Source organism: Macaca nemestrina, chromosome 10, assembly GCF_043159975.1.
Source record: "Macaca nemestrina isolate mMacNem1 chromosome 10, mMacNem.hap1, whole genome shotgun sequence".
Lineage (NCBI taxonomy): Eukaryota > Metazoa > Chordata > Mammalia > Primates > Cercopithecidae > Macaca > Macaca nemestrina.
The window spans coordinates 138,069,689-138,141,777 of NC_092134.1; positions in this window are offsets into that span (position 1 = coordinate 138,069,689).

The window sequence follows — 72,089 nt, forward strand, 5'->3', positions numbered from 1 at the left end:
TTTACTTGTTGTGTAGTTGGCAGTGGGTGACCCTTACCCCTGAGGTCTCAGTTCACAGAGCCCATGCTGGGCATTTGTTGAGGCAGCCTCACCTGCCTGCACCCAACAGTTTTCTTTGTCGTCTTTTGACCTTTTTGAAAGGCCCTTGGCTTTCTTGGCCCTATTGCCTGGGCTGTCCCTACAGGCTTCCTGAGACGCTCCCTAATACTCCAAGACAACCACGTAGGGCAAGGAGGAGCCACAGGGCAGTGAAAACTGCAGATCTGCCAGCCTGTGTCCTCCCTCTGGCCCCAGGGGTGTTGTAGAGGCAGAGGTGAAATCTGCCAGAGATGGTCCTGCAGAGTCTCTGTAGTTTGTGTGTGATTCTGTTTCACCTGCCATTTCTGAGCCCTCTCCTCCCCTCACTAGGCCTCAGGAATTGCTGTGTGGGGCCTCAGGGAGGACAGTGGGCTACAAGGAGAATTTGGCAACTGGTAAATCTGTCTTCGAGGATCTCACGAGCAGCAGCGTGGGTGCTGTCCACCTGGCCAGCCTCCCACCACTGCAGGCTTCCAGGATGCTTGTTCAGCCCACATCCAGGAGTGAGAGCCAACCCTCCCCCCAGCCACTGTCAGTGCACTGATAGTTTGCACACTGGACAAGGGCAAGAGGGGAAGGAGGAAGACCAGGGGAAATAGGGAGAAGGAAGTCCTGCAAAAATCCTACCTCCTCCACAAAGTTTCTGCATTGAACTTCTGGCCGCACTCCCTCCTCCAGGCTCCCAGAGTGTTCCTGGGACCCCCATCATCTTGTATGTGGCATGTATGTCCTTGCTGTCGTTTAATATAAAGGAACCCTGTCTCAATCACACAAAGCTACTCTCAGCGCAGGTGCAAACACCTAGCACGGTGCCAGGTGGTTAGGAACCGTTTGCTGACTGGTTCTTTCCTTGTGGTGATGATACAGAAGAGGGGAGGTGGTGAAAGCACTGGGCAGACTTGATTTCACCTGGACTCCTGAGCCTCAGACCACATGCGGAGCGATTGTTTGATATTCTCATGAGCAGGGAATTCTGTTCATTTCCATCATCACTAGCTGAGAACGATGTGTGTCACTGTGGCATATGGGGGTGTGGACAAAGGGGAGGTGGAGGATATCTAGTGTACAGAAAATCACTTAGCTATCTCTTGAACCCAAAATGTCCTCAATCACTCTCCCTTAGCCTGATTCTCTCTCGAGGATTTCTCAACCAGAATATTGTGAGAAATTTCACCATCTGGCAGAAAAATTTTTTCCTCCGTAGGAAACATTGTCCGTATTTTTTAAAGTGTGCAAGGTCTATTGTGTCTACCTTCGGCATCTGTGCAGTCTAACCCTTGAGAAGGGAGAATGGCAAGGCAAAGAGCCCACCATCCTTCTGAAGACACCATGATCCAAGGCAGTGACCCCAAAGTGAGGAACAGGTACCGTGGGTATCCAGAGAAAACGGTGCTGGTGCGTGCAGGGGCACTGGTGGGTTTTAGTAAGGACGTTCCATTTCAATTCTCCTTCTTCCCTTCAAGGAGAATGTGTCAGTTGGGTGCCAGGATCTTGTTAACACTTTTCAAACTCTTAGCTCCTACTGTAATCCCCCAAATAGGCCTTGAAGCAAGAACCCTCAACAGACTGCAGTACCTAACTCGTTCCAGAATGTCATTTTCCATTAATCACATTTGCCTTTTGGTCTCCAATATTTAAGGCAAGTAATGCTGCTTTTCCATAGGCATTAGTGGCATTGTTTCCTTTTAAAATAACTGCATTTAAGTAAAAAATGGATCTGGCTAAAGAAAAAGCATTAAGTAATAGCACAGGTGTTTACAGATATGCCAAAAATAACGAAAATTCTGTGCTCATGACCAGATGTTGGGAACCACTGGAATGGTTCTCAGGGGTAAGAAGTAAGAAAGCTTTTTATCCCCATCCTGACACTCTTTAAAGTGTGGCCTGCAGCAAGCCACTGTCCCTCTTTTCATGGCTGTTTCCCTATATGTAAAATGAGGAGAACTGTACTCCAAAGATGTTTAAACTATATTGGTGTATTGCAATTCTCAAATTCTAGGATTTTGTGTGTGGGAAGAAGAAGAGAGTGTGGAAAAAAAAATCAGAATACTAAAAAGAGGTGGAATTCTTCTGCTTGTCATCTTTGAAGATAGCACAGAAGAGCTTTCTCTTCTATTTCACTACAGACTGGGACTGAAAAGCAATGCCAATCTGCTAGCAGTTCTGCGTGTTACCCTCTGTCACTCCCTCGCTGGCCCTTAGAGACAGAGCAAGCTGCAGCTCCCAGCAGCCGCAGACACGGCAGCTCCTTAGTTCTGCAGATGCACAGCCAGGAGGGGGCTCTGCCAGGTCTGAACCCCCGTCGCTAATCACCTCATCCTGAAATCTGAGGCCCTGGGAATGGCCTGTTCATGAAGGGCTTGGGCCTGGCCGAAAAGCCAGAAAACTCCTTGGAGGTCCCCTATCAGCCACTCCGCGCCTCCCCATTGTTACAGGTGAAATGAGAAGCTTGGGGACGGAGCAGCTCCCTTTTCAGAGGCCTCATTTGAGTTGGGGGTAAATCGGGGAGGCAGAGGCAAACCCCCCATTCCCAAGTCCAGGGAAGAAGGATGCTTCAACATTAGAGATTTTTTTGAAAAGAAGGAGAAGAGATTTGATCTTGGATGAACTTTTCTAATTGTCCTTCAAACTGATTGAGCAAAATGCCTGATTCTGAGCACTCAGAGGTGGAAAAAACTCTAATGTGACACTGGGAAAATGAAGTGAGGGGAGGCAAAGCGGCTTCGAAGGGAGCAGAGGTCAGGCACCGGAGGTAAAGCAGGGAGAACACTGCTAATGTGCTAGTGCCCAGCTGCAGCTTAGAGCCTGGGGACTCTTCCTCGGACAATACCATATGCGTGTGATGCTTTTTGCAGAGAGAAGTTCTAAAATAAAGAGACTGAATGACTTAGTGCAAAAAGGGCTCTTCCAATACACTCCTGCAACGAGAATTTGCCTCTGTCTCTAACCAATCACTATTCATTCTCTGGCATCCCTCAGAATGTTTACCTGCGGACCCTAAGCTGAAATTTGTAACTGTTTCTGTCCATCCTCTGCAGCAGGGCAGCAAATCACAATGCACACACCGGAGGCCCCTGTGTCTGCCTATGTGGAGGAGTGGTGGGAACCGCAGTGAAACAGAGTTCGTGCCGTATCTCCAGATGGCTCTGAAACAGGCAGGGAAGCCAGGCAGATGCCCCAAGTCAATTTGGTTTTCCAACAGAACCAGGAATTCCAGATTTTTATTTGAAAATTCCCAAATTTAAAAAATAGACTTTGTGTTGGAGGAAATAAACATGTTTGCAAATTTCCAGTTTGCAATTCATTTCATCCATCTTTCTTCTCAGTTTTTGCATCATAAGTTCCATCTAGAAAAAGCTGTGCCCCTCCCCTGAGTCCCTGTCCACACCCCAATCTTTGCCTCCTCACTCTAAAAACAGAACTTTGTACCTATTGAAGTTGAAGAAAAAAGTAGTGCTAAGAATGGGCTTTCCACTCTCCACTTAGCACCATCCTGTCCCTGTTTCCTGCTTTCTAAGCAGAGAAATGTTCTATTGCTTTCTGTATAGCTCAAGGGCTCAGGAATTGTGTTCAATCAACCATCTCTCCAGCAATATTCCTTGAAATCCTAGCACCATGACTAGGACTTTGAAGTACAAAAATAATGCATTTATAATGGAAAGAAAAATGGATCTGGCATTAGATCCAGATTACAGTTGGGCAAAAATGGGGAAATTTAAAGGCATTCTGGTTACAAGAAAAGAAATGTCTAAGGGGGAGTGTGTTGGAGAATGATGAATTGCCGCATTTATCTAGAGAATAAGGTACATGTAGGTGACAGTTTGGACAGGGTTTGGGGGAAGGAATGCACTGGGCCTTGAAAGACAACTTGAGGGCTTGGGCTACTCTACTCTAGGCCTTCTCAAACTTTTACCACATACACTGATGGTGGCAGGCAATAAATATATCACTCTTGGGGACCTAGGGATTTAGTCCAAAGGAGTGTCAAGCTTAAAATTTCCCTGAAGACGCATGTTTTATTTTCAGAATGTATAATTTTGTAGTCAACTCCACATTTCTGTAGGGCTTTGAAACACAAGATAACAGCACTTTCCTTGATTTTTGAGTAGGCTTGATGGTTTTAGGGAAATGTTCCGTGTTTGTCTGTGACTTTGCTCAGTCCCTGGGACTCGTCCATGTATTCCTCAACCATAGATGCATGCCTGTTTAAGAAGTCCCACTGTAGGGCACACGAAGGAGGGGCATGGTCGGAGCAAGGGCATAGAGAGCTTACTCTGCAGCATGAGGATTTGTGTATGTCAGGAAGCCAGTGAATTCTACGGGAGAGGAACAACATGGGTCAGGAAGCCATTGAGCTCCACAGGGAGGAAGGACCCCGGCCTGGTCTAGGGTAGCATCAGCAAAAGTGAAGGAGAAACAAGAGTCTAGGTAACCCTTGCAAGAAGAGCTTGTGGATTCACGGTCTTGCTAACTGGACCAGAATGATGCCTGGAAAACAACTTAAAAGAATACTTTTCACCAACCAGGGCATGTGCCGAAGCTGACTGGATTCCAGAATTAAAGAAACAATCCAACAAGTAAATAACAAATACAGCTTCTCCAGCCTGCTTTGGGTTAGGGCTGGCTTGGAACTAGCAGCTTCTCAGTTCAAAGAAAAGGAAAAAAAAAAAACTCCCCAATTACAACAATAGACTTAAGCCAGGCTTATCCTGTCAGCTCATAAAAGACTCCTTGGACAGAGAGGGATTTTGACTAAACAATATTTTGATGAGTTAAATGCAAATGAATCAGAACCATGTGTGGCCAGTTCACTCCACATGGAGATTACACTCGGGTGGGGGTGGGATGGCAGTGTCAGGGTAAAGAGAGCCATTTGAAATTCTGCCTAAAAAACCAAATCGTGTGGAAAAATAAAAGTAGCAGGAATTGTACCAAACCTACTTTCTCCAACTTCAAATTGTCTGGGGGCTTCCCTGGCCTAACTTTGACAGATATAGTAGAGTCAGGCTTTCCAAGTGTTCTGTCTGGCAAATCTAAAGCCAGGACATGCCAGGCTAGAGATGCTCATGGTTCACTACTGAATCTTTGGCCCTCTTTGTTTGCCTGTTGCTATGAGAACACAGCCAAGCTTGGGGCACTCTCTGTGTGAAGGAAGGCAAAGAGGAACCTGAATAATCCAATCCCTCTGGAACCCCATATCATCTATATTTGGGAAAAGCATTACGAACTTATTTCAAAAAATGATTTCCTCCCTTAACGGTGGGTAGCTCTGTACTCACTGTAATGGGTTTGCACTCTGGACGAGTGGGGTGGGTCTGCTGAGTGGTGCGTTGGATGTCAGTGAAGTCTGGAGGTGGGAACAGCTGCAGGGGGAAAGTAGGGGAGAATCTATAATGTAACTGACTTTGTCTGTGCTTTTGGTTTTTGGAGGAGGAGGAGTTGAATAGAAGACTAGGATGAAGCGTGGATAGCCTACCACTCCTAAGAAGAAGGATTACACACTAATTAAGGAACCCACTTAATTAAAAAGCAACATCAAAAGAGTTCCTTCTTCTACTAGCACAAGTCCTTTCTAGGTCTCTTGTACCACGTCGTTCAGAGGCATCATCTCAGCTTTTTAGTAAAGTACTTAGAGGAGAGCCCAGCTGCAAGCAGATAGCCAAATCATAAATGAACTCCCATTCACAATTTCGACAAAGAGAATAAAACACCTAGGAATACAGCTAACAAGGGAAGTAAAGGACCTCTTCAAGGAGAAATACAAACCTTGATTAAAGAAATCAGAGAGGACATAAACAAATGGGAAAACATTCCATGCTCAAGGATAGGAAGAATCAATATAGGGAAAATGGTCATACTGCCCAAAGTAATTTATAGATTCCTATTAAACTGCCATTTGACATTATTTACAGAATTAGAATAAACTATTTTAAACACATGGACACATGGGGAGAAAAACACACACAGCCTGTTGGCGGGCTGGGGGTAGTGCGGAGGGCGAAGGGAGGGCAGGGAGAGCGTCAGGAAGAATAGCTAATGGATGCTGAGTTTCATTCCTGGGTGATGGGTTGATCTGTGTAGCAAACCACCACGGCAGATGTTTATGTAACAAAACTGCACATCCTGCACATGTACCCCAGGTCTCTCAAAACAAAAGTTTAAAAAAAAAAAAGAAGAGAGCCCAGGTAGAATATGCACTATGTACATGTTTGCTACTGTTACTATTAATTATTGCCTCTTAAAAAGAATTTCAACATGCCTGTATCAAGAAACCTGCTTTGTACTAGGCATTATGCAAGGTACTTAGGATGCAGAGAGAAATGGCAGAGTCTGGGTCCTTAGGAATTTACTTTTCTGGGTCTCAGTAAGGTATCTTCTTTCTTACGTATTGTGGTTCTGTTGCCTCCATTCTGCAGTCTCTTCCCAGCTGTCCTCGCATACCCAAGTGAAGGCTCAGGGGATCCACAAGGCAAGCATCGTGGAGGGGTTCAATGGGGGAATGACACTGAACTTCCCACTGGTCTGGGGTCGACAGATAAAATACAGGGCCCCCAGTTAAGTTTCAATTTCAGATAAATCTAACTGAACATCCCAGCATTTGTTTTGCCAAATCTGGCAGCCTTAACTGTCATGACATCAGGCTGACCACTGAGAACCTGGAGTCTGCCTCCCAGACCTCCATCCCCTTTTTCTATGCACTTTTCCCTCTTCCATCAGAATCATATAACTGTGCTTTCCTCCAACACTACTCTTAAGAAAACATCCAGAGTTTTCCCTTACAGTGAACTCAGCTCTCCTAGGGATACTTTGATCACAAGTCTTAGTTCTAATTGTGAAGTGAAGTCTGTGCCCCACTTTAAAGGAATATTAGGCTATAGCTGCAGGGTGGAAATACTATTTCAGGCAGGAGGTCTTCCTAGGCCTTTGCAATCACACCACCTTGGCTATAAGCTGTGGAGGCCTCCCTACTCCCACCTGTCCCACTCCTTCCTATTGGCCTCCCAGCAGCACTTGCTTCCCTTTGGGATCTAGGCAACTCCCAAATCTCCACTGCAGTTAGGTTAGTCCCCCACTTCCCTTGCTCTGTGCCTTGGATAGCTTCTCCCAGTTGCGACTAAATTTCCAGGTCTCCATCATCATGGAAGCCTGATGTCATCTCCTAACTCCTCAGCACCCCCAACCAGAGTGTGGTCAGGGGACCCTTCCATCGTCCTGGAGCAGGGCACACCGCACCTTCCCCTTCCCAGTCCAGGACCAGAGACTTCCCCTTTCACTCTCCAGTTACCCTCATGATGCACCTTGGCTGGGCAATGGCTTTTAAAGAACTATTTTATTTGGCAAGGACCTTGTGTTTCCACCTTTTGTGAAATATTCTTAATGATGTGTGCAAAACCTACATTTATCACAGAAGATAGGCAACTGCACAATGACTCCTTTCGTTCCTTTGGGACATGTCTAGACTCTCCCTGCCTCAGTGAGCCCTCCCAGTGGGAAAGGTAATACCGACTGAACTTTTAACCTTGAGGCTCAAATTCAGTTTCACCCACTCTCTCCTGCACATACACCTTCCCCAGTCAAGAGGTAAAGACAGTTCTTCATCCATTTACTCCCTACTCTGTCTCTGTTCTTTTCTGATAAACATTCACCGACCTTGTGTGACTCCTTCAAGGGCTTGGCCTCTGCTTCTGGCATCTGGTCCTGTCCAGGGGCTTTATTCTTTTTCTGAGCTTGGCTTTATCAACCAAATCCTGCTATTCTTGAATTAGAATGCCTGACCTGACAGAGCTTGTCTTTATCAACCAAATCCTACTATTCTTGAATTAGAATGCCTGACTTGACAGAGAAAATGCCTCCTACTCCTTCCCAGGAGATGGCAACAATCTTATCTGAGGAGAAATTATAGATTTGGGCTCTGAAATCTAGATTAGATTGATTCATAGCTAGAATCTTTAAGTGGCCTTGGGTCATGAAGCTGTGGAATATATTAGATTTGAAGCATCTTGAGAACAGAGACTACATTGTATCAATTTCTTCATTCTCAGAGCACAAGCTTAGTGCATGGCATACAGCAGGTGCTCAAACATCGTTAATAAATGACTAACTGATGTTCCAATCTTAGATGCTGTGCTCTTGAGTGTATGAGGTCCTAGGTTCTCCCAGGAACTAAAATCTCTAAGGACTATTGAAATCTTATCACTTTGTGGAACCTCTAAAACCAAAGTTACTGATCCTCAATAACTGATTAGACATTCTAACATCATCTTGTGTTCAGATTTGGGAGTGACATGTGAGCATCTCTGGAGCTTTAAGAATGAAATTAAGCCCCATCTCTACTAAAATACAAAAAAAAATTAGCCGGGCGTGGTGGCGGCGCCTGTAGTCCCAGCTACTCGGGAGGCTGAGGCAGGAGAATGGTGTGAACCTGGGAGGCGGAGCTTGCAGTGGGCCGAGATCGCGCCACTGCACTCCAGCCTGGGCGACAGAGCGAGACTCCGTCTCAAAAAAAAAAAAAAAAAAAAAAAAATGAAATTAAGAAGAAACATCAAAATGAATGATCGTTATCCCTAAGCTAAGGAAACCCAAAGACAATCTAGAAATGTGGACAGATATTTGGGGATACTCAAGGCTACCAGGATGATTCAGGAAGGCAACTGGAAAGCCATTGCAACTAGATGGATGGCTGAAGTATAATTAGGAATGTGTTGACTGAAGGGTGGCAGTCAGTTCCTCAGAGAGAGCAAGGTTTTGGAACTGGTTGTTCAATGTTAGCCAAAGGGGAGATTGGTCAGCAAAAAGATTCCAGGCTGCCCTTATGGTCATTGACTGTTGCTTCGACTTCAGCTGACCTGCCCCTCTATCTTCATTTATCTTTGTGTATCATAAGGAAATTTCAGATTTATACTGTGGGAGTTCTGCTGAGATCTCAAATCTATGTGGAGTCATGGGAAGCATCTTACCACACTACCTGATTTCAAGGCTTATTTTCTATTAAGCAGCCATAATCAAGAGAGTGTCGTAATGGTGTAAAGATAATCAAATAGATCAGTGGAACAGCACAGAAAGTCCAGAGATAGACCCACACATAGGCAAGCAACTGATTTTCAACAAAGCTGCAAAGACAATTCACTGGAGAAAGTATCGTCTCTTCAGCAAATGGTGTAGAAACAATTGGATATCCAAAGCAAAAATAAAACTAACATCAATCCATACCATACATCATAAACAAAAATTAATTCAGGAAGCATCCCATAACTAAGTGTAAAATTTAAAACTATAAAAATTCTGGAAGAAAACATAAGAGAAAACCTTTGTGATCTTGAGCTGGGCAAAGATTCTTTAGATATAATATCAAAGCAGGATTCATAAAAGAACAAATTGATGAGTTAAACTTCTTCAAAAGACAATATTAAGAAAATGAAGAGACAGTTACAGATTGGGAGAAAATATTTGTCAACACATATAAAGGGCTTAAATTCAGAATATTATGAAGGACCCTCAAAACTCAATAATAAGAAAACAAACAACCTAATAATAAATGGAAAAAAAATTTTGAACAGATACTTCACCAAAGGAGATCTATGAATGGCATATAAACACATGAAAAGATGTTCAATATCATTAGCCATCAGGTAAATGCAAATCAAATGAAAACTGCAATGATATGCCACTACACACCCACTAGAACAGCAAAATTAAGAGAGATCGACCACAGCTAATATTGGTGAGGCTGTGGAAATATAGCACTCTCATACCATACACAGGAGATGGGAATGCAAAATGATACAATCACTTTGGAGAACATTTTAACACTTAGAAAAAAAAAAAAACTTAAACATACACTACCATATGATACAGCCATTTCACACCAAAATATTTACTCAAGAAACAGGAATGTACACATATACATGTGTCTCTGTGTGTGCCTGTGTGTGTGTGTGTGTGTGTGTGTGAATAGGTAAGTAGGTAGATAGATCAATCTCCATAAAGAGACTGTACATGAATATTTTTAGCAGCTTTATTTTTAATACTCCCAAACTGGAGACATCCTGAATGACCATCAGCAGACAAATTGATAAACTGTAGAACATCCATATGACAGAATACTACTAGATAATGAAAAGGAATGAACTAGTGATACACTTAAAGACACAGAAGAATCACAAAGTAATTTTGCTGAGTGAAAGAAACAAGAGAAAAAGAGTGCATACTGTGTAATTCTACGTTCAGTAAAATAAAAGCAAATTGATAGTGGCAGGAAGCAGATCTGTGATTGCCTGGAGAAAGGAGTGAGAAAATTTTAAACGTAGTCATAGCTCACTGCAGCCTTGAACTCCTGGGCTCAAGTGATCCTCCTGACTCAGCCTCCGCCTCCCAAAGTGCTGAGATTACAGGTGTGAGCCACTGCACCTGGCCAGGTTCATTATCTTGATTGTGACGATAGTTTCATCAGTGTATATATATGTCAAAAATTCTCAAATTGTTCTCTTCAAATATGAAACATATCGTATGTCGATTATGCCCCAATAAAACTATTAAGAATACATATGTCTGAGTTCTGGCAATTTCTCCCTATTTGTTACTACAGAGGTCAAGGAAAGGGTTAGAATTTTGGGGAGGGCAGGTTGCTTCAGGATCTGTTTTGAAATGCCTTTCTGTTTTCTTTCATGTTGGACAGGGAGAAGAAGATGCAGTAATATAATAGGCTACCTTGGCTTTGGGAGAAATTAAAACAATTTTTGGGCTGAATAAAATTTGTATAAATTTCCCACAATTATAAGGAGTTCCTACAGATTACACAAATGTTCAGACGCACTCACATATGTATGCTTATAACAAAACAATCCCATAGAAAAAACAATGGGCAAGAGATATGAACAAGGAATCCAAAGAAGCAGCTTGAATCTCTGCCAACAACTAGAAAGTATAAATTAAAAACACATTGATAAAACCATGTTACACCCGTTACTTTGAAGGAAAAAGCTTAAATCTGTCACCATCAAGTCTAAGATGTGGAACAATTCAAAGTCAGATACTCTGCAGGGTGCACACTGGACAATGAATTTAGGAAGCAATTTGGCAAAGTTGAAGATTGTCACCCCTATGACACAGAAAGTGTACTTCTAGGTATACGCCTTAGAGAAATGTTGGCACATGTGCACAGAAAACATATATAGCATCACAATAGCAGGAAATGGAAAGATCTAAATGCACTTTAACAAGTAAATGCATAAACTGTGGTGTATTCACATAAAATTCTGGACATCAGCAAAAAATGAATGAGCTAGCATTATAGAATGATTCACACCATAGAAGGTCATTTTACAGCATGCAAATTCCTGTCTTATGTGCAGTCGGGACACAAACCTATCAATGAAAGTCAAACGACTTGCATGGGCATTATAAACTTCAAGTTCAAGATAAGAGCGTCATGGGTGTTTTCTGCCATAATGATAATTCTTTATTTCTTAATTTCAATTGTGGGTATTTGTATTATTCTTAATACTGCTTGTACATCTAAAATAATAGAAATTAATAATAATTTCCTGCAAAAATTACTCATAGCTCTTTACTCTTCATTGCTTCTGTTGATCTGTAAGGTGAGTCTACCATTCCAAAGTCAGAGTAGCTTGGGTTTGGCTATTCATCATGCCCATGAATGTATTAGTTACATTTGCACTTGCTTCTCACCCAGCCTTTCACTCAACCAAGCTCCACAACTGTGATGAGAGACACGTAGAGAATTACAAGCCGAGGAGCTTTGCTCTTGCTCTCGACACACAGTATTAGTTCCATCTGGTCTTTCCTGACCTCTAGTCTTCCTTCGTAGATTACTGGTGCTCTTTCCTTAGGGGTGATTTAAATCTTGATTGCTGCCTGATTTCAGCATCCTCAGTGTAGGCTAAGAAATGGGAAAGGTGCTGGGATTAGAATGACTCTGCAGCACATTCATGCCATGACCCAGGGAATCGGGAATATGTGTAGGCTTTGATTGTGTATTTGTTTTATTTTATTATGGATTGCTTATGTATTATTAGGTATTGCTTATGTATTATGTATTATTTATTTTATTAGGTATAGCTCTTTCAATCTTCAACATGCTTTTCTTTGGGTAACTGCATCTAAGAGCCTGAGTCTGTAAATGAGAAAATCTCCTAACAACTGTGATTAAAAGTCATTCTATTAATACTTGATAACTCCAAGTGTTGACAAACATGGGAAGATTCATATAATCTCCTAAGATGTGTCGGGCGTAGACATTCTTACAATACCTCAGGAGGATAGTTTTTGATTTCTGCTAAAAGTAAAAGTATACTTACTTTTCAACCGAACAGATCTACTTCTAGGAGTCTAGCAAATGTAAAATGTTTATTGCAGCATTGCTAGTAAAAGTGTTAACTTGAAAACAGCCCAGATATCTGTTAACAGCTGAATCAATCAATACATTGGGAAATATTCTTATAGCAGAAAATAATAAAGTAGTGAAATAAATGGTTAGATCTATATCTAGCAGAATGAATAAATCTCAAAAAGGTAATCTTATCTTTTAAATATTTATTATGCAAAGATCCATGTTATAGCATTTGGTGAAGGTGATGTAGTTTGTATGTTTGTCTCTGCCCAAATGTCAAGTTAAATTGCAATCCCCAGTGTTGCAGCTGGGGCCTGATGGGAGGTGATTGGATGATGGATGTGGATTTCTCATGAATGGTTTAGCACCATCCCCTTGGTGCTGTTGTTGTGATAGTGAGTGAGTTTTCACGAGATGTGGTCACTTAAAAGTGTGTAGTGGCTGGGCACTGTGGCTCACGCCTGTAACCTCAACACTTTGGGAGGCCGAGGCAGGGAAATCACAAGGTTAGGAGATCAAAACCATCCTGGTCAATATGGTGAAACCCTGTCTCTACTAAAAATACAAAAATTAACTGGGCATGGTGGTGCACGCATGTAGTTCCAGCTACTCTAGAGGCTGAGGCAAGAGAATCGCTTGAACCCAGGAGGTGGAGGTTGCAGTGAGCTGAGATGGCACCACTGCACTCCAGCCTGGCAACAGGCTGTACAAACTAGTGTCCCAGAGTGTCTTTTTTGCTCCTGCTTTTGCCGTTTGTTGTGCCTGCTCCCCTTTTACCTTCTTCCATGATTGGAAGCTTCCTGTGGCCTTCCCAGAAGCAGATGCACTGCGCTTCCTGTACAGCCTACAGGACCCTGAACCAATTAAACCTCATATATATATACATATATATATATATATATGTCCCAGTCTCAGATATTTCCTTATAGCAGTACAAGAACAGCCTAATACAGAAGGGTTAAAGATATGAAAACTAATACTATATATCAGGTGAGGATACATACACATAAGAAACAAATGTGGGTGGAAATAATAAACTTGAAGGTCAGGTGGTAAACATTTTTGGTGGGTGAAGTAGAAAAATCAGATCAGTAAAGCATTTACTCAGGGAACTCAAATGTATCTGTGACATTTTATTGCAAATGTTTCAAAGTAAATGCTTTAATTCAATAATCATCTCTAAAAATGGACATTTTCTTATACAATCATAATGTTATCCAATCTAACAGAATTATTTATAACTTTTGGTATCACCTAAAATACATAATTTGTATTAAATTTCCACAATTGCCTCAAAAATATCTTTTGACACTAGCTTGTACAAATCAGGACCAAAGCAAGGGACACATGTTAAGTTTTATTTTAATGTCTCTTAAATTGCTTCAAACACAGAGCAGTACTTCCTTCTCCCTATCCCACCCTGGAACTCCCTAACACACACCTTTTCCATATTTTTCTTCTTATGGAAGCTGGATCAAGTTGTCCTCTGGACTGCCTCCCATTCTGGATTTCTCTGTTTGCTTTCTCCAGCTGCCATTTAACTTGTTTCTTCTCCTTCTATGTGCCCCACAGAAACAATGTGTAAGATTTGGTTAAATTCAGATTTAATTTTTTTTTTTTTGGCAGGAACACTTCCTAAGTTATGCTGTATACTTCCATTGTGCCATATTGGCAGGCACATTATGTTTTAGTGAGGGCAAAATTGGTGAAGATGGATAAAGGTGGGGCAGCCTAATTCTTCCACGGCAATGGTCCCTGACAACCTTCATTTAATAGTTTCATCCATTGATGATCGTTGCCCACAGTGATGACTTCATTCCTGCGTACAAAATGGTGTTTGTCCAGTTAGATTGTATTACACTGAATTCTTCCCTTAAAAAAATTTCCTTCATCTACAAGGGTTATTTAGTTATCCTGAAGTATAGTTCACAACAGGAAGTCAGGTAGCACACTTGATTATTCCCTTTTAAAGACCAATTCTCAGAATTAGAAGTTAATGCTTTCTTTCTTAAAAAAAAAAAAAAAAAAAACTCAGAAAAATATGGTTACGTTTTAAGATTTTGTAAAGCTGGGTGGTAAAAAGTTTAAAACTGTAAAAATATTAAAAAGTGTTTATAACTATTCTCTAGACCTTTCTAAACTTCAAAACATTTTATGCTGAACTATTTAATTAAACAAGAAAAAAAGTCCCATTTTGTAAAGTTCAAAATACACTTAGCATTCAAATGACATTTGAAAAGAAGCTTGACCTAAGCTTTAGGAGTAAAAGTTATATAAAAGTTTTAGGTGGATGATTGGAATTTGTTTTAAAAGTTTAAAAAAGGGAAAACAGAAAAAAGCCAATAATATATACCAGAAGAGTAAGGAGACATAAAGAAAATGCAACCACTCAATCATGTGGGGAATGGAGGGAGCCTGTGGGATCCACCACCCAGCCCAGAGAGTCTCCCTGCAGTCCAATTGCTTTTCTCAGATCAGAAGGCAAAAGAGCAGTCAAGCAAGCAAACAGACAGCAGCAACAACAAAAGTACTGAAAGTTTTCTAGAAAGGCCAGACTCAGGAGCAGAGAAGAGGCACAGCGGGCAGTGCCAGTGAGAGGCATGAGTCCTGAGTGAGCTGGGATGCCCAGGGAGCTGACCAAGGGCCTCAAGAGGAGGGTAGAAGGGAAATGGTATCCTGACACCTGCTGGGAGGAGCACTGGCAGAAAAGGCTCCAGGAATGTATTCAAGGGACTTCTATTTAGGGACCTAAGAAGGAAACACAAGCATAAATTTAGTTAAGCAGAGCTGGGTTCAGATGAAACTTGAGGAAAGGCAATGAGACTAGAATAGGGTTGAAGAACTAGGGCTGAGGAGTCTGGGAAACCAGAGTTTGAATCCCAATTCTACACTTCCCAGTTGGGTAACCTTAAGCCTGTTACTTAACCACTGTTAAGTTTCGGTTTCCTTATTTACAAAATAGGATAAAAATAATATCTCTTCATAGAGCATTGTAAGGATTAAGTGGGATGACTGTGTCATAACATAACAAAGTAGTGTTTGAACAAGCGTAGTTTGTATTCTTACTAGTATTATTACTGATAGAGGCAGAGAAAGGCCTAGGTAGATAGGGAAGGGTCCTCAGAGAATCTCCATCCCACCCCTGGAAGTGTTTACACTAGATGTTTTGTGCATATAGGGAACCTGCACAGACTCTAGCCTGGGCATGCCCACAGTGAACTGGAGGCCCACATGCACTGGGGGAATGAATGGGGTGGAGCCACCAGAAATCCACACCTTATGCCGGGGAAGAGCCTAGCCTCTTCAGCTCATGTGTGGTGACCCCGGTATTCATTTTGGGGGGGGTGGACACTTGCTTGTAGGACCCCCTCTCTTTAGTGAGAAATTTCTTTTCACTTAATAAATTCTATCCTCCTCACCCTTCATTCTGTCCTCATGCCTCATTCTTCCTGGTCATGAGACAAAAATCTAGAATAGCTGAGCTAAGGAGCAAAAACTCCTGCATCATTACTATTCTTATAATATTAATTTCAACAGATAAATCTAAATCTGTATCAGTTGATACAAATTCCATACTATATTATAAAAGCAACTCAAGTAGGATAGGTCATTGTTTGGATCATTACTGCATCATGTCACATTCTAAAATAATCATCACTAAAAGTATATTTGTAAGAATAAGGATGAGAAAGTCTGTGTGTATGCATGTATGTTTATGAACATGGCAAGACTCACAGCGTGGCTCAGGTTGGTTCCAGAGGGCTCTTTCTGTGAAAGAGGGAGGGGGGGAGGGAGGGAGGGAGGAAGGGACCTGTGGTCAAGAGACTTTACCTCTCTGGGCCCCAGTTTCCTTATGTGTAGAAATACATAGACATGGGGTAGGTACCTATTAAATAAGTGTTATTTCCACAGCATTTTACTCTCTGCATGCACCTGGCAGAGTAAGGACCTCCAGTACAAATCACATTTGACTACACTCCCAGTGAAAATGCTACTTAATTATCTTGCAAAAATTCAGGAATTGGGGCAGCAAGTACATACTTATGTCTCTTTACATCACAAACACTTTCTGATGTATGAGCTGGGCCTGGATCACCGGGAAGGTGGTATTTCAAAGCGGCAGGGAAATAACTTGAAAACTCTGAAAGCCATTGTGAATGTGAGCCAGCCACCTCCACCAAGGCCCTGGGCCTCCATCCAGGGAGGCCTCCCCAAGACAACTGCCTGCTGCCCTGTTCTCTGCCTGCTCCCTCCTGCTCTCCAGGGCTGCTGTGTCTGTCTCTTTTCCTTGGCCTCGTCTGTCTTGCTTCCTCTGAATTCTCCCCTTTCCACCTTTCTCAGCTAGATGGAAACTGCTATAATGAATCAGCAGTAGCCCAGCAGTCTTTGCTCCTGGGTAGTCATAGCTGCTTATCGGGCCTATTGGCTATGAAGACCTGAGCCCACCACTGAGAAGCTCATTTACAAGTGGTCCCTTTCTGCATCTCTCTTCTTTGTCTTCTCCCCTGCAGTGATGCAGGTTAAAAGATCATAGAAATGTCCAGCTGCACCAGGAAACCCATCCTCCTTTCTCTGCTGGCCTGAGCAAGTGAGAGATGGAGTCTGGCACCCACTCAGGAGGGTGCTGTTCCCAAAGTAGGACCCCCCCATCCCCAGCATGCCTTTGTTTTTCCTTAACAAATGAGAACTGTTGGAGAAATGGCAAACAGCCATGCCTTGGAGTGATTAAGTAGAGCCTAAGTTTAGAGGGATTGGCACACAACAACGCATCAAGTCCTTCATTTGCAGGTTCTCCCTGGCTGCCACATGAAAGACGGGTGTGAACCTTGCCCTGGGGACAGACCCGTGCATGGACAGGACAGCACAGCCCCAGGAATATACATCAGAAATGCATAATCCAGAGAGGACTCACCTGGAACAGACCAGATAGAGAAATAGTGTGAGAATCCTGGTTTTATGCCCATGAAAAATATTTTTGACATGACAGTTGAAAAAAATTCCTAAAGACTTTGCTCATTGATGGGTCTGGCCTCAGTGCCCATTTGGGCCACTTTCAGCAATCCAGTGGCACACACGCCTCCGCTGAATAAGACCATAAAAGGTAAAGCTAGCATGAAGTGGCTGGATCTGACAGATTTGAGGTGCAGAGACGAGCTCCATCTCCAGAATCAGGACTCTGTATTTCTGAAGAAGGTTGGAAAGTAATCTTTGAAGAAATTCCACAGAATTTCAATTATGGTTAAGAGGAGAGTGTAGGGCAAATGTTGCTGACTTCTTTTTTTTTTTTAAGACAAGTTCTTCCTTTGTCACCCAGACTGGAGTGCAGTAGCACAATCATGGCTCACTGCAGTCTCAACCTCCTTGACTCCAGAAATCCTTCTGCCTCAGCCTCCTGAGTAGCTGGGATTACAGACATGAGCCACTGCACCCAGTTATTCCTGCCTTTTAAACAACAGAAGCTATGAAGTATGCATTGCACTCCTGTGGCCATCAAGGTAGTATCTCAGGCACAAAGGGGATATAAGGATGAAAAAGACAGAGGACCTGGTCCTGAGGTAGGACATAGACATAAATTACTCAGAATGTTAAAAAAAAAAAAAAAAAAAGGTTGGTTTCTATGAAATCTTCAGAAGGAATTTAGTGCCTGCCCGTGACCAACAATGTGGTGATACAACAACCATTCTGTTCTCAAGGAACTTCAAGTTTAGTAGGTCAATTCCACCAGCAAATGAGTTGAGTACAGGTTCCTGGCAAAGATGGCTTGGTGTTACCAGGAGGAGTTAGGAAAAGAAAAATTGATGTTGTAAGGACTTGGCTGGCACCGAGAGGTGCATGGGGAAATGACTTCTAACCAAGGGAATTGAATGCAACTTTATATATGTGATTTATCCTTCTTTTAAAGTGTTTTTCATCCTCAACCAATAAGTGGATAAAGAAAATGTGTCATATATACATAAACACTATACATGGAATATTACTCAACCTTAAAAAAAGAACGAAATAATGTCTTTTGCAGCAACTTGGAAGGAACTGGAGTTCCTAAGTAAAGGAACTCTGGAATGGAAAACCAAATACCACATGTTCTCACTTATAAGTGGGAGCTAAGCTATGGGTACGCAAAGAAGACAGAGTTGTATCATGGACATTGGAGACTCAGAAGTGGGGAGACACAGGCACATACACATGTGCATACACACAAATGCAGCATGACAAAATGAGATATGTCATTCAAGTATGGTGCAGTGAAATGAGCATGGGCTCTTAAGCCAGGTAGATTTGGATTAAAATCTGGGTCCATCACTCAATAATTGTGTAACTTGGGCAAACTATTTAACTTTTCTGAGTTTCAATTTCCTTACTTATATAAAAAATAATAATCCCCACTCCATAGTGTTGTTATGAATTTTAATAACAGTATCCGTTACCATCTATTGAGTACAAACTCTGAGCCAGGCCGTGCACAGGGCACTACATCTATATTATCTCATTTAATTCTTACAACAACCCTGTGATATAGATATTATTATCCCCATTTTAGAGATAGGGCAACTGAACCTCAGAGAGGCTAAGTAGCTGGCCCATAGTCCTGCAATTAGAAAATGTTGGAGGCAAGATAAAAAACTTGTGTTTGTAAAAACTGCATTTATGGTCCCCTGCAAGGAGCCCAAGGCAGTGTGTGAAGAGTGAAAGGCACTAAATGAATGGATGCTCCCACACACCCTTCCCTCGTTTCTTCCTAGCATCCAAAGAACCCTTAGTTCTCTCCATCTCTCTTGATGTGTAGGTCTCTAAAATATGTGTGCTTCTAATCTAGTTTAGTTGGGTCTCTGTATGCTTTGTGCATATGCTTACTTCTCCTGAAGGGGGTGTGTGTGTGTGTGTGTGTGTGTGTGTGTGTGTGTGTGTGTCTGTTCCTACTACATGAAAGAGTTTCTGTCTGTGTCTCTGCCTGACCTTGTCTGTCTCTGGCTCTGTCTGTATCTGTTTCTCCATGTCTTCACCTGTAGCTGGATTAGAGGCCTGGTTTTTGTTTTCTTTCTTCCCTCCCCACATCTCTTTCTGCATTCCTCCCTCCCCTTTGTGTCCCTCTAGTATAAGAGAGTGGTAACTCAGTTGTTTTCTGGGTAATAAAAATTGCCAACTTAAACAGGATATGTAAGGGGCATTTTATTTTTCTTTGATTCATTGTAGTTGTTGCACTCTTAATTATTTCCCTTCCCTTAGGAATCGGTGACTACAGTTTTTAGAAACGGAAAGATCTGCCTGTCAAGTGTCTGCCGAAAGATGAATTCACTGGGCTGTTGTTCATGGTTTCAAAACAACAGGCCCAATAAGCAGTGGTTCCAGGTCCCTTCCTGACCACAGGCACATGCTCTAGTAGAAAATAGTTTAATTGATATTTCTCATTAGAACACACTTGTGCACACGCTCTCCTTGGAAGAGGAGAATGCTTCATTTTCCCTTGTCTTTGAGGAAGGAAAAATATCCTTCAGTCTTCAGTCTCACTTGCTTATGTAACCGTCACCGAGGGAGGTGGGGGACGCTTGATTCCACAGAAAAACCAAAATTCAAAAACATTTCCCCAGAAAACTTGAAAACCGTGCTTGTAAACAAAAGAAACCTAATGTAGTCAGAAATGGGAGATAAAACAAAACAAAATAAAAAAACAAAACGCCTTCTCAGCCTGCTGCTAGAATGTCATGTGTGGTTGGTGAAGACTTTTGGACAACAGAAAACATCCCATTGCTGGAAGAGGAACAAGGGTCAAAAAGATAAAAGTCGTCCGTGTTTCAATCTGCCCCAGTCCCTTTCTGGAAACTTTTCATTCTCCCTCAACAATCAGAAAACTCACAGAAAAACAAAATCTCTTTGCGGTTTGGCAGAGAGAGGACAAGGTGAGGGTGGGCTGAGAGGATTTATCTATTTGATTGATGTAAAGAAAAAAGTTACAGTAAGTGGATAGAGGATGTCAGTACTCAAATGTATTTCATTTGTGATGTTCCCTGTATTATGTTTCAAATACAGTATGTTGTCAGGGCCTAAGGGAGTAAAAGCATCTCTATTAGTCATTTCATTTATATGTATTTTCTAGAAATCTCCAAGTCAGGAAGTTGCCGTCTAGTATAGAAGCAGAGAATCATAGACTTTTAGATTTTATTAGACAGCAACCTTTAATCTTCTATATGAAACTCTAATTTCTTAGGCAACATCTGTACCATTTAGAGCTCTAACTTTGATAAATGAATTACTGAAATTCAAACACTCCATATATATTGCATTTACTTGACTTCTCGGCAGGAAATGTCTTTCACTGGGCGTGTTCTATGATTTGTCTTTAATGCATCCAGATGACTCCCCATGATCAGATTACCTTCTTCCAAAATTCACACCCTCTCTTTCCAGCCATCCTTCTGGAATCCTGCCCTGACTCCCAGGCCTCCACATTCCTTCACTTTTGACAATCAAGTCAATGTGTACTTGAAGGTGGAGTCCACCACCTCTCCCGTCCTTCTCTGGTTCCTCCTAATTTAACAAAAATGGTTTAGCAAGCTCATCTGCAAGTTTTCTCAACTCCCTGGGCTGGGATCCCTTTTAGCCAGGAAGCTGAACCACCTGTAGAGAAGACAGGAGCTCCCTGACATCCCTTCACCCATGGGCACCTTCGATTCCCTCCATTCCACCCGTTCCAATCAGAAGATCATTTTTTTTTTTTAAAGGAAGAACACCAGAGCTGAAGAGGAGCAAAGTAGTTGCATTCTCTCTCTGTTGCCTGTTGACGTGCTACCCTTAGTACTGAGCCTTGTACTTGACCCAGCTGCAAATGTGAGTTAAAAGCCCTTTGAGTTGCTTTGCATTTGTTATGATCCTCAACCTCTCCCTGTTTTGACAAAACTAGGAGTAAACAGGAAGCTCTCCTCGATGACCTCACGCTCCAGGTTCTCTAGATCTCTGGAAAAGAAACTTTTCCTTTACTGTGGATATTGTCACATTTCTCCTTGTCCCTGTTCTCTCAACCTTCATCTATTCCCTTGACCTTACATCAACAATAGACTTCAAGACACCCAGGACAGAGGCCCCATTTATTCTTCACAGTCCCAAGGAAAAAGCCTTACACAGAATGGGCACTGTCCTACTGACCCACCAAACAATGGTGTTGGCTCCTCTGAACCACTAAGTCGTTGTTAAGAACATGAACTTTGGACCTAAGGTGAAATCCCAACATATGACCTTGGGTATAGTTGTCAATGTTCCTATGATTTAGATCTCACTTATGCAACCAACCTGGCAGATGTGAGGGTTACACCAGATAGAATATGAGTGGTCAGTAAATAGATTTATACTATTATTATCACCAACAGGACAATGAAAACATGGAAATTACTTCACAAGGCTATTTTGAAGATTAAGTTATAAAACTTTGACAAAAATACCTGCCACATTGCAGGTATTTAATAAATATTAGTTAGCTTCTTTCAGAAAATGGATACTATGATAAATTACCATGACGATTGTTTTATAGATCAATTGAGTAATGTGATTAAAAAAAGAGTTAACCTACAAACCACAACTGAATATCAATTTGCAAATTATTGGCATATTCATATAAAGTATCCTTAATGCTGAAATTGGCTCAAACTTAATTAACTTTGATTTTTCAAGAGGCACTTGAAGTATGGCCTGGTGGAAATGTATGTGGTCTGGCGGTGTGGTGTATAGTGGAAAGAACAAGGAATTTGTCTCGGAAGACATGAGTCTTTATTCATGTGATGTCAGGCCTCCTTACTTCCTCATCTGTAAGTGGGAGTTATCATAGTACTTGTTCAACTTATTATATAGGTCGCCGGTGTGCAAATCAAATAGCAGAAAATATTTTATAAACCATAAATCATTATTTAGAAATTAGTTATTATTAGGTAGTAGTCACTATAAGTGCAATTAAGTTACAAATAGAAAGTTTAGGGAATAAGATTAGAGCTACATATAAATCTCTAATGTTATTTTGTTGATCCCGGAGTCCTCATCTACCCTTTCCTGGTGGAAAGAACCTGTTTTAGGGCATGAATCAACTACCGAGTTGTTGAAGGATGATTTTAAAAATAGGATGTAGTCGGCCAGGCGCGGTGGCTCATGCCTGCAATCCCAGCACTTTGGGAGGCCGAGGCGGGCGTATCACAAGGTCAGGAGATCGAGACCATCCTGGCTAACACGGGGAAACCTCGTCTCTACTAAAAAAATACAGAAAATTAGCCGGGCGTGGTGGTGGGCGCCTGTAGTCCAGCTACTTGGGAGGCTGAGGCAGGAGAATGGCGTGAACCCGAGAGGCGGAGCTTGCAGTGAGCCGAGATCACGCCACTGCACTCCAGCCTGGGTGACAGAGCGAGACTCTGTCTCAAAAAATAAATAAATAAATAAAATAAAAAATTTAAAATAGGATGTAATCATGACTCTCATACAAATATGAAATTAAATATCTTCAAAAATTTTTATTTAACTCAATTAATGAGAAAAGCAGTAAGATGTCACAACTGATCAAAGAAGAATTCAAAGAAACATGCTTATAGAGGTAAAGGGAGGCTGAAATGAGTTTACAAATAGATGTAAAAACTGGTCTAACCACAGGGCAACAGTGCTTTGTACCCCACCCGATAAAACAGACCTGTAATATGGCAAGAATCATGTGTATTACTACAAGTTTTATACAACATAAAGAGTTGTTAAAAAAGAAGAAAAGAACAAAATGACAGAATTGTTAGGTAACCCCAAAAGGATGAGTGGAAGAGCTAGTCAGGACACACACAAATCTATCAATATTGATTTGCTTAAAAGTGTTTCACAAGTTGTCCTGGCAAAGCCCAGCAGTAGGTTAAGCCAATAACTAACTAATTATTTTATCACTGCTGAGTACTTTCTTTGCATTTGGGGACAGGTTGGTATGGAGAAGGAGGAGTGTGTTACTAACGTGTCTGAACATCAAGGCACTTAAATTTTGGTTAGGGAGCCATGAAAAGTGAAGAAATAATAGACAATCCCACTTTCTTTTTCCTCAGCCTTCAATCATCCCTGCCTCTACCCTAAGACGAGGCTGCCCCAGTTTTGCAGAGCTGATTATCGCCCTTACCTGCAGAGGGCTGGCAGAAGCAGCCAAGCCCAGGCACCAGCCAGCAAGGATCCTGGCAATTTCCAAAGAGATTTTCTGAACTCTTCAAGGGTCTATGTGAATTACCCTGTAATTGTTGGCAAGGTATTTCAATGCCAGGGAAAGTCACACAGAAAAGGAGGCAGCACACTATCCTCTTAAGCAGCTCAAGGGCAGCCGTCTTACGTGAGTGGGAGAGGCAGGAGAAAAAGGTAAGGAGGGAATTGGTTAGCCCTTAGTTTTGGAAGAATTTTCAGCGCCAAAGAAATAATCTTTATCGTCACCACCTTCATCTTCATTACCAGCAGACCTAGCAGCAGCAAATTCACACAATGAAAACCCTTATCAAGTTTGAAGCATCTGTAAAATCAGTGAAATAGTTTTGAATGTGTCTCTTTACTTCAGACAAAATTACAATGGGGAGAAAAAGGCATCAGACAAAACGTTTTAAATGTATTTATCTGGACCATATCCAGTGGTCTTCAAACAGGTTTTTTATGTCCTAATAAAGTAGATAAAGTGACTATACACTTTATAAAAATGTAAATTTCTGTGGCATATTTTAAATCCATTTAATAAGATTGAAAACATTCCTTTACTGTTTCCAATGATCATACTCATTTGTGGCTGTTGTAGGATGTCTTATAGGACATGTGGCCAATCACTGGTTCTAATCTAAAGCCCAATATTTAGTCAGGAATGTAATCTCTTAAATTATAACATTGTTCAGAAGAGAAAATATGGGCATGGTTTACATTCGTTCATGCTATTACAAGATTTCCCAGAACGCCCTGTGTAAACAGTGGAGGGTCTGCACAGCAAAAGAGATCACTGACTCTTAGAACTAGAAATAATTAAGTGACTTTTGAAGTCAGAAAGTGACTTTTTTCTAAAAAAGTCTAAAGAGGATTCTAAAATACTCTTCAGGTTATTCTACCAACACTGAGTAGGTTTGCACAGGTTATTGTCTGACTGATGAACTCACTGATACTTATTCATTCAAGAACATGTATTTTTTTTTAGCATAAGTTATGTTCCAGACACTCTAATGAAAGTGGGGATATATAGCCAGATGACAGAGTCAACTGTTTCAAGAAGATAGAATCTCTTTAGAGAGACAGGCCAACCATGTCACAAGCAAGGAGAGTCTACATCAACTTTGAGCTTGGGAATATGATAACTCAGACATAGACCTAGAAGAAGTCAGGAGACAGACCAGAGAAATAGATAGGAACATGTAGACTGCAGCCAGGTCTTCATCCAAAATTTTCAAGTATTTGATATGATTAGATTAGTAGCATTTGGAAATAATTTAGGAAGTCACAATGGCAGCCACTTGAGCAGCTCACACACAGCAGTTTTATGTGTACAGGAGAGGTAGGAGGCAGTGTCAGGGAGAGTATTCGATTAACAAGGAAAAAGGAGGTTCCTGTGCACTGTGCGTTTTTCCTAAGAAAATGGTAAACTTGACCTTTTGCCCCAAATAGAAATCTTTCATAGGTCAGCCTTCATGTTTTTCATTTATCATTACATCTACTCCCTGCTCACATACACACTTGAAAGAATCATCCTCACTACTTTGAATGGGCCATGAAAAAAAGGTCTGTGGAGCCCAAGAGATGGCTGGTTGAACTGGAGGCTGAAGAATCATAATAAAAGAGAGGAAGTAAACTAAAACTGTGTTTATTTATCTTCCTCCTAAACATCTGTGTCAAAATATTTCCCAAATGCAAAATAGGGGTCACCCAGGACCTTAAGAACATTGTCAATATCCTAGAAATCCCAGATGCCTAACATCAACAGGTGAGGCGTCAGATTTCAGACCAGGAAAAGCAAGGAAATGGCAAAATGTGCCTGTGGTACTCCCATCCACCATTTACCTAAAATTTCTTCCCCTCATGAGATCACCTTGTCATCACCCAAATCTCATCTCTTGAAAGTTTCTGCTATGATCACAAATATTTAAACTACTAAGTTTTCTGTGCCAGGAGTATTTGCAACTTAAGCCCCAATCTTAGAGTGGAGAGAGATATCCTCTCCCCTGCATGATGGATTCTTTGTTACTTCCTCTTTTTCCTTCCCGCCAGGATTCCAGAGAAGGATAATGATTAGTGTATCTAAGCTAGTAGTTCTCCCTACTGGCTGCTCATTAGACTCACCCGGAAGTTTTGCCATGCCTGGAATCCATCTCCCAGAGATGCTGATTTAATTGTTCTTGGCAGTGGCTTAGGCATTAGTCACATTTTAAAAGCTGGTAGGTGATTTTAATGTGTAATCAAGTTTGAGAATGATTAGGATAAGCTAATCTGCACAGAATATTTTCCAGTGCACACGGCAAAGGTTGACAAAAGGAATCCACCTTAGATTAAACTCACAATATAGTCAATTTCCACAGTAGTCAATACTACTGGGACCTTAAAATCATTACTGATGCCGCCTCTTGACTTTCGGTTGTTTTTTTTCTTTTCTTTTTTTAATTTTTGTAAACTGTAAGGGTATCTGTTACTTGCAGCCAAAAGCATCTATGTTGGCCAGTATAGGATAAGTTGTGCTATCCTAACAAACCTCAACATTTCAGTGGTTAAACACACCAAAGGTTTATTTTTCACTACAAATCAAATGCAGGCTAAATGATCTGCCTCCGTTTTGTAGCTATACCAACTGGGACACATCCCCTCCAAGGTAGAATTGTGTGATAAGAAAGAGTATAATGATAGCTAATTTTATGTGGCTAGGCTATGGTGCCTAGTTGTTTGGTCAAACACTACATGTAGCTGTGAAGGTATTTTGTAGATGTGATTAACACAGTGAGTTGACTTTAAGCAAAGGAGATTACCCTAGAAAATGTGGGTAGTCCTCATCCAATCAGTTGAAGGCTTTAAGAGAAAAAAAATGGAGATTTTTTTGGAGAAAAATTGTGCCTCAAGACTGTCACATAGAAATTCTGCCTGAGTTTCCAGCCTAATCTCCTGCCCTACGAATTTCAGACTGAAGACTTTAACATCAACTCTTGCTTGAGTTTTCAGTCTACCAGGCTCCAATATATATTTCAGACTTGTCAGTCCCACAATTTCGTGAATCATGTGGGCCACTTCAGTTCCTTTAAATTTCTCCCTCTCTTTCTTTCTTTCTCTATCCCTCTCAGAAAATATATTCTGTTGGTTCAGTTTCTCTGGAGAACCCTGACTGTACTGATAGTGGTCTAGAAAAACAATCTTACGAATGACTTTTCTGAATTGGTTTTGGGGTCCCTGGAATTGCTTCTCTAATCTGATAAGATGTTAAAATTTTGAATGACTATTCTTAGTAGTAAAGAGGGCACTGATAGACTGTGGAATAATGTGGCAATAGAGATACAAAAAAAAAAAAAAAAAAAAAAACCTTTAGATATCCCTAATCAAATGCTTATAAGAAGCAAGAAGCAAGGTTCTAGGTGACCATGTATTTGATACTTAAGAACATTTTTGTTAAACTAACAAGTATGGTGAGATTGACTGTTTATTCCTAATTGCACTGGACAATGTGGTGAAAGAAAAGGATGAGCTCAAGAATTTAAATCCCCAGTCCAAGCACTGCATAAATGACCTAAAGGTGTCTATGTCTGTATTCGAAAAACTCTCATGTCTAATAATCACAGAGATGACATTTCTGAAAACCAAACCCAGAATCTCTTTTCACAAGTGACTGAATTACAATGCAAATTGAATTCTCAACTACATAGGTTAACTGCTGTTAAAGTGAGGGCACTTACTGGGAAGGAATGGATCCTGAAAATTGGAATAAAGATATTCGGGCAGATCCTGATGAAGCTGAAGGCACCAAGCCCCTAAATTCTGCTGAATCTTTTATTGCCAACAAAAGTGGACCCCATTTGAGAAGGTTAATCCTGCTGTGTTCTAGGAAACTGTAATGGCCTTCCCTGAGGTAGTTGCCTTGCAAAAATATGCTAAGTCTTCTCAGGATTCATCTCCACCAACCTTCTTTGCTTGTAGACCTATAACTAAACTCTACTCCCAACAGGTCCCCAAAAGTGAAATACAAACTGTGAGCCATGATGAGGTATGCTACGTCTCAAAAGAATAACATGATTCTGGGCCGGGCGCAGTGGCTCAAGCCTGTAATCCCAGCACTTTGGGAGGCAGAGACGGGTGGATCACGAGGTCAGGAGATCGAGACCAGCCTGGCTAACATGGTGAAACTCCATCTCTACTAAAAAATACAAAAAACTAGCCGGGAGAGGTGGTGGACTCCTGTAGTCCCAGCTACTCGGGAGGCTGAGGCAGGAGAATGGCGTGAACCTGGGAGGTGGAGCTTGCAGTGAGCTGAGATCCGGCCACTACACTCCAGCCTGGGCGACAGAGCGAGACTCCATCTCAAAAAAAAAAGAATAACATGATTTTGTTTTAATTTATAAAGACATAAACCAGGGGGCGGAGCAAGATGGCCGAATAGGAACAGCTCCAGTCTCCAACTCCCAGCGCGAGCGACACAGAAGACCGGTGATTTCTGCATTTTCAACTGAGGTACTGGGATCATCTCACTGGGGAGTGCCAGACGATCGGTGCTGGTCAGCTGCTGCAGCCCGACCAGCGAGAGCTGAAGCAGGGCGAGGCATTGCCTCACCTGGGAAGCGCAAGGGGGAAGGGAATCCCTTTTCCTAGCCAGGGGAACTGAGACACACAACACCTGGAAAATTGGGTAACTCCCACCCCAATACTGCGCTTTAAGCAAACAGGCACACCAGGAGATCATATCCCACACGTGGCCGGGAGGGTCCCACACCCACGGAGCCTCCCTCATTGCTAGCACAGCAGTCTGTGATCTACCGGCAAGGCAGCAGCGAGGCTGGGGGAGGGGCGCCCGCCATTGCTGAGGCTTAAGTAGGTAAACAAAGCTGCTGGGAAGCTCGAGCTGGGTGGAGCTCACAGCAGCTCAAGGAAACCTGCCTGTCTCTGTAGACTCCACCTCTGGGGACAGGGCACAGTAAACAATAACAAACTCAGCCGAAACCTCTGCAGACGCAAACGACTCTGTCTGACAGCTTTGAAGAGAGCAGTGGATCTCCCAACACGGAGGTTGAGATCTGAGAAGGGACAGACTCCCTGCTCAAGTGGGTCCCTGACCCCTGAGTAGCCTAACTGGGAGACATCCCCCACTAGGGGCAGTCTGACACCCCACACCTCACAGGGTGGAGTACACCCCTGAGAGGAAGCTTCCAAAGCAAGAATCAGACAGGTACACTCGCTGTTCAGAAATATTCTATCTTCTGCAGCCTCTGCTGCTGATACCCAGGCAAACAGGGTCTGGAGTGGACCTCAAGCAATCTCCAACAGACCTACAGCTGAGGGTCCTGACTGTTAGAAGGAAAACTATCAAACAGGAAGGACACCTACACCAAAACCCCATCAGTACATCACCATCATCAAAGACCAGAGGCAGATAAAACCACAAAGATGGGGAAAAAGCAGGGCAGAAAAGCTGGAAATTCAAAAAATAAGAGCGCATCTCCCCCGGCAAAGGAGCGCAGCTCATCGCCAGCAACGGATCAAAGCTGGACGGAGAATGACTTTGACGAGATGAGAGAAGAAGGCTTCAGTCCATCAAATTTCTCAGAGCTAAAGGAGGAATTACGTACCCAGCACAAAGAAACTAAAAATCTTGAAAAAAAGGTGGAAGAATTGATGGCTAGAGTAATTAATGCAGAGAAGGTCATAAACGAAATGAAAGAGATGAAAACCATGACACGAGAAATACGTGACAAATGCACAAGCTTCAGTAACCGACTCGATCAACTGGAAGAAAGAGTATCTGCGATTGAGGATCAAATGAATGAAATGAAGCGAGAAGTGAAACCAAAAGAAAAAAGAAGAAAAAGAAATGAACAAAGCCTGCAAGAAGTATGGGATTATGTAAAAAGACCAAATCTATGTCTGATTGGGGTGCCTGAAAGTGAGGGGGAAAATGGAACCAAGTTGGAAAACACTCTTCAGGATATCATCCAGGAGAACTTCCCCAACCTAGTAGGGCAGGCCAACATTCAAATCCAGGAAATACAGAGAACGCCACAAAGATACTCCTCGAGAAGAGCAACTCCAAGACACATAATTGCCAGATTCACCAAAGTTGAAATGAAGGAAAAAATCTTAAGGGCAGCCAGAGAGAAAGGTCGGGTTACCCACAAAGGGAAGCCCATCAGACTAACAGCAGATCTCTCGGCAGAAACTCTCCAAGCCAGAAGAGAGTGGGGGCCAATATTCAACATTCTTAAAGAAAAGAATTTTAAACCCAGAATTTCATATCCAGCCAAACTAAGTTTCATAAGTGAAGGAGAAATAAAATCCTTTACAGATAAGCAAATGCTTAGAGATTTTGTCACCACTAGGCCTGCCTTACAAGAGACCCTGAAGGAAGCACTCAACATGGAAAGGAACAACCGGTACCAGCCATTGCAAAGCATGCCAAAATGTAAAGACCATCGAGGCTAGGAAGAAACTGCATCAACTAACGAGCAAAATAACCAGTTAATATCATAATGGCAGGATCAAGTTCACACATAACAATCTTAACCTTAAATGTAAATGGACTAAATGCTCCAATTAAAAGACACAGACTGGCAAACTGGATAAAGAGTCAAGACCCATCAGTCTGCTGTATTCAGGAGACCCATCTCACACGCAGAGGCATACATAGGCTCAAAATAAAGGGATGGAGGAAGATTTACCAAGCAAATGGAGAACAAAAAAAAGCGGGGGTTGCAATACTAGTCTCTGATAAAACAGACTTTAAACCATCAAAGATCAAAAGAGACAAAGAAGGCCATTACATAATGGTAAAGGGATCAATTCAACAGGAAGAGCTAACTATCCTAAATATATATGCACCCAATACAGGAGCACCCAGATTCATCAAGCAAGTCCTTAGAGACTTACAAAGAGACTTAGACTCCCATACAATAATAATGGGAGACTTCAACACTCCACTGTCCACATTAGACAGATCAATGAGACAGAAAGTTAACAAGGATATCCAGGAATTGAACTCATCTCTGCAGCAAGCAGACCTAATAGACATCTATAGAACTCTCCACCCCAAATCAACAGAATATACATTCTTCTCAGCACCACATCGTACTTACTCCAAAATCGACCACGTAATTGGAAGTAAAGCACTCCTCAGCAAATGTACAAGAACAGAAATTATAACAAACTGTCTCTCAGACCACAGTGCAATCAAACTAGAACTCAGGACTAAGAAACTCAATCAAAACCGCTCAACTACATGGAAACTGAACAACCTGCTCCTGAATGACTACTGGGTACATAACAAAATGAAGGCAGAAATAAAGATGTTCTTTGAAACCAATGAGAACAAAGATACAACATACCAGAATCTGTGGGACACATTTAAAGCAGTGTGTAGAGGGAAATTTATAGCACTAAATGCCCACAAGAGAAAGCAGGAAAGATCTAAAATTGACACTCTAACATCACAATTAAAAGAACTAGAGAAGCAAGAGCAAACACATTCGAAAGCTAGCAGAAGGTTAGAAATAACTAAGATCAGAGCAGAACTGAAGGAGATAGAGACACAAAAAACTCTCCAAAAAATCAATGAATCCAGGAGTTGGTTTTTGAAAAGATCAACAAAATTGACAGACCACTAGCAAGACTAATAAAGAAGAAAAGAGAGAAGAATCAAATCGATGCAATTAAAAATGATAAAGAGGATATCACCACCGACCCACAGAAATACAAACTACCATCAGAGAATACTATAAACACCTCTACGCAAATAAACTGGAAAATCTAGAAGAAATGGATAATTTCCTGGACACTTACACTCTTCCAAGACTAAACCAGGAAGAAGTTGAATCCCTGAATAGACCAATAGCAGGCTCTGAAATTGAGGCAATAATTAATAGCCTACCAACCAAAAAAAGTCCAGGACCAGATGGATTCACAGCTGAATTCTACCAGAGGTACAAGGAGGAGTTGGTACCATTCCTTCTGAAACTATTCCAATCAATAGAAAAAGAGGGAATCCTCCCTAACTCATTTTATGAGGCCAACATCATCCTGATACCAAAGCCTGGCAGAGACACAACAAAAAAAGAGAATTTTAGACCAATATCCCTGATGAACATCGATGCAAAAATCCTCAATAAAATACTGGCAAACCGGATTCAGCAACACATCAAAAAGCTTATCCACCATGATCAAGTGGGCTTCATCCCTGGGATGCAAGGCTGGTTCAACATTCGCAAATCAATCAACATAATCCAGCATATAAACAGAACCAAAGACAAGAACCACATGATTATCTCAATAGATGCAGAAAAGGCTTTTGACAAAATTCAACAGCCCTTCATGCTAAAAACGCTCAATAAATTCGGTATTGATGGAACGTACCTCAAAATAATAAGAGCTATTTATGACAAACCCACAGCCAATATCATACTAAATGGGGAAAAACTGGAAAAATTCCCTTTGAAAACTGGCACAAGACAGGGATGCCCTCTCTCACCACTCCTATTCAACATAGTGTTGGAAGTTCTGGCTAGGGCAATTAGGCAAGAGAAAGAAATCAAGGGTATTCAGTTAGGAAAAGAAGAAGTCAAACTGTCCCTGTTTGCAGATGACATGATTGTATATTTAGAAAACCCCATTGTCTCAGCCCAAAATCTCCTTAAGCTGATAAGCAACTTCAGCAAAGTCTCAGGATACAAAATTAATGTGCAAAAATCACAAGCATTCTTATACACCAGTAACAGACAAACAGAGAGCCAAATCAGGAATGAACTTCCATTCACAATTGCTTCAAAGAGAATCAAATACCTAGGAATCCAACTGACAAGGGATGTAAAGGACCTCTTCAAGGAGAACTACAAACCACTGCTCAGTGAAATCAAAGAGGACACAAACAAATGGAAGAACATACCATGCTCATGGATAGGAAGAATCAATATCGTGAAAATGGCCATACTGCCCAAGGTAATTTATAGATTCAATGCCATCCCCATCAAGCTACCAATGAGTTTCTTCACAGAATTGGAAAAAACTGCTTTAAAGTTCATATGGAACCAAAAAAGAGCCCGCATCTCCAAGACAATCCTAAGTCAAAAGAACAAAGCTGGAGGCATCACGCTACCTGACTCCAAACTATACTACAAGGCTACAGTAACCAAAACAGCATGGTACTGGTACCAAAACAGAGATATAGACCAATGGAACAGAACAGAGTCCTCAGAAATAATACCACACATCTACAGCCATCTGATCTTTGACAAACCTGAGAGAAACAAGCAATGGGGAAAGGATTCCCTATTTAATAAATGGTGCTGGGAAAATTGGCTAGCCATAAGTAGAAAGCTGAAACTGGATCCTTTCCTTACTCCTTATACGAAAATTAATTCAAGATGGATTAGAGACTTAAATGTTAGACCTAATACCATAAAAATCCTAGAGGAAAACCTAGGTAGTACCATTCAGGACATAGGCATGGGCAAAGACTTCATGTCTAAAACACCAAAAGCAACGGCAGCAAAAGCCAAAATTGACAAATGGGATCTCATTAAATTAAAGAGCTTCTGCACAACAAAAGAAACTACCATCAGAGTGAACAGGCAACCTACAGAATGGGAGAAAATTTTTGCAATCTACTCATCTGACAAAGGGCTAATATCCAGAACCTACAAAGAACTCAAACAAATTTACAAGAAAAAAACAAACAACCCCATCCAAAAGTGGGCAAAGGATATGAACAGACATTTCTCAAAAGAAGACATTCATACAGCCAACAGACACATGAAACAATGCTCATCATCACTGGCCATCAGAGAAATGCAAATCAAAACCACAATGAGATACCATCTCACACCAGCTAGAATGGCGATCATTAAAAAGTCAGGAAACAACAGGTGCTGGAGAGGATGTGGAGAAATAGGAACACTTTTACACTGTTGGTGGGATTGTAAACTAGTTCAACCATTATGGAAAACAGTATGGCGATTCCTCAAGGATCTAGAACTAGATGTACCATATGACCCAGCCATCCCATTACTGGGTATATACCCAAAGGATTATAAATTATGCTGCTATAAAGACACATGCACACGTATGTTTATTGCAGCACTATTCACAATAGCAAAGACTTGGAATCAACCCAAATGTCCATCAGTGACAGATTGGATTAAGAAAATGTGGCACATATACACCATGGAATACTATGCAGCCATCAAAAACGATGAGCTTGCGTCCTTTGTAGGGACATGGATGCAGCTGGAAACCATCATTCTTAGCAAACTATCACAAGAACAGAAAACCAAACAGCGCATGTTCTCACTCATAGGTGGGAACTGAACAATGAGATCACTTGGACTCAGGAAGGGGAACATCACACACAGGGGCCTATCATGGGGAGGGGGGAGGGGGGAGGGATTGCATTGGGAGTTATACCTGATGTAAATGATGAGTTGATGGGTGCAGCACACCAACATGGCACAAGTATACATATGTAACAAACCTGCACGTTATGTACATGTACCCTACAACTTAAAGTATAATAATAATAAATAAATTTTTAAAAAAAAGACATAAACCTGGGGAATATCTGTAGAAATGAATATTAAGGGTATGGCATCATGGTGGAAGGAACATAAGGTTGTATCAGGATGAATTTATTACTTTGGGCCACCTAAGCAGAGATTCTGGATTCAGTGTTGCAGCCTCAGGAGTTATAAAAAGCTTTAATAGCTTGGTTGGTTGGTTAACTGAAACCTGGACAAAAGGTGGCCTACCCTAAGTGAAGTTGAAATGCCAGAGCAACCTTGGCATATATCTTAATCAGGGTTCTCCAGAGAAACAGAAACATTAGAATATATGAGAGGAAATTTATTATTGGAATTGGTTCACATGATCACAGAGGCAGAAAAGTCTCATGATAGGCTGTGTCAAGCTGGAGAACCACGGACGCTGGTAGCGTGTCTCAGTCTAGAAACCTCAGAGCCAGGGAGGCCAATGTCACAGCCTGCAGTCTGAGACTAAAAGCCTGATAGATACCAGACGGAAATGGTGCTAGTCCCAGAATTGAAAAGCTGAAGAACCTGAGGTCCAAAGGCAGAAGAAAAGGTGTCCCACTCAGGAAGGGAGAGAGAGAAAGAGAGGGAGAATCTCTCCATTTTCCGCATGTTTGCCCCAGCAAAGCCCCAGGTGTTCGGATGGTGCCACCCACATTAATGACAGATCTTCCTGTCTCAGTTCACTGACTCTCTCTGGTCAGTCTCTCTGGAAACACCCTCAAGGACACACCCAGAAACAATGCTTTGACAGCCCCCGTCATTTAAGCATCCCTCAATCCAGTCAACTTGACACCTAAAATTAATCATCACAGCATAGTATAGAAGACAGTCTCAAGAGGCTTAGGGAGATTGCAGTGTTAGAGTGGATTTATAATGTGAGACCTGCTCACCCACCCAGGCAGTATCCAAAGGACACACTTTTCATTAAAGAAATAAATTTGTTAGGGGAGCCCCAGCATCTGTGAAGAGCTCTGTAGTTCCTCTTCTCTACAGGTGAGAAATCATGGTGGGAACTGATGCTACTGAACTGGAATCCTTAGATGCCAGGGGGATAATTGGATCCCAGAGTGGCAGGGGACAAGTGACAGCACTTAAACACCAAAGAAATGGGTGTGGTTACTGTAATGGACAGCAAAGTCAAAGCAGAAATCAGAATAGCCTCACACCACAGACCTATGGCATTAGCAAGTTGATCAGTGTTCTAGAAGTGAAACAGACAGACTGTCTACTAAATTCTGACTTTATCTGTATAAGTGGAAGAGTTTAAGGTCAAAGGAACAGAAGGGTAACTTCTGTAGTCATAGCCTTTCAATCAATTCTAGACTTGCGCCAGTTTACGGACCCACAGCCCCTTGAATTAAAGGGAGGCTAGGTCCCCTTCAGGAAGGGCCCAGCTACAATGATGAAAATTTCTAGTGTTGATTTTTTCTCCTATGTTACCTCAAAGGGACCCATGGCCTTTTACCAGGGTGACTGTGCATTAGGGAAAAGAGGATAATCAGACTTTTGGGGGATTATGGCTTTGAACTGATGTCAGTTCCAGGAGATCCAAAACATCACTGTAGTCCACCAGTCAGAGTTGGGGCTTACGGATGTCAGGTGTTGAATGGACTTTTAGCTCGCTTCCATCTCAACTGGTCTCTGAACCCATCCTGTGGTTATTTACATAGTTCCAAAATGCATAATTAGCATAGACATATTTAGCAACTGGCAGAATCCCTACATTGGTTCTTTGACCTGTGGAATGAAGGCAATTCTGTTATGAAAGAGCAGGTAAAATCCACCTAAACAGCTTCTACCTAGAAAAATAGTACACCCAAAGCACTACTGAGTCCCTGTAGGGAAGACAGGGATTACTGCCCACATGAAGAACTTGAAGGATGTAGGGGTGGTGATTCCCCCTGCATTACCATTCAACTCATCTATTTGGCCTATGCAGAAAACAGATGGATCCTGGAGAACGACAGTGGACTTTCATAGACTTAACTATATGGTGACCTTAATTGCAGCTGCTGTTCAGAATGTGGTTTCATTTCTTGAGCAAATTTACACATCCCCTAGTACCTACAGTACAGCTATTAATCTGGAAAATGCCTTTCAGAAGCAAAACTTGCTTTCATCTGGCAAGGCCAGCACAACACTACCACTTTCCTACTCAGGGATATATCAACTCTCCAGCCCTATGTCATCATTTAGTTGCAGAAATCTTGACTGTCTTTCCCTTGCACAAGACATGACTCTGGCCCATTACACTGATAATATTATACTGATTGGACCTGATGAGTGAGAACTAGCAACTTCTCTAGACTTATTGGTAAGACATTTGCATGTAGAAGGATGGGAAATTAATCCAACAAAAATTCAGGGGCCTTCTACTTCCGTGAAATTTTTAGAGATCCTGTGGTACAGTACATGTCAAGATATCTCCTTTAAGTTGAAAAATTAAGTTGTCGCATCTGGCCCCTTCTGCAATCAAGAAAGAGGAACAACGTTAAGTAGACCTCTTTGGATTTGGAGGCAGCACATTCCTTATTTGAGTGTACTACTCCAGGCCATCTACTGAGCTGCCTGAAAAGCTGTTAGTTTTGAGAGAGGGTCTCCAGCACGTCCAGATTACCATGGAAATATCCCTGCTATTTGGGCCACATGATCTGGTAGATCACATGGTGTTTGCAGTGGCAGTGGTAGAGAGAGATCTCTCTGGAGGCTTTAGAAATCTTCTATAGGTGAATCGGAGTCTAGAACATTAGGATTTTGGCACAAAGCCCTGCCATTTTTTTGCAGATAGCCGCTCTCCTCTTGAGAAAGCTTTTTTTGCTTGCTATTGGGCCTTAGTGGAGACCGAATGCTTAACCATGGGCCACCAAGTTACCCTGAGACCTGAGCCACTCATCATGAACTAGGTGTTATCTGACCCACCAAGCCACAAAGCTGGGCGCTCACAGCGACATTTCGTCATCAAATGGAAGTAGTATGTGTGTGACTGGGCCCACAAAGGCCCTTGAAGGCATAAGTAAATTACATGAAGAAATGGTCAAATGCCCATGGTTCCCTCACCTGCTATGTTGCCTTCTCTTTTCCAGTACACATATATAGCCTCATGGGAGGTCCCTACAATCAGTTGACTGAGGAAGAGAAAATTTGGGACTTGTTTCTAAATGGTTTCATGCGATACACAGACACTACCTGAAAGGGGACCGCTGCAGCACCACAGCCCCTTGACTGCAATCCTGAAGTATGGTTGTGAAGAAGAACCCTCTCAGTGGGCAGAACTTCACAGTGCATCAGGTCATTCGGTTTGCTTCAAAAGACAAGTGACCAGAGATGTGAGTGTATACCAATGCATGAGCTATGACCAGCGGTTTGGTCAGGGACTTGGAAGGAACATGATTGGAAAATTGGTGACTAAAATTGGGGAAGAGATATACAGATAGACTTCTCTGAATGGGCAAAATGTGTGAAGATATTTGTGTACCATACCACCAATCATTTGTGAATGTTCACCAAAGGATGACCTCTGCAGAGGATAATTTTAATAATCAAATGGATAGGATGAATTATTCTATGGATAGCAGTGAGCTTGTTTTCCCAGCTACTCTATTATTGCCTAATGGGTTCATAGGCAACACAGCAGCAGAGATGGAGGTTACACACAGGCTCAGTAACATAGGTTTCTATTCACCAAGGCCAACCTGGCTACAGCCACTACCAAGTGCCCAGTCTGCCAGCAGCAGAGAACAACACTGAGTCCCATCAGGGGCTCATTACCTGGAGTGAGAAGCCAGCTACCTGGTGACAGTTTGATTACATTGGACCACTTCCATCATGGAAGGGGCAGTGCTATGTTCTTACTAAAATAGAAATTTACTCTCGATACAGATCTGCCTGCATGCAATCGTTCTGCCAAAACTACCATCTGTGGACTTTCAGAACGCCTTATCCACCATCATGATAGTCCAGGTAGCATTGCTTCTGATCAAGAAAACTCACTTCACAGCAAAAGAAATGTGGCAATAGGCCCATGCTCATAGAATTCATTGACCTTATTGCGTTCCCCATTATCCTAAAGCAATTGGCTTGATACAATGGTGGAGTGGTTCCTTGAAGATGCAGTTATAGCACCAGCTAGGTGACAGTACCTTCAGGGATAGGGGCAGTGTTCTCCAGTAGGCTGTATATCCTGTGAATAAGCATCCAGTATATGATGCTGTTTCCCATAGCCAAGATTCATGGATTCAGGAATCAAGGAGTAGAAAAACAGGTGGACTCACTGTTACCCATAGTGACTCACTAGCAAAATGTTTGCTTCCTGTTCCAAGAACCTTATACCCTGCTGGTCTAGACATCTTAGTTCCAAAAGGAGGAATGCTTCCACTAGGGATACATATAATTTCACTGAAGTGACAGTTAAGACTGCTAGCTGGCCACTTGGAGGACTTTATACCTCTGAACAAATAGGCAAAGAACGGAGTTGCAGTTGTGATTAGGGTTATTGATCCTGATTGCTAAGGGGAAATTTGAAGGTTATTGATCCTGATTTCTAAGGGAAAATTGGAGGGTATTGATCCTGATTACTAGGGATAATTAGACTGCTATTACACAGCGGATGTAAGAAAGAGTATATCTGGAATTCCAGAAGTCCTTTAGATGCTTCTTAGTACGACCATGTCCTGCGATTAAAGTCAGTGGAAAACTACTACAATCCAATTTAGGCAAAACTACTGGTGGCCCAGGCCTTTCAAGAACGATGGTTTGGGTCATTCTATTAGGCCAAAGAACAACCAACTGAGGTGTTTGTGGAGGTCACAGGGAATGTGGAATGGGCAGTGGAAGAAGGCGGTTATAAATGCCAGCTCTGACTATGTAAGCAGTAGGAAAAACAAGGACCATAATTATTTTTAAAATTTTATTATGAATATGTTTGTAGGTGTATATGTATAAACGTATCTGTATAATCTTTAATATATCTTTGTTTTCTTCTTTGTTATCCCTTATCCTATAACATAAGATGTATTAACTTTATATCATAGTATTTAAGTTACAGAATGTCAAGGAGGAGAATGAACATTACCCAAGGACTCTGCATCTTCTTCTAAAGAAAGGCTTAGTGCACTTTCAATTGTATGCAGAATAGTTGTATCGTGAGGTGGGAGTATGATTTTGTAGTTATCTTTGTTTGGTTATTAAGTATAGTTTAAAAAGATGTGTATGGATGGCAAGTTGACAAGGGGTAGACTGTGTGGGTTAATTTTATGAGTCAGTTTGGCTGGGCTTGGTGTCCAGCTGTTTGGTCAAACACTCCATGTTGCTATGTAGGTATTTTGTAGATGTGACTACCATTTACGATCAGTTGACTGTAAGTAAAGGAGATCATCCTAGAAAATGTGGATGGGCTTCCTCCAGTCAGTTGAAGGCCGTAAGAGCAAAAAGGGCAATTTCCTGGAGAAGAAATTCTGCCTCAAGCCTGCAGCACGGAAATTAAACCTGAGTTTCTAGCCTATCAGGCTGCTCTACAGATTTCAAACTTGCCAGCCCTACAGTTGTGTGAGCCAATTCCTTTAGATAAATCTCTCTTTCTCTGTCTCTCTGTGTCTCTCTCATATATATGTATATATACATATATACACACACATATATGCATATATGTGTATATATAATCATGCTTCACTCTTTATTGTGCTTCACTTTATTGTGTTTTGCAGATAGTGCATTTTTTTTTTTTTTACAAATTGAAGGTTTGTGGGAACCCTGTATTGAGTAAGTCTATCAGCATGTGCTCACTTTGTTAGCACTTCTTAGCAATAAAGTATTATTTTACTTAAAGTATGTACATTTTTTACACATAATGCTATTGCACACATAGATTATAGAAGTATAAACTTACATGTACTGAGAAACCGAAACATTCATGTAACTCACTGTATTGCAATATTTGCTTTACTGTGGTGATCTGGAACTGAACTGATAATACCCCTTAGGTATGCCTGTGTATGTATGTGTATATACTTTATATATGTATATACATGTGTGAAGCTGCTATTGGTTCTCTGGAGAACCCTGACTGATACAAAGTAGATGGAAGAGACACATTGACTCTTCTAAGTGCCTTCGCCTGGGAGTGGACATGTGTTATTTCTCAGTCTTCTGGCCAGAACTAGGTCTCACTTTCCTGCCAAGATAAGGTAGAAATTGAGGAAAGCCCATGGATCCTTAGGGAGCATTATCTGTCTCTGCTATATCTTCACTGATAGAGTAATTTTAACCATCTTTTGGTCTGTTGAGGTAGTATGTGATGTAGAAAGGAGATTTTATGGGAGCAGGGCTCTACCTACTTCAGAACTCATACCACAGAGGCAGGCACCTGCCTTATGGCTATAAGGCAATATAATTCAGTGGAATAAACCTGTTTTCAAATGCTGGCTCTGCAACTTACTAGATCTATGGATCAACTGAGTAAAATAACTTCTTTAAGCCTCAGTCTACATTCTGATAAAATAAGAATGATCTTATCTAACCTATCAGATGCTTAAGAGGCTTAAATGAGGTAATTTGTATGAAATTTAGTAGTCTAAACTGACGGTTATTAAGCAAGCTTTGGTCTAGAACTCATGATTATAACAGAAGGCAATGTTAGCCAAAATTGAGTCTTCACGGTCTAGTGGGATGGGAGATCAGGTGCCTTGGGGATGGCCTTTTTGGTGGTCTATGGCCTCTCCATGGGTCATTAACGTCTTGCGTCAGATGAGGTCTCCTGGCATTTTCTAGTTTTACTTTTTGTTTCCAACAGGCATGCACCCTTATCCATACACACCCACACTATGGTCAGCGCTCTATATCTACAGACACAGAAGGACTTGAGCATCCTCGGATTTTGGTATCCATGGGGCATCCTGGAACCAATCTACTGACCATACCAAGGAACACCTGTATAGTCTAGCTTATACCTGCATCTCCATGGTCTCCAAGAGCGTGGACAAAAAGCCATTCATAAATGTCCATTCCACGTAACAACAGTTCTCATGGGGCCTTGAGCCAACTATGGAGAGGATAACAAAGGACTGAACAGCAGGAGGACTGGGCATGTTGGTCAAGGAAGCTCTGACCGTACTTTTCTTAGGCCTGAGGGCTTGGTATTCTCTGAAAGCAGGAAGAAAGAAAGCAGGATGAAAGAGTTGAAAATGTTTAGGAAGACAAGCTAGATCTGGAAACATCAGAGAGGGGAAGGGAAGCAGCAAAAGAAATTGGAACCAGGGAGCTGTCCCTAGTTCTTGGCCCAAGTTGACATTCTTTTAAATCCTTTTTAAAAATAAAAGAAAAAGGAGAACGGGTAATGTTATTGTACCAAAGTTACTGCTTTTAATTCTCCCATGGCAAGAGAGAAAAAAGCAGGAAATTCATCCCTGGGTTTGGCCAAATCACAGAAAAGCACATAAGGAAGATAGTCTAGTTCCCAAGTGGCATTATAGAAAACATTAGAATGAATGAAATTTAAGCCTGAATGCAAACATCTGTGGAATTTTTACTTGGGGGAAGGAGAAAGAAAGTGAGATTAAGACCTACAGCATCTGAAAGAACAGGTTAATATAAATAATAAGTATTTACCACAGTTTTGTAACCCTAATGGCACGCCCACATGGCAAAGATTTTCTGAAACATCAACATCCTTGAGAAACCACAATGTTTACTCCGTGTTTAACATGCACATAATGTACCCACGAGAGTTGTTTTTGCTTTTCCGACCTGTTTTATCTCTCTTCTGCTAAAGAAACCTTGCTTCCTGTGAGAATCCATTCCAAGTGGTGCAGGCAGAGCTGCCCTGCCACCAGTCTGCCAAAAGGGTGCATTTGTGACCAAACCTGGCTTCTGGTGGTGCTTCAGTCCTCAGGCCAGGGTGGATTGCTCAGAAATGTGCATGTCACCCATGTATGGCCAAACAGAGCCTTCCCTGTGGTTTGACATATAGACTTTGGGAAAGGGCAAGGGACTTTCTTCTTCTCTGAGATCGTGAAAGTTGAGGACCAAAAACCTTGGAGAAGCTGGGAGTTATCCTTGTCATTGCCCGGAGGGTGTCTGCTGAGAACAAAGACGATGAAGAGGAAAGAAACAGACTCAGGAGGTGGAGTGAGACTCAGCTCTGGCTGACAGCTTTCCAAACAGGTGGCTGTGGTTTCTCAATGTCTAAGGAAGTCCCTGAGTGACCAGCACCAATAAGAAAGGGGTGCTGAAGTGGTGCATGCCTCAGAGGGAATGCCTTCTTCATCAACCTCCTGAGATATGTCCTGGAAGACAAGAGCATGGGTCACGAGCAGAACCCACCATGGAGCTCGCTGCTAGGATAGACAGGGTGCCCTATGTCTGTCAGGAATCAGATCGTGTCTGCACTGCCCTGCAGACTTGTCCTCCTCCTCTTTCTGGTTTTCAAATGAGAGTTCTTCCTGAAAGGTCTCTTCCGATAATATCTTACCTAATTGAAACCACACAAAATGTTGCTAAATTCTCCCAGCATCTTCTAAGTCTCTTAGTCATGAACATCAGCACACTTCCTAAAAAAGCCACCATAGACAGAGTTACAGGGATTAGAGGAGGTCACAAGTGTGCACTTAAACTTAAAATAGAGCCTTCATATTAGGGGCTCATGGTGATTGTCTTAAAGAATGCTTAAACTGGTGTTCGTGTCCGTGTGTGTGTTCGTGTGTGTGTGTGTGTGTGTGTGTGTGTGTGTGTGTAGAAAAGAGAGACAGAGATGAGTCAGGGTCCACCAGATTTGGCACAAGCTGAAAAATATCTAAACCTGTTACCCTTGAAAAACAGAAGGTGAGGGCACAGGAGGCTAGGGGTGGAGGTGATTGAAGGGTGTCTGTGATAGTTTCCATCTCAAAAGTCAGGATCTATACTGACTCCAGAGCATAAACAGGGCAGCCAACATATCCAGGCCCCAAGGGCACTTGCTGAGTCCCAGTTGTGGGGCAGGAGAAGAAAAGAAAGGAGACAAAAGGCAAAACTAAGGATGCATTCAGACAAATCCCTAAAATCCAAAGGAAATAAAACAGAGTAAGTGGGTGGAAGGTGGGAGGGAGATCTTTAACCCTTTATCAAAATCTGAAACTGAAAACGGAAATGTCTCCTCTGGTCTTCGGTTGAACACTTTCATCATTCTTAGGGAATGATTCGATCACTAGGGAAAAAAGGATCAAAGAAGCATTGGATAGCAGACCTGGGATCATATTTGAGGGTTCCCGTGTGCTGATTGTAACACATTGCTTAAAGGCCTGGGCTTCATTTTCGTAAAGTGGGGTGATAATGCCCCTCTTGCAGGGCTGTTGAGAGGAGAAAATGTCCACATGCATGAAAATTGCCCAGCACAGTGTCTGGGATGCAGTAAGCTCAGCAAGCATGAGCTCCTATCTATATTCCCTTCGGCGTGTCCTGACTGTCTTCCCGCAGTGCCCAGGCCAGTTCCCAATGGTGCCAGTCTTACTTATTCTTTAATACCAATGGACATGCAGCACCACTTCAGGAAGGGAAGGGCTGGGCCAGCTCCAGCTCAAGTGGAAGTCCCCCTGCCCTGCTGACCTCACCTTTTACCAAAGGCCGTGGTTGTTCCATAGCCACCACTTTCATGTTCACATCAAGCAACTCATGAGGCTTAGGTGGAACTGCAGAGTGACAATCGTCCATGGCCAATACCTCTCCTCCCAGACCATATTCCAGGCCCCAGGACAAGCAGCAGCCTTTGTGCCTGCCTGTGATTTCCGTGAATCAGCTGACAGTGGCTTTGCAGCTCTGCTCCCCAGGTTTCTGGTAAAGCAGCTGAAGTCTTCAAAAATGCTGTGAGTGTACAGATACAAAAGAAAGGCAATGGCAACTTTGACAAAGCCCTTCCAGGATACTGTGTCCCTGAGCTTGATGTGAGAGGGGAGAAGGGTGATTATCCCTTTACACATAGGTGTTTAAAAATCCAGATCTTTCTGAATGGCCTAAAGTAGTGGATGTTGTGCAGAAAAGGAGGGATGGGCAGTTATTCTTTTTAAACACCTTGGTTTTCTAGTTTCAAAAGTAATACATATTCACTGTAGAAAACATGGATACCATGTATTAGTTACACTGGCTTCTATAACTAAAGACCTCAAAATCATAGTGGATTAACAGAATAAAACATTATTTCTCACTCATACAAGGTTGAATGCAGATGCTTCTAGGCAGCTGACTCTCTTTCGTGACTCCTCCCAGACAGTGACTCAGGGATTCAGGGTCCTTCTGTCTTGCTGCGTTGCTGCTCCCAGGACCTCAGGGACTTCAGCTGGACCCTTTGCATCGTTTGGCTAACCAGTCAGCAAGCAGAGAGAGACAGAGAGAGAGAGAAAAAAGTATTGCTCAAGATTCTTCTAAAGCCAGGTCTGAAAGGCTTTTTATCACTTTTGTAGCCTACATCACTTTTCCCACATTCCGTTGGCCAATCTATATACAAGGAAGCTGGGAAATACCACTTTTTTTCTGTGTGCTTAAGAAGAAAATGACATGATACAGCTAACACATAGCTCTGCCTCTGCCCTCACCACATTAAAGCACAACAGATTACCTACAACTTGATAACTCTGAGACATTTCACCAGTAACAATATAGTCTGCATCCTAAGTGACTTTATTATATGCATATATATTAATATATATTTGCAATGTAGTATCACACAATGTCTACTGTTTCATAGCATACATTTTCTAAACTTTGCAACTTAACTGTTCATTTTTTTCAATAACCCAATTTTATAAGACTGTGTAGTATTACTCTATATGGATGATCATAATTAATTTTACCAATGTCGTAAGATTATTTCTGATCCAATTGCTAGATAGTTTTAGTTTTCTTTCATAAACAGCAATATAATATAAATATGCATAACATATCTGGTTATTTACATGGGATAAATTTCTAGAAATAAAATTTGTAAATCAAAGCAAAATATGTTTTTAAGGCTGATAAAGTGGCTTCGAAATGCCTTCTTTCCTAGGATCTTACTTTAGAAAGTTTAACCACTATGGCCATGTTTTTGCAAGCCTTCACTGAATTCTAAGCCAACAATTCTCATTTTCTGAGGTGTCCCTGTTGAAGTGCACTCCCCAGCTTCTATTTGTTTAGGACATAGCCTGTACTTTGTCAACTTAAAGAGGGAAGGGCATGTGCAAAGCCGCGGAAACCAAGGTTGGCTGAGCCCATGCTGCACATGGGGCAAAAGGCATGATGCTTCCTAAAGAATTACACTTAACCATTATGATAACCTCGAGAGGTAAGCAATTATTATCTCAGGATTTGGAGAACACTGAGATTCAGGGACACTCAGCCATTGGCCCAAGACTGTTAGTGGTGGAGCCAGGACTCAAATAAGCCCTGCCTTGGGCAAAATTGTGAAAGTAATAAAGGAAACATGTTTCCACTCTTTTAATTTTCTCATATTTGGGTGCCCATGATCCTGCTATCTCTACCCTGCCACTCTGCCAAGGCAGGGAAAGATCCTCTGAGGATATGGCAAAGAGACTGATCGGAGAATCACTGAGCTGAGACTTTGTCTTGATGGTTTCAAGCAATGTGTTATACTTACCTTGGGGAATCTGTGTTCTTATCTGTAGGAAGAGGGATTTGGACCAAATAAGCTTTACGTCTCTTTCACGTCTCACTTATAGGCAAAGACCGAGACTTCAGACTCAGGACTGTAACTGGCATGCCACTATATCCTAGAGTCTCAGTCTCCATTTCCATAGATGAGGTTTTCAGTCCAGATGGCATCTTAGATTCTTTCAGGGCTTACTCTGGAGCTCTTTCACAGAGCCCAGCCAAAGACCTAATGCAGAGCTAACTATCAGCTCTTTAAGCCTCTATATTCAGACACCCCCAAAAGTTGCTGAATAAATATTTTAATTGCATTGAATACACTTGCCCTGATGTTATTCAACAAGAGAAACAGACTTCTGCTGCAGAATATTAATACTACACTGTTGGTATCTACTTCCTCTTAATCAAGACACGTGATTTTGCTGTGGCTATAGGGGCCTTCACTTGGTTGTTACTAAACGTTTACTAGGAAAATGCTACCCCATATGTTTCATTAATAATCTAGAGCCCTTTATCTGCCCACATCAGTGCCAGTAGCAAAAGACTATAGAAATAGTGACTTGTGCAATCAACCATTTTTGAACTCTTAGATTGCCCAATCAAACCTTTTTGACAATTTTGGCAATACACTCTGTATGCAAATCCAGAGACCTGTATCCACTACTAGGCACTAGGAATACAGCCAAATGTCATAGTGGGATTATAGTCCTGGCACCATTGTTCTTAATTTTGAGGGGGTTCAAAGGCCAGTTGGACAATTTAACAAAAGCCTATATATGGCCTTTTTCCAGAAAAATGTATATATGCACATGTGCAGGCACGTGCACTTGCACACACACACACACACACTCACACACACACACACACACGGCTGATTTTCAAAATATTAAAAATACGGCATAGTCCTGGCACTGCTGGTTTAGAAAGAAGGGTACTAGAGGTCCCCTGCTGGGCCAGACAGCAGCTCTTCACTTGCTGGATTGCGGGGACACCTGCAGGGTTCCTATAGACAGGACATAACAGCTGGAGCTGTGGGGCACCAGGAAGGTTTGGAGCAGAATCTATTTACCAACCAGCATGGAGGCATTGGACTATTTTAACCTCAAAACAGATGTACTGGTGTCTACCACCTGCTGGCAGACTTGCAGATACACGTAAGGTTTGCATGCAAATTCAGGGGATTCAGGAACCTCTTAGGGGTTCAAGGATACCAAATAAAGAATCCTCATATGATTGGTCTTTCTTCTGGAAATAAAAGAAAATAAAACCACTTGGTTATGTAATTGAGGTATAGTCACCCTACCTGTTAAGTTCTCAGTTTGGGCATGTATAAAATGTATGAATAAAACTTGTCTCTAACCTGAAGTCCCTTCCTCTTTTTCAAGTCTGTGGTCAGTGAGTTGGCAGGGGACTGCACCTCTTATGCTACTTGTTTAAAAAGTTCAAATGCTGTTTCCTTGAACCCTTTTATAGAGCTAACTAGTGTATAAATAAATTGGAATGGGGTCAACCATGCAGAAGAGCTTTCTAAAATGAGTCATGAATTGCCAAGGGTTAAAACTTATTTTGCAGTCATGGGAGTGTTAGAGGACAGCTGGTCACCACAGCCTTTAAATGACCTTTCCTGGGTTGGAAAGCTCTGTTGAGTCAACCTTTGGACTTCATTCCTCCAGGCCAGGCAATTCCAGTTTCTTTAACTTCTCTTCTTCAGTCCTATTTTCAGGCTGAACTAGATTAGCACAGACCAGGGCTTGGACCTCTGATAAGGTTCTGACCAACATGACCTGAAAAAGGCAATTTTTTTTTAACAATGGACACTTTTCCCTTGTTCATTCCTCTGTTCCCTCCAAACCTATTCCTCTCTCTCTTCTTTTCTTCTCTGTCTCTTTTATTATTTAAGTTGCTTTTGAAGTTCTACACCTTCTGTGAAGCCAAGGCCACCCATCTTGCACAACTCAATTTTATTCTATGTGCATGGTGGCCCTGGAGTTGGAAAATGCAGTAGTGATACAGGGCAGAGAAGTCCCAGAACTGGGGCTTGGCACAGGAAGGTTCTTGGCTTCACTCAGGAAAGAACTCAAGAGTGAGCCCATGGTAGAAGAAAACAGCTTTACTGAGGTGGCAGTGTTACAGCTTCACGTCCACTCGTGAGGAGCAAGGCTACCCCGTGGGCAGTGTGCTGAGAGCAGCAGCTCAGGGGCAGCTCTGCAGTCAGATTTTTATCCATTTTTAATTACATGAAAATTAAGGAGCAAGTTGTTCAGAAATTTCTAGGGAAAAGGGTGATAATTTCCAGGTCACTGCCGTGGGAAGTGGTGGTAAGTTCCAGGTGTCGTCATGGCAATGGTAAACTGACATGGCACTGGTGGGCTGTCTTATGGAGAGGTGCTTTTGCCTCTTCCGTGTTTTAGCCAGTTTTCAATCTAGTCCAGAATAAAGTCCCGCCTCCTCCCTCAGTGGTATTCCATGAAACTTTCTTTATAAACTCAAAACTTCTTAAGAACTTTCCCTCCCTATCCAACCAGGGAGCTACCAGAGTTCTCATCTCCTTCAGAGCCCAACAAATGCACTTACTCTCTGCTTCTACATTTCTCAGTCTTAGTTATTCTGAGCCCATTAATTCCTTGGGCTAACCTGACTCCTCTCCCAGACATATCTCCTGGAATGAGTATCACCAAACCTAACATCCTCTGTGAGCCTTCTATGGGAATAAGTATAGCTCCCATAGGGACAACAAAGAGGCAAGTCTTGCAAGAGCAGAGGACAGATGCTGGATAACAGAGCAAGGAAGGTCCTATAGGTAGGGAGAGGTCAGATTCTGCGGCGCTGGGAAAGCCAGGTCAGTTCAGATCTGTTATGGTGGCAAACAGGAAGCCACTGAAAGTCTTTGGACATAGATGTGTTCATTGACACCATCCATGCAGGCATTGAGATTTCTAGACAATGTGTTGTCTCTGGCCGTCCTAGTACCAGCTTCCCACCCCTTCCACCCATGGGAATATAGCTAATTTCCCCAGTGATTTGGGAATGGCCCAGGTAAAGAGAAGACACATATGAACAAGGTTATGAATTCCTGTACGATCATTTTGATGATGAATGTGGAGACGTCCATGCGCTCTACTTTTGTTCACAGTGAAAAATTCAAGCTGAATTTTCAACACTGTTTTTCTTAGAATTTTTGGGCAAAAGCTAAGCAGTCTGAGGAGAAGGACAAACGGCTCTCCCAGCCACTGGCTTTCAGATGTAACCAGCTGTACATCAGCTCTCCTCTTCAGGCCCCATGTAAAAAACGCCACCAATCCGGGGGTGGGGGGCAATCTTTTTTTCCCAGTGGAAAAGTGAATCAGAGTAAGATCGACAGACGCCTGCCTGAATGCCTGAAAACAAACCCTTCATGGGCCAGTTTCCAGGGTGACATTGGAGCCAGAAGGGGATCAATGGTCACCAGGAGAATGTGTGAAATTCTTTCATGGAAGGAATCAGAGCCTCTTGCCAGGTGAAGGACAAGCCCAGAATGGGTAGGAAACTGGCACTTCTACGTGGTACTTGGGGATGATTCCTGAACATATTGAAAAGGAGAAAGAAGCCTCCACAAAAAGCAGAGTTCACAGAAAAAAAAACACAAAGTCGTCTGGTTTGCCTCATTGATGTTTTTAACTAAAATTCCAGGAAGCAAATATTTCAAAGGAACAAGAGGCCAGTGCACAGAGACAGGTTCAGATTGCACTAACATTGGGAGCTTCCCATATGCTAAGCACTGCCAGCATTTCATAGGTGTCATCTCATTTCATCTTAGCAACAATAAAAGCTACATTATCATCATCCTCCTGCTCAACTGAAATGCTGGGATGTAAATGAATTTAAATTTTTTCCCATTTAAAGTTGATGTATAATTCACAGATAACAGAATGCACCTGTGTTAAGAATATAGCTTAAAAAATAAATTGACAATTATACATCCAGATAACCACCTCCCTAACCAAGATACGAGTATTTTCATCAACACAGAAAGTCTCTTGATGTCCCTTTTAAATCAAAAACCTTCCCCCAAGAGGCAGCCACTCTTCAGTTTTCTATTATCACTTATTAGTTTTGCCCATTGTATTAATTTGCTAGGGCTGCCATCCATAACAAAGTACCCCAGACTGGGTGGCTTAAACAACAGAAATTTATTTTCTCACAATCTGAAGGATAGAAGTCCAAGATTGAAGTGTTTGTAGGGTTGGATTTTTCTGAGACCAATTTCTCTCCTTGGCTTGTAGATGACTGTCATCTCCCTTTGTTGCACATGGACTTTGCACATGCTCTGTGTGTCTGTGACCTAATCTCCTTGTCTTGTAAAGACACCATATTGGATTAGGGCCCATGATAATGGCCTCATTTTTACTTAATTACCTCTTTCAAGGCTCTGTCTCCAAATATACTCACATTCCGAGGTACTGGGGATTAGGATGTGAACATATGAATTTTGGAGGGGACATGATTCAGCCCATAACACCTATTCTTGAACTTCATATAAAGATAATCATATTAATGTAATCTTTTGCATCTGGCTTTTTTCACTCAACGTAGTATTTTAGAGATTCATTCATATGGTTGTGTGTGTTAGTAGTCTCTTCCTTTTTTTCATCATATGAATATATCTTAGTCTGCTCATCCATTCTTGCTAATGCACATCCAGCTTGTTTTCGCTTTTGGCTGTTTTTGCAAAGTCTGCTATGAATATTCTCATTCAAGACATTTTGTGCATATGTGTTCATTTCTCTCAGGTAAATACCTGGGAGTGAAATTGCAGGATCACGGGGAACATAAAGGGCTAATTTCATAAGAACCTACCAAACAGAGTTCCAAGGTGGCTGTACCATTTTATAAGCCCACAGAAGTATGAGAGATCTCTGGTGCCTGCACATCCCTGTCAGCACTTGGTTTTAGCAGTCTTAAATTTAATCATCCCAGTGTGTGTGAAATGGAATCTCATTGTGATTTTAGTTCAATTTCTCTAAATACTGGTGACGTCGAGCACTTTTTCATTACTTACGGCCTTTTGTATATCTTTATGACATACATAGCCAAAGTTTTTTTGTCCTTTTTAAAAATTTGAATCATTCATCTTTCTCGTTTATTTATAAGTAGTAAAACTTCTTATTTTTCTGTATAAAAGTCATTTGTAGCTGGGTACAGTAGCTCACTCCTGTAATCCCAACACTTTGGGAAGCCAAGGTGGGAGGATCGCTTGAGTTCAGGAATTCGAGACCAGCCTGGGCAAAATAATAAGACCTCATCTCTACAAAAATACAGAAAAAAATACTGAAAGTAGCTAGGTGTGGTAGTACATGATATAGTCCCAGCTACTTGGAAGGCTGAGGTAAGAGGATTGCTTGGGCCAGAGAGGTTGAGGTTGCAGTGAGCCGAGATTGCATCACCATACTCCAGCCTGGGCAACAGAGTGAGACTCTCTCTCTCAAAAAGAAAAGGCATTTGTTAGATTAACGTATTAAGAATATTTTCTTCCAGTCTGTGATTTGCTTTCCAATTTTCTTCACTACCTTTTGCGATGAGAAGAATTTTTTAATTTTGTGAATTCCAATTTATTAATATTTTTATTGCATACTTAGTGTTTTTGATGTATCTGATAAATTTTTGCCTACCCATAATCATAAGTATATTCCCCTGTGTTTTCTTCTAGAAGCTTTATAATTTTACATTTTACGTTTTGTTCTATGAGCTGTGTTAAACTAATTCCCGTGTATAGTATAAGGTAGTGGTTAAGGTAGTGTCTGCAGTTCATTTTTCATCCCCCATATGGAATCTAGTTTTTCCTGAATCATTTGTTTACAGACTTTCCATTCTCCATTGACTTGCCATGGTGACTTGGTCAAAAAATTGACCATATACACGTGGGTCTATTTCTGAACTCTCTATTTTGTTCCATTGACCCATTTATCAATTCTTATGTCAGTATCACCCTGTCTTGATGACTGTAGCCTCATAACAAGCCTTGAAATAAGGCAGCATACGTCCTCTAACTCTAATTTGCTTTTTTATGATTGTGTTAGAAAATTTGGTTTCATTGTATTTCCATATAAGCGTTAGAATTACCTTCTCAATTACTACCAAACAAATCTTCTTGGATTTTCACTAAAATTTCACTGATTGTTTTCAGTAATTGAGGAAGAGTTTCCACCTTAATGATATTGAATGATCTAATCCATGAATATGCTACATCTCTCTGTTTATTTAGATATTCTTCTATTTCTTTTTAAATATAGAGTTAGAGGGCACAAAAACAGCTTTGTTACATGGATATATCACATAGCAGTGAAGTCTGGGCTTTTAGTGCAACTGTCACCTGTACAGTTTATCTTGTAACCTACCAGGTAATTTATCATCCCTTAGCTTCCTATAACCCTCCCACCTTTGCAAGTCTCCAGTGTCTATTAATCCACTCTCTATGTCCATGTGTACGCATTATTCAGCTCCCACTTCTAAATGAGAACATGCAATATTTGACTTTCTGAGTTATTTCAACTTAAGATAATAGCTCCCAGATCCATCCGTGTTGCTGCAAAAGACATGATTTAATATTTTTATGGATAAGTATATTCCATGGTAGATAAATATCACATTTTCTTTATCCAGTCATCTGTTGATGGACATTTAGGTTGATTCCATAACTTCGCTATTGTGAATATTGCTACAATAAACATACAAGTGCAGGTATTTTGGGGATAATAATTATTTTTTCCTTTGGATTAGATAATTAGTAGTGGAATTTCCGGAATACTGAGACCTGAAACTATAAAAATTCTAAAAGAAACCCTAGAAAAACCTCTCCTGTACATTGGCCTAGGCAAAGAATTTGTGACTGACACCTCAAAAGCAAATGCAACAAAAATAAAACTAAACAAATGGAACTTAATCAAATGAAAAAGCTTCTGCATAGCAAGAGAAATAATTAACAACAAAAACAGACAATCTACAGAATGGGAGAAAATATTTGCAAACTGTGCATCCGACAAAGGACTAATATCCAGAATCTACAAGGAACTCAAACAACTCGTTAAGAAAAATACATAAATAACCTGATTAAAAAGTGGACAAAGGACAAGAACAGACATTTTTCAAAAAAAGACATATAAGTAAAAAATGATCAACACCACTAAACACCAGGAAAATGCAAATTAAAACCACAATGAGATAGCATCTCACACCAATCAGAATGACTATTATTAAGAAGTCAAAAGACCACAGATGTCGGCAAAGATATAGAGAAAAGGGAATGCTTATACACTCCTGGTGAGAATGTAAATTAGTACAACTTCTACAGAAAATAATATGGAGATATCTCAAAGAAATAAAAATAGAGATTCTTTCATTTCTTTCAGCAATATTTTCTAGTTTTCAGTACAGAGGTTTTGCACATTTTCCATGAAATGTATTCCTAAGAATTTTATATATTTGATGCTTTTGTAAATTGTATTTTAATATTTTTATTTGTCAGGGTTTTTGCTAGTATATAGAAATACAACTTTTATATATTGATGATGTTTTCTGCATCTTTACCAAACTAGCGTTATTTCTACAAGGTTTTTTGTTGATTCCTTAAGATTGTCTCTCTCTATATAATGATGCCATGAGTAGATGAAGAGTTTGACTTTTTTCCCCCAGTATTTATGGCTTTCTTTCCTTTATCTTGTCTTGTTACATAGGCTACAACTTCTACAATGTTGAATAGAAGTGGTGAAAGCAAACATTCTTGTTTTGATTCTTAGGGTGAAAAGCATTTAGTATTTCATGTATGCTGCTAGCTCTAGATTTTTCACAGATATTATTAATGTTTGTCAGATTGTAGATGTTTCCTTTTATTCCTAGATTGTTAAAAGTTATGCTTCTTTTATTTATTTATTTTTCATGAATGAGTTAAATTTCGTGAAATGCCTTTTCTGCATTTATGGAGATGATCCTAGGTTAGTGTGATAAATTATATTAATTAAATCTTTAATGTTAAACAAACTTTGCTTTTCTGAATAAATTCTTGGCCATAAGTATTGTATATACATTATGTAGAGCTAGACAGAATTGCTAACATTTTATTAAGAATTTTTACGTGGAGATGTATTAACTCTTTCACAGACACAGAGTTAATAAGTGGGTGACTCAACATTTGAGCCCATGTCTTCCGGATTTTGTATCCAGTGTTCTGTCTAATATTACATACAATTAATTATATTCAACTGGGCGTGTCAGGAAGCCTATGCTTTTTTGAATAGCTAGGGAGATCCTAGGAAATCTGCCAGGAGCAGGTACCATTCAGGCGTTCATGCCTGCTGGGATGGGATGCTACTTGGAATTAGCCAGGTGGGCTGCAGAGATTAGATCCAAGAAAGGTGTCAGGTTATGTGTATATGGACAGACTTCCATATTGGGAAAAATCAGAATCTTGATTATCAATCAAAAACCACTTTAATACCTGGAGAAAATGGTTCTGCTTAAACTGACGTGTGTTGTAAAGATAAAGAAATATAAGCAGAGATCCTCAGGTTCTTTATTATGTTTTATTTCATTTTATTTTTAGTTTCAGGATACATGTGCAGGACGTGCAGGTTTGTTACATAGGTAAATGTGTGCACGGTGGTTTGCTGCACCTATCAACCCATCACCTAGGTATTAAGCCCCACATGCATTAGCTATTTACCCTGATGCTCCCCCTCCCCAAAGTTCCTCCCCCAACAGGCCCCAGTGTGTGATTTTCCCCTCCCTGTGTCCATGTGTTCTCACTGTTCAGTTTCCACTTATAAGCGAGAACATTTGATGTTTGGTTTTCTGTTCCTGCGTTAGTTTGTTGAGGATAATGGCTTCCTGCAAAGGACATGATCTCATTCCTTTTCATGGCTGCATAGTATTCCATGGTGTATATGTACCATATTTCCTTTATCCGTTCTATCATTGATGGGCATTTTGGGTTGATTTCATGTCTTTGCTATTGTGAATAGTGCTGCAATGAACACACGTGTGCATGTATCTTTATAATAGAATGAGATCCTCAGGTTCTACCCTCAACTCGGCCACCAGTTAGATGTACCTCTGTGCATAACATTTTAATCTCTCCGTGGTACAAAACACTTACTTGAGATTACATAAAGTGCTAGACAAGTCCAATTTACTAACAAAATCCAAAACTGACCTTAATAATGGATCACCAGTATTGCTTTCACCTTTGTCTTTGGGGATGCTGGTAATATCCTTCTAGAAAATCAAATGTCCCAAATATTCTCCCTTCTTAGAGCAGGTGCATTTCAAAATACTTTGTGAAAATGTAACAAAAACAGGCAGAATAAAGCAATACAACAACGATGATAAACCTGGGCCCTGTTCTTTCAGTTCACGTGTATCACGTCTAGTACTCAGCCTTTAAGGTCATAAAAGGGAGAAAGTCTACTTGAAGTAGAAGCAGAATTCTCCAAAAGCAGTTTTAGACTCACAGCAGGCATAGCACCCAAGGCTTAAAACCTAACGTTTGATCTACATAATAGGTATTTTAAATCACCAACATTTGAAGAAATGGGTAAAATAGTGCTTTGAAACATCGTGTTACTCGCATAAAAGTAATCTACCAATTCAAAAGGGAATTACATTTATAAGAAACTGTAATAATAGATATGATGAAATATCATTTTGGCCAGAACTCAATTTTAGATACTGAGTTCATCTGACCTTTAAAGTTCAAGAAAAGTCAGTATTCCAGTGTGTCTAAATAAATCCATGCAGCTTCTGAATGGAGCTGAAGTCCGTGTGTTTCTCATTCTCCCAAGACTTAAACTCCTCAAACCCTACTCAGAACAGCAACCAGATGTCAACCTGACAACCTATCCTGTCCTCCCTCACATTAATTAGGACCCTATAGAACCTCAAGAGAGTGTATTCAGATTACCCAGACCAGACCACGGTTCAGGGAGCTGGGAGAAGAAAGTTCTCACATCCTTGCCACTGACTGACATTGAGGAATGCCTGTTTCTTCTCATCTGCTGGGATCTGGGTCACCAGCCCTACTTCAGTCTGAGAGGCTATTTTTCTTTCTCTCTTTCTTTCTTTCTTTCTTTTTTTTTTTTTTAAATAAGAACCCAACAGCTGGGAATGGCTTCCTGGAACCCCTTCTTTGTTTCTCCCGGAAATGATCATAAATTCATGGGTTTGCCTAAGAAGAATAAACCCAAGACTTCCGACTGCTGGATTCTGTACTTTGTTCCCTCGATTAGACAAAAGGCTGATTCCTCTTTCAAACATACCAGATTATCCCCAGATCAAAGTTTAAGCCCTTGAAACAAGTGATAAATGATAAGACCCGCTGCCCCGCGGCTGTTCCTAAAAGGGCTTCTGTGGTGAGAGAGCAAATCTGGTTCCAATAGTAGGAGCAGAAGTTAAATACTTTCTAATCCCGTTATAGTGGGGAAAGGATCAGACGTGCAGTCCTCAAGCTTTTACTTGACTGGTCATGATACTTGGGGGACACGTTTGGTCCTGGGTGTGTCTGAACATGTGTAGTCAGTAAATAAAGTGCTAGAGCTACTTTTTAGCTTTAGTGTTCGTATCTAGAATAAAACATGTGAAAATAGTATACTTTTGAATAACTTCAACAATTGAAGGAATGACATGACACATTCTGGTGAGTTTAATATTTTAATAGCCAGAAAATTCTTTTGCTCCTAACTCAGGTTGAATTTTTTTTTTTTTTTTATGATTATGAGCTGATCTCATTGTGTAACAAAAAGAGATTCAACACTGACTCTTCCACCATGCAGCAGGGGCCCCTGGGCCAATTTGATTTCCTTCTCAGAGCCTCAGTTTTCAAATCTGTTGGGCTATGTGATCTTTAAAGTTCCAAGCTGCTCTAACATTCCATGGCCTTGCCTTAAGGACAGTAGACCCCACCAACTCTTCCCTTGACTCTGAAGGATCTCAAAGGAGTATCATCCTCCTAGGCGTCAACTCTGATACTGCTGGCCTTGGAGAAGGAACAAGAGATTGGGTTGGATGTGCCCTTCTCGTGGAAGATGAGTGCTGCTTTATTTTAAGCCAAAACCCAATATTAATTCCACAATTCAGTTCAACACGCATTTGCTTCCAAGTGCTCACTTGGATGCAAGCAGCTATTCTAGGTGCTTTGGGTGCTATAAGGAAAAACAAAACATAAATGTAGTCTTCAGGAACTCGATAGGAGAAATATGACCTGTATTGGACAGAGAGCAATATTAGAAGGTAGCCTGGATGAGTGCTGAACTCCAAGTAAAAGGAATTGAGGGATTATTTGGAAAGGAAAGACACATATCAGAGAAATCTGGCTGAAAACATTGAGCTGATAGCTGAAGAAAGCTTACTTTCTTGTGCTCTGATATTTTTCCCTCTAAACTACTCTTTTAAAGGCCACTACAAAAACTAATTTCTAGAAGGCAAGAGTCTTCACGCTATTTACAGTAGGGAGAACTGAAGGTTATATATAAGTTCGTGAATTTTATTGGCGGTTTATAAGGTGTACTAATAACATAACATTGAGAAGGGTCACAGGGCAGACACTAGTAAAGCATTAGGAAATTTTGCTGAAATTTTAAAATTTCTTTAACTAGCAGTATATGACACATGGTGCTTGTGTGTTGTTGGCGACCCGTGATTTCCATCACCAGCACGGGGCATCTCATCCTCTTCTCCATCGGACCACCCTTAGGAACAGGAGCTCAGACTTTCGCATCTTTGTGTGTGGTAGGTGCTCTTCCCTACTTTTAATAGGAGAATGTCTTTTTTTATCCAGTCAACATGGAGATAGTAATGCTCTTTCCGATCTCTCAAATTATTAATGTATCTTTTGAACAATTACTTTTCAAGTTAACCGCGGTAGAGCAACTAGAGAATTTCCCTACCCCAGAGGGTAACTGCCATTCCCTTTGCTTCATGCTTTCCTGATGAGATGTCCACTGAGTAATACATCCAGCTTTCTCCCTGGCTTGGTCCTGGCCCTTCATGGAGCTTTGCTTAGACGGACTTGGTGTGTTAACAGTTAAGCATATTGTGGTCTCTCTTCTTTTCCCCTTCTTTGGCACTACTTTCCTGACAGTGAGATTGGGCATGTCTACACTACAAATCATAGTTCTTCCAAGATAAGGGGAGGGCTAATTGTGACTACCTCTCTTAACCACTTATGTGAATTTAGCCTCATTCTTAGTAAAAATGGCATTTTGGTATTCATCTGTCTGACTCGTATATTCTCAATTGACTTAGAACTCAGAAATATTTAAAGAGTGAGATCAGTTATCATCCACAAAACTCAGCATCTTAGAGCAGGGTTATTAAGCAAAGATAACTACTGAGTGGGCTTACGAAATCCTTAAGAATTTCTCTTTGTAAAACATGCTATCCTTCTAGGAGGGAGAAAGAAAACACACTGGATAAACTTGGGACCCTGCAGACAGGGACCCTGTCATTAAAAGTCTTCATCTGTTTTACCCAGAATACAAAGCCCAGCACTGGGCACTCATGAGTAGATGAAACGGGTGCAATCCCTTGCACTTGGTGGAGGAGAAAGGGAGGGAGGGGGAAGGGAGCGTCCCCACCCCAGATTGTGTCTGTGTGGAAGCTAATCCCCACTTGGAGCTGGAGTTAACTAGCTTCTGCCACACTTTTCTCCACTCTGGCATGACACAGGTCCCTCCAACACCCCTGCGCTAAGGGAACATCGTTGGAAGGTCCAGCTTCTCCAAAGGCATGGCCTCCTGGGTTGGAGAAGCTCCTCCTCTGAGGATGGAACTCTCCCAGAGTGGAGTCCCTGAGCTTCCCTACCTCCTAAGCCTTCTCCAATTAAAGAGGCAAAACAGAAGGTCAGTAAGCTGAAATGGACCGAAGAAGGAGGACGCATCCATGCTAAGAGCAAATGCCTCATAGTATTATTGCTCTCCTAATTGAAGCCTAAGTTTTTGCCTCAAACTTTGCCCCAAAGATAAGGGCTGAAAAAAATCCCCACTGGTTCAGGCACAAACTCTACCTATTTCAGGTGACCTAAGAGAAATCACAGGAGCTGATCTAATTGAATATCCTCCCCAGGCTGATAGACAAGGCCACACAAGTATATCCTCACACCAGGTGGCTTTGGGCTCTGATTCTGACTCTTACTAGCTATGAGAATTTGGGAAAGTTATTTGACTTATCTGATTCTTAATCAGATTCTTCCTCATTATAAACGGAGATTAAAGATACCTACTTTCTTATGTTGCTCTATAAAAATGTGTGTATAGAAAGCACCTAAAATAATTCCTGATATATAATAAGAACTAACTAAATGGTATCCAGAGTTCTTCATTTTCAGGATACACCCAAGAACTGTCTGTAAGTAGTTTTGACATCCAGGCATGCACCAAGACACCTAGACATATACAGGTGCACCACATACCTAGAACTGTACATGTTCTTAAACACTTTTGATTCATCTGGGCATGATTCCCAGTTTAACCCTTCTAGAAGATTCTTGACACACACAAGATCCTTAGAACACTACAAATAAGATACAGAGATATGACAGTGACTCTTAACCACGCTTCAGAAGTCACCCACAATTTTGCAGGTGATGCCTCAGAAAGGAAAATGATAGAAAACTCCCCAAATATCTTAAGAAAGGAAACAAAAATTTCCTGGAACCAATCTATTCAAGAGTGAGACTGAAAATAGGCCAAAGTGAAGCAGAAAGGAAAGGGAAAAGGAGATCAAACAGCAGCAGAGGTGATCTTACATTGGGTTAAATCCACAGAAAAGACTGTGAACATTAGAAGTCAAACCCTGCTGATGTTCGGAACTGTCTGCTGACAGGAGCTCACTGTGGGGCAAGTCACGGAAGGAAAGGGTTGTGAAAAAGTAGTTTTAGAAACCGTGAATCATCCCAGCACTTTGGCAGGCCAAGATGGGCGGATCACAAGGTCAGGATATTGTACCCATCCTGGATAACATGGTGAAACCCCGCCTCTACTAAAAATACAAAAAGAAATTAGCTGGGCGTGGTGGCGGGCACCTGTAGTCCCAGCTACTAGGGAGGCTGAGGCAGGAGAATGGCGTGAACCCGGGAGGCAGAGCTTGCAGTGAGCCGAGATCACACCACTGCACTCCAGCCTGGATGACAGAGCAAGACTTCATCTCAAAAAAAAAAAAAAAAAAAAAGAAAAAAGAAAAAAAGAAAAAACCAAGACGCATAGCATTTCTAGTCTGATTTGTGCTCAACTGGATTCAGAATTTACAGCAAAATCAGAGTTCGAGGGTAGGAAATTTAGAGATGATCTAGTCCTAATACTTACTTCCAAGTTCTAGGAGGCAGAGGTAAAACTCTTACGCATAGGGAAGTGTGCATAAATAAAGGTATTTAAGTGTTAAAAATAATAGGGGCAGCTGAACTACAGAAGGCAATTAAGTATGATAGGGTTACGGTAAAAAGCATGTAAAAATTTAACTTCCAAACTTCGCAATTGTTCTGCTGTAACTCTTTGGATCAATAACTCGTCAAGGAAATCTGATCCTCAAACCCTTACCTGCAATTGTATGGGCTCCCCAGTGACCTCAGGAAAAAGGTCAAAACCATATCCCTTGCTCCACAGCTGAGGAATAAGCAGGTCAGCGGGAGAAGTGATCGTTCCCAGGCCATCAGCAGGTGAGTGACAGGTGGGATGGAAACGCTATATTCTGTCCTTGGTCTTGTGCTCTTCCCAATATGCCATACTGCTTCACAAAGGTGTCCCGAGCCCTCGTTCCTGAAGAGGTGGCTGAAGGTAACTAGAGGCAGCATCTCCTCTGCAGAGGTTTGAATGCCATCCTCCCTGAAGGCAGAGGGATAACCAGCCACAGCCCCACCAGCTGAGCAGGCCATGAGTCAGTTCAGACCATAAAGGAAGTGATGAGTATAGATCAAGGCCCAGCATAATAGACACCGTACCAGTCAGGGAAATACAAAATCCTGCAAAGTTCTGGGCCAGAAATTCCTACCCAGAGTTAGAAAATTAACTGATAGCCCTTCTGCTCTAATTCAGAGGCATTTGAGCAATGCAGAGCAGTGAATTTTCCACATTTAAGTCTGATATCATAAGGCATTTCAATTCCCCAAATCCCTTCTCTCTTTTCAGCCAGCTGTCTCCTTTCTTCATAGCGCTCTCTGTGTACAGGCCTCTCTGGACCAGTCGGCTTCTATCACGGAAATCATTCTGTTTCCCACTAAAAGGGAAAAGAAAATTCACTCATTGAACCACGGCAAATTGCACTGACAGTGTGGAGACCCCAGAGAGGTGCCACATTGATTAAAATGTTCACGTTAGTAAGAAAGGAAGAGAGGAGAAAGGAACCATGTAGACTCTTTAAAGATAGGGACAGAGAAGAGGAGGAATAGGGGTGGAGGAAAAGAGGGGAAAGAGCATCCAGCTTTTGCAGCCTGTCCCCCTGGAGACCTTCCAACATGATTCGCTGGGCACGAATCTAGGGTGCGGAGGGCCAGGCTGGAACTGTTGCCCATCCCTGCACTCGCGTGTCACAGATGCAGCCCTCCGCTGTCTCCCCCTTGTGGGGAGCAACACTGTGAGGTGCAGCCAGGAACCTGCAGAGCAGACCCTGCAGTGCAGTGGACAGCGGACAGCTGGATGCCATCTGGAGGTGTAGGTACAGCGCTAGCCCGAGGAGGGTGTGCGGGAAGCACTGAATTTTTCTGAATGACCCTGGGAATGAGGATCCATCACAAGTGTCAGCTTAAATGGTTCCCTGCATTAACAGTCATCAGTAAACAGAGTAGTAATGGCTCACGCTGTGTCACAGTGCTTGACAAAGTGCACTATTTCATCTAGTCCTTGCTGCCTCCCAATGAGGGAGAGATTTTTGTCACTGCTTTACAGAAGAAGAAACTGAGGCTCAAAGAGATTCAGTGACTTACCCAGGAGAGAGGAAAGCACAGTGCCTTTCCTTGAATGAGGTCACAGCGCCCCAGGTTCATAAAGCATCCTCCAAAACCCCAAGGAAAACTGGTCTAACTCCTCCGCCTCCCTTCTCCTGCTGCTGTATGTGGCAATGACACTGACTCTCCCACCCTCACAGCCCAAGGTGGAGCTGGTCCGACTGTAATGCTCCTCGCGTGCTCTCCTGGTTGTATGTGAACTCAATCGGAATGTGCTCCAGCATCAGGATTCACTCAACACCTATTTTTTTTTAATTCCAACTAGAAAGTGGGAGATTCCATGATTAAAAAAAAATCCCAGGTCTAATGGGCCAGGAATTTTATTATTTTCCCCACTGAACAGAGAAAACAACAGAAGCTCAGAATAAGACAGCTGCCTCAGTCACAGCACAGATCAGTTGGTCTAAATTTAAGACTTTTTGCACCCAACATATCACCTGCATTCAGGGACCAAGCTCCTTTGCAGAGAAGTGGGAGATTGGACTCCCTGACCTTGAGAACTCGCCTTGACCCTGGGGCTGCTTATGGAGGACTGTGGCAGGCTTGGAGGTGTTAGGGCTGTGATTCCTCCAAACCTAGTCTGACGGATGAGTCGTGGAATGGGATCTCAGAGACTTTGGCTCTAGGCCTGATTTTTTCCACAGGCTGGTTGTGTGACTTCAGGCAAGTTGCTTCACCTCTCTGGGAGTTGTTTTCCTGAGAGTGATCTGAGGGGTGAGATGAGACGGTCTCTCCTTCCTGTGCCATGTGCTGGCCCCAGAGCCAGGTGGCTCTGCTCTTCTGTGCTGGTTGCTGTTGAGGGTGTTGACTGAGTTCATCTGTTTCCTGAGACACACGCAGCTGTCCTCCCTCCAATTACTTCATCACAGGCGCTGACAGACCCTCCGGGGCAGGGTTCTTGGCACCGCCTTGCTGGGGAGCATCTCCAATCATTGCCCGTCCTCATCAAATTCAGATTTATGGAGTGTGAGGGCAGAGGAGACCCAGGAAGGCCATGGAACACAAGGTCTCAAGACCCCTCAGGAGCTTGTGTTCTGCTCTTGGGCCATTTCCCAAGACACTCTGTCCAGCGGGTCAATATCAGGGTTCTCACCTCTCCTAGGGCAGACACACTCACCATTTTAACAGGTCACTCAGCAGCTTTACCCCAGCAGCAGTACCAAGCCGGACATGAACCTCGTATACTGTTTCTATTTTATCTATTTTGTTTGGACCACCAGTTAGGCTACGGGTTTGGGGAAGATCAATATGCAGGAGAATCTTGAATCTAAACAAATGACATCATCTTTATCCTCGAGTAATGGTAAAACCAATAGACAGTGTTTTCACCTCGTTCTTGTGTGCTAACCATTATTCTAAGTCCTGTACATACTTGTACTCATTTACTCCTCCCAATCATCCCTGGAGGGTGGATTGATTGAGTCTGTTTGACTTACAATACAGCCATGCCTCGGAGTGCAAGCTGCTTGCCTGGGATTTGGACTGGAAATGTTGTACGCCTCACTCTTGCCTATGTGCCCTGGCTTAGTTGGGGTAACACAAAACAATAGCAAACAGAAGAGTCCACCAACAAGGGCTAAAATCGAGTGGCACAGAGTGCACATGTGCAGGTGCTGGAAGGAAGAAGAGAGTACCAGAGGATGGGGCATTTGGGAAGGGTGGTTGGGGGCTGGCCTTTCCAGGATGAGTAGGATTTATCCAGACTAGTAGAGGAAGCAGATGCATAGCAGGGAACAGCCTGAATGTAGTGAGGTGTGGCGTAGGATCTGCGTGGTGAGTGGTAAGGAAAGTGGGCACGTTTCATTCTCATCCCTTCTGTCCCCTCCCTCGTGGTTTGATGTCCCGGGACTTCTGCTTCTCTGCAGATAGGCGTGCAGTGGGGATCTCAGACACAGGCCTGCTTTCTTATGGGAGACAAGAAAGATAAAGAGAATATGACCCCAAATATTTTCTGAGCCTGCCTGCAAGGTTGGCAGACACTAGTTTTCAGGTAATTTTGCTCCTGGAGCAGAATTTCACCCACTACCTTTGAGAGCTAGAGAGTAGAAGTAGTTCCATTGCACCCTGCATTACTGCACTAATTACACAGTGAATTTTCAGTCCTGGTCTGCTCTTTGACACACCGTAAGCAGAAATCTTGCATATTCAGATGACAGTTTGTCCTCAGGAAATGCCTCACACCCTGCTTTGTTCCGCTGTTCAGATGGACATCAGAACAGTATGTATCCTCCGTGAACCCAAAGGCAGTGTTAGACATTGGTCAAAATTCAGCAGCATGCCTAAGAAGGGGCTGAGGTGCATGTGTACTCTGTGACTAACGGATGGGAGCCAAGGCCCATGGCTGAGTGACCAGAATCAATGCCAGTGAGGGCCAAGATGGGCAGCAGAGTGGACTAGGGGCAGAAGACGCCAGGTCATTAGCAAACCAGAGACTGCAAGGACTGGAATTCTGGCTTTTAGGTATTACCACTAACCTATGCTGCCACCAAGTGCTCATTTTACCAGCAAAGGCTTCATAGAGCCAGGGCTGGAGATGCCTCTCCTCCAGGCTCGCCTGGCTTCCGCCACCCCTGCAAAACACACAGCACACGCATTCAGAAATAGGAAAGGTCAAACCGCAAACCCCCCTGACTGCTCTGTCCCCATGGCTTTATTTTTAGGTTAGAAAAGACCCTTTCCTCTTCTGACTCATGATCCCGCTGACAAATATTCCCTTAGTGGAGCAAGCTAAATAGAGTCATTCCTCATGTCACATTCTCTTGAATCAAAGAAGCTCTTGTGACTGGAGCCTGTTTTGTCATTCTGCATGCTGCATGCACCGAATGCATGCTCTGCGGGCACTTCTTCAGACCAAAACACAAAGGCCAAAGAAACCCCTGCCTCCCTCCAGCTGCATTGACCTTCCCTCTTGCCCCCAGGCCCCCACCAAACTAAGGCAGTTTCTTGTAACCTCTTGGGGGATGTTACTGGACATTTTGCTCAGGAGTCACTCCTTTGATGGCGGGGCACCCCCATGTCAGGGGTGACCAGAGATATAAAGGGGGCTGGGGAAACCAAGGTAAACTATTGACTTAGGACACTCTCAAGCACTGTCTTAGCCCAGGAAATTGCGGAGTGTGTTGGAACCAAGAATCTCTTGCTGATGAGACCTGGAGAGCAGACTCAACCCTGAATTGTGATTTTGGTTAGTCCTTGTAGCTTTTCTGAACCTCAGTTTCACTATCTTCCTATCTAATCTTTAGTCCACATGTTTCTCCTATCACTTTGTAGGTAGTTTATTGCTCACAGATCCTTTTGTAGGGAGTAAAAATTAAGACATGGATATCCAGCATGTCATTTCCCTATATCCTCTTTGTATAGAAAACTGACTAAATTGTTTTTAAAACTTTGAGACTGGAGGCTAAAATGCAGACACCTGAATCTCATCTGAGTTTCAGGTCTCATGTCGTCTGTCACTATGGAGAAAAGATACTTGGTTGAGAGCATCACAAACTATTGATTTGATCTGATCCACCACCAAAATGGCTCACATTCTTCCAGCAAACTTCTCCACGTTCTTGATTTTATATAATGTTCATGACAATCCTGGGAGATAGGTATTTCTGTCCTCATTTTACAGGTGAGAAAATTGAGTTTCAGGAGAGACTAAGTCTTTTGCTCAAGACCACTGAGCACTAGTATGACTTAGGACTGTCTTCATTCCGAGTCTTCTGACCTTTAAGAATCCTTCACTGGGTCACTGTGGAACAACACCTGCCACACCAGGCAATAGGGATTCCTAGGACAATGACTTTCTAGAGGTCCTGGTCTTTCGTGTGCTCCCAAATTATGACAGGCAATCCCTCACCTTTCCTGGGAAGTTGTCCCCCATGGTTGCAGGGACCCGGAATTGCAGGCGGGAAAAGCCAAGCACACAGCTGGCTCTCCCACCATCTCCTTCCTCTGCTCCCGTGGAAAAGAAACCCAATCTCTCCAGCCCAGTGTTTGGGCTCCCAGTAGCCTCAGCCTACAGTGGCTGATTGAATTATCTTTATTGGCCTTATTACCATTGCCAAACCTCTGGGGAGGTGAACCAGATGTCCCCATTTGACCAACCATTGCAGTTGTGTCCAGCAATGTCCAGCTGTTCCAGGCTTCATTCACAGAGCATCCCATTTATCTTGGATTTCTTAATGCCATAATCAAGCTGCCAGGGGAGAAAAGGATGCTCCATTCCTGACATCAGGGGGAAAATATGAATCAGGAATCTAGAAAATGTTGCTAAGCATTGTTTTCTTCCCAACATGCACCCAGCCCTCCCTTTGCTCCCCACTGAACCAAGGAGGTATGCTTTGCTTTCCTTCCTTGAAGAATCTGATCCAGGCATCTCTCCTTTCAGAAAAGATTTTCTAATCGTTCCTGAAAATCTGCTGCATTTTAAGGTCAATCCCACGAAGAGATTAGCTCTTGGGTTTTAGTTCCGTGTCTTTGAAGAATCAGGATAACACAGCTGTATGAATAACTCAGCTCCAAAGAATCACCAAAAAGAGCTTTAAGCCCAGGGAACACTTGGGGACCTTCAGTCCTTCACCTTCCCTTCCTACCCAAGTGTGATTTCATATTTATTTCCAGGACTGGGAATTAAGTGCCACTCCAGCTTGATTGTGATCAAGATAGAGAAGTCAAGTTGTCACCGATTCAGTGCCTGACGTGTGCTGAGGCATTGACAAGAAACTCACACTGTTTAAAATGTGGAGGGACCTGTGTCCTGGTTCGACTGTGCCTCAGACGTGCTGTGTGGTTGGATACGCACTGGGGGTGTGCTCATCTCACAAAGATTTTGGGGCATCTTTTCCACCCATCCTAATACTAAGCGGAGTCCCAAGCTGACTTACATAAGCAACTCAATCTTGCACCTCTGGAGCTAACTTAACGTATCAGGGCTTAGGTACTGACCCAGACTGGACCAGTCAGAGTCCTTTCCCTAAGAAACTGGGCTGGGAACTAGGAGAGCCCACCTCCCTTGGGCTGGTCTCTTACACTGGTGAGGGGTGCCGATGACAGCCTTGTTCTCTGTCACATGAGCTGGAGAGCAGACACGGTCCTGCAGAGAGAGGGGAACGAAAGGGGCCTAGAGAGAAATAGCTGCCCCCAAAAGCGACGTAGAAAGGAAAATGACCACGGGAAGCCAGGCTGTCAGCTCTCTGCACCTACACATTTTTCTCTGGGAATTCATTTGACTCAGCTTCAACAAAAGAGGTGACTTATGAAGGATGTTGAAACTACTGGGCGAAAGTTTATAGTGAAAAAGTGTATGTGCATGATCTCAAAGCAAAATTTGTTAATGACAAATGGAAAATAGTAAATGCACAGTTAAGAAGCTGGCAAACACCATCTTAAGAAAGTAATTGAGGTTAACTTCACCGGTAATGAGATGCCTCAGCATCGTGTACCACCTGATGTGTGCACTGAGAGGGACAGGGGAGCACTTGGTGGTAATGTTTGCAATGGTCCATAACCTCAGCCCATCTTGAGAAACATCCAGAGACCCAAACTGAGGGACCTTTTACAAAATATCTGGCCAATACTCTTTCATGATCTCTGTCAAGATCATGAAAGATAAGGCTCAAAAACTGTCTCGGATTGATGAGACATGAAAATTAAATGCAACCTGGGATGCTGGATTAGATCCTGGTAAAGACAAAGACATTAATAGGAAACATGGTGAAATCTAAATGAAATCTGCAGTTCAGCTGATAATATTGCGGGAATGTTTGTTTCTTGGTTTTGCTCACTGTGTGATGATTATGTCAGAAGTGAACATTAGACAAAGTTGGGTAAAGGGTATGTGAGAATTCTCTGTGCTGTTGTTGCAACTCTTCTGTAAGTCTAAGAGTATCTCAAGATATAAAGTTTTACAATGAAGAGACATGGCTACAAAGAAGGGAACAACAGAAGCAGGGAGCCTACTTGAGAGTGGAGGGTGGGAGGAGGGAGAGGATAAAAAACTTTACCCATCAGGTACTAGGCTTATTACCTGGGTGATGAAATAGTCTATATCCCAAACTCCCGTGGTGCACAACTAACAAATATAACAACACTGCACATGTACCCTGAACCTGAAACAAACATTATATATTTTATTATAATAGAGCATATAATATAATGTGATATATATTATAATATTATTATATATTCTCTCTATATATATATAATTTTTAAGTGGTAATATGTTATGAAGATAGAGGGGTCCCTCATAGAATTCAAGATCATGGATGTATTTGAGCCTCAGGCTTATGTTAGTGCCAGTGACTTTTGTTTCTTACAACAAAAACATTCTGACGGGTGCACTCTGAATAAATCGTTTAAATTCTCAAAACTTCAGATGGAATCTACCCTCAAGCACCACAGAACATTGAACTTCAGGCCCAGCATCTGACAAGTTACAAAGCATCATCACTGTCCTCTGTTCTAGCCTTGCAAAAGCCAATTTTGAACATTTACCATGAGATCTTCTCTTTCAGCAAATTTTTAAACGCACAACACTCTATTAAACTATTGGCAACCAGACACCAATAAAGCTGTTTAAAAAAAGGCAAGTTTGAGGACCGGATGGAAATCGTGCTTCTATAAGGACCCAGAAGAGAGAAACATAAATCTAATTTACTCACTTTGGCAATACTGCTGATCATTTTCTAGGCTGAATTACGGACTTTCAGAGCTAGACTTCCATTCAATGATCATCCAGCCACTTAGATGTCATCTAGTGTAACCTCCCTCCCTGTGCAGGAAACCTTTGGAGAATCCTGCCTAACACTATAACACGTCTCAAATAACGGAAAGATGAGCACTGCACATCAGCCTTTTTGTTTCTCAGTCAAGTGTCTACTCATTAGAAAGAGTTTCTTGTGCCTGGGGTGATGATTAATGGCCTGGTTTGCCCAGGGCAGTTCCAGTTCATGGGTGTCATCTGGGTGTAGTTATTTCTAGCACCCCTCTTATTCATCACCTTCCTTCTACTATTACAGATTCAAAACAAAACAGAACAACAACAACAATAAAAAACCTGCCTCTTCTTAGCTAAACATGAGGACTAAAACTTCATAAAACAGAATAAGCATATCCCTCTTTCAAACAGTGCTTCAAATATTTGAAAACAGCTATCTTGTCTACCCCCATGCCTAATAGTCCAGTTCCCCAAGCTGAGCTTCCTAAGCCACAACTTCCAGAATCCTCAGCATCCTCTTAGGCCCCCTCTGGATGTGCTCTGGGGACTAAGGGCTGGAATAGAATGCAAACCTCCAGATGTGATGAGGCTGACTCTGAGGCATTAGGATTATTACATCCATCTTCTTAAGGTAACATTGGCCAGTATTATCATAATGCAGGAATTGGAGGCCCATCAAATGACAGACAAGAGGGGATAAGTAAATAGTTTATGGTATTATCAAACTGTGGAATATTATATAGCCATTAAAATCACATTGTGGAAAAATACTTAAGACCGTGGAAAAGAGCTCATGATACAATCTTAAGAAAGCAGGACACACGGGAATGAATAAGCTATAACTACCTGTAGCAACGGGGATGGGCCTCAAAGCATTATGCCAAGGAAGAAGCAGACACAATTCAGTCTGGTTCCTTTCCATAAAGTTCGAAAACAGCTGAAACTCACTAACAGTGTTAGAAGTCAGATTGGGGCTTTCTGTTTATAGGGGAGACATGATTGCCAAGAGTCATGGGGCTTCTGGAATTTTGGTAACGTTTTGTTTCTTCATCTCCTGCGTGCAGGTTAACAGAATGTGCTCACTTTTTGAAAATGCAAGCCTTGCACTTTTGAGTTGTGCACTGTTATGACTGTATTTTATGCTTCTGGAAAGTTAACATTAAAAAAACGAAGAGGCCGGGTGTGGCGGCTTACGCCTGTAATCCCAGCACTTTGGGAGGCCAAGGCGGATGGATCACAAGGTCATGAGATCAAGACCATCCTGGCTAACACGGTGAAACCCCATCTCCACTAAAAATACAAAAAAAAAAAAAATTAGCCGGGCTTGGTGGTGGGTGCCTGTAGTCTCAGCTACTCGGGAGGCTGAGGCAGGAGAATGACGTGAACCCGGGAGGCAGAGCTTGCAGTGAGATCGCACCACTGCACTCCAGCCTGGGCGACAGAGTGAGACCCCATTTGAAAAAAAAAAAAAGAAAAAAAAAGAAAACAAGAAAAAAGAAAAAAATCAGTACACAAAACTCAGTTCTGAAACTGCTACATGTATTTTAGGATTGAATAAGTAAGTAAATGAGTCGTCAATAGTGAGAGCCAAGATTTTCACTGTCAAATAAAGAAATTACAAATTAGTAAGGGAGGAAGACTAGAATGAACCCTATAGTCGTGGATTAGAGATTAGTATAACCTGGCCGGGCGTGGTGGCTCATGCCTATAATCCCAGCACTATGGGAGGCCGAGACGGGCGGATTACGAGGTCAGGAGATTGAGACCATCCTGGCTAACACAGTGAAACCCCATCTCTACTAAAAAATACAAAAAAACTAGCCGGGCGAGGTGGCGGGCGCCTGTAGTCCCAGCTATTCGGGAGGCTGAGGCAGGAGAATGGCATAAACCCGGGAGGCGGAGCTTGCAGTGAGCTGAGATCCCACCACTGCACTCCAGCCTGGGCGACAGAGCGAGACTCCGTCTCAAAAAAAAAAAGAAAAAAAAGAGAGATTAGTATAACCACGTGAACTCTTGTTTACTTTAAGAACTCATGTTTACTTAGACTGATAAGTAGAAATACAGAAGTGATTATAGCTATGTATCTATGCACACGTACATACAGATATTTCCTAGCTCTGTCTGCTGAGAAGGTCTGGAAGTGGTGATGCCCCAGTAGCAGTGGGCACCCCCAGTGCCCAGTGATTGGTTTTTGAATACAATTCTCCAAGGAAAGAAATCAGGACTCCTAGGAGAAACGGTTGATTGTAGGGCAGAGCAGGAAAAATGTCAGAGGAAACTTGTAGGGGCAGAAAGTAAGAAAGTGCTCACCAAAAACAAAAGGGAGGTGGGATGGGGCAAGCTGAAGAACACTGGACCAAGCTGAAAGAGATCCCCATTCCCAACTGGGACAACCTGAGTGATAACACAAATAATTATAACCCTGCAAAATAAAATGCATATCCATGGCTCCCTAGTGATATAAATAAATGATTGAGTAAATAAATAAATGAGAGGCAAAGGACAAATATTTCTCTCTGAAAAATTCCAGATAATATACGCAGACATTCCCCCCACTCACCCCAGAAGGTTTAGAACTTAATCCCCCTCCCCTTGAGTGTAGGCTGGACTGTGACATGCTGCCAAAGTATATAGGATGGGAACACAGTAACCCCACAGTGGAGAAACCAGACAGTCATAACCACGTGGTAGGTCATGGTGACGTGCCACCCTCAGCTGTAGTGCAGTGAGGGGCACTTCACCCCTGTGGTCCTCCCATTAACCCACAACCCCAGCCTAATCATGAGAAAACATCAAGCAAGTCCAATTGAGGGGCACTCCGCAAAATACTTGACCAGTGCTCTCCAAAATTCTGAAGGTCATAGAATACAAGGAGTAGCTGAGAAACCAGGACACTAAGGAGACGTGAAGGCTAAATGCAGTGTTGTATCTTGTATTGGATCCTAGAAGAGAAAAAAAGGACATTAGTAGAAAAACTAGTGGAATCTAAATACAGTCCATCATTTAGTTAATAGTAATGTGCTGATGTTAATTTCTTAGTTTTTGCTATATAAGATGTTGTTAACATTATGGAAAGCTGGATGACAGGTGTTTAGGAACTCTACTATTTTTTGCAACTTTTCCATAAATTAGCAAGAATTATGCCCAGATAAAATACTAATTAATAAAAGTAACAATCTCTATGTATTAGATGATCCTAAGTTTGTTTAAATACACCCACAAGCATATGCACGTATATGTACACACACACACAAACACACATACTGCAAATAAAGAGCAGAAGAAAATACAGCGAAATATTAAGCATAGTGTTTGTGAGCAGTGGGAGAGCAGTGTTCCCTGGGGGAACTCACGGAGACAGGAACGAAGGCAGTGAAAAGGACCCTCTCATCTATTTTTTTCGGGGACATTACCAGAGACTAGCAGGTTGGTTGTCAGGGTCTGGGACAGAGATCTTGGCCTTTGGGTGGCACGGTTGTGAGTGGCCTGATTAGAGAAGCCACCAGCCTGGCATCATCAGGGCCAGGATGCAGCCCCAGTGGGACATGGCAGGGCCTTGGCCCCCATCCTATCTGGCCAGCTCTGTGTCTGTGGTTGTGCAGAGCACCAGGCACTTCCCTCCTAGTCAGAGAGCTGGGCTCAAGCACTGCGGTTCCAGTTGTATGACGTGGCAAG